A 61004-nucleotide genomic window follows, 5' to 3' on the forward strand; every position below is an offset into this window, starting at 1 on the left:
ACAGTCTCACCTTCTTCTTCGGACACATCGTCCTCTTCCTCTATCTCCTCACCTTCTTCTTCCTCAAGCTGAGCTTGGTCACCTGGTCCCATCTTCCCCACGCAGACAACACCATCTACGACCCTCAGACTAATCCCATTTAGACAGGCTCGAGACAGGATATGGGCTTGGGTAAGGGGCTCAGAGGTGTAAGAGGTAAGATCAACTCCCATTTTTCTCATGATAAAGGTGAGAAGAGACCCATAGCCAATGAAGTTATTTTGGGAAATGCAGTGGGTGAGGTGGGCGATGAAAATAGCAAGAAAGTTAATTTGATGTTGATTTTCAAGGAGATAGATATAGATTAGATCGAGTCTGCTAGCTAAGGCCCGTTTGTCTGTACGAGGAACCAGACCCCTGCGGACCACATTGAATAGAACCTTTTGAAAAGGGGTGAGAGACGACTGGTTAAGGGCCTTTGGTACCTTCCCTGGTCCCCCAAAGTACGAGTAGACTTCTTTCATTGTAGTGCTCCCTAGTTCAATTTGACCCTTCCCCTTATAATACACTTCTTCCCCCAAAACAGGAACCTTAAACCATGATCCCAAATTTTCAGCTGTAAACCTAATTTTTGTCCCATTGACACTGGACTGACAGACCCCTTCAGAATACACAAAATTCGAACAAAATTCCCCCATAGCTTCTGGAAACATGCCGGTATTTGAACAGACTTCAAACAAAAACGTCCACCCCTGTGACTCTAGACATTCCAATAGTTCGACAAACCCTACTTCCCTACACCAAGCAAAATCGACACTTAACCCTTGAAGCATGCGATCATTAGGAAAGAAATGATACCTAGGTTCCTCTGGTTTGACTTTCTTCTCCATCGGTGGTTGGAGTTCCCCCTGAGCAGGTGCTGGCTGCTCCTTCTTCACTAAGAACTTTCTTTTTGTAATCAATTTCGCAGCAGACTTGGAAGCTGGTTTCTTAGTTGGAGGTTTTGGGGCCATGTTATCAGTGGGTGGTGGTGGAATAGTTTGAAGGGGAACGGCGGTGATAATCGGAATTGAGGGAGAATGAGGGTTTGTGGAATTTGGAAAGGTGAGGCGGTAGAGGGTCATAATTATATAGGAGAGGTGGTTGACGAGAAATGAGGAGTGATAAGGATGAGGGTTTGAATTTCAAAATTCCGGGAAGTGTGAGGGGTTTGATCTGATGCTGCTTAACTTTATAGGCGAAGAATTTGGAATGTGAAGGGTTTTGGTGTTGGGAATTAGTGTGTGTGGGAAGCGTGTGTAAGTGAACAAAATGAAAAGTCATGCATGCACCGGGTTCATATGATTCATTGAACCAAAAATATGCTTTCCATTCATTTTTTATTTTCCCACACTAATGCAAAATAAATACAAGTCAAGTGATTAGTGTAATTACCTTAGCGATGCACAGACGTGACTGTGGTAATACACAGCTGGGTTTTGCAACAAGATTGTATTTGTTAGTCCATTAAAGAATATTTAAACATAATAAAAACCTTTTTTTTTTTTTAAATCATTCAAGTAAGGTTAGAGAAACATATTGGCTCAAAGTATCACTTAATTTTAATCATACCAAGTTCTAACCTCAGTTTGTCGTGTCTGTCCCTATTCAAGGGTTTTGTTAAGATGTCAGCTACTTGGTCTTCAGTGGGACAGAATTCAAGTTTTACCAATTCCTTTTCGACATAATCTTTTAGAAAGTGATGCCTGATATGTATGTGCTTGACCCTTGAATGATGAACCGGATCTTTGGATATACAGATGGCACTTGTGTTGTCACATAGTATGGGAACACACTTTAGTTTCATGCCAAAGTCCCTTAGTTGTTGCTTGATCCATAACATTTGGGAACAACATGATGCAGCTGCAACATATTCGGCTTCTGTTGTAGATAGAGCAACCGTGTTCTGTTTCTTAGATGCCCATGAGACTGCACATGCTCCAAGGAACTGGACCATTCCTGATGTGCTTTTCCTGTTAACTAGATCACCTGCATAATCAGCATCTGTGTACCCTTTGAGGTCAAAATGATCATAGTTAGGATACCATAAACATAAATCGTCAGTGCCCTTTAAGTATCTAAGAATCCTTTTGACTGCTGTAAGATGAGATTCTTTAGGGTTAGATTGAAAACGAGCACAAACACCTACACTGAAGGCAATATCTGGCCTGCTTGCAGTAAGATAAAGTAGTGAACCAATCATACCTCTGTACCTTGTTTGATCTACGCTTTTACCTTCTTGATCCTCATCTAGCCTTGTGGTTGTTCCCATGGGTGTATGATTGCTTTTTGCTGACTCCATTCCATACTTCTTTATGAGATCCTTGATATATTTCTGTTGGTGAATCATGATTCCTTGTTCCGTTTGCTTAATTTGAAGACCTAGGAAGAAGTTTAGTTCTCCCATCATGCTCATTTGAAATTCTTGCTGCATCAAGTCAGAAAATTCTTTGCATAGATCCTCATTAGTAGCACCAAATATAATATCATCAACATATATTTGTACAATTAGTATGTCTGTGTCTCTTGATTTAAGAAACAGGGTTCTGTCAACCTTACCTCGATTGAATTTATTGTCTAAGAGAAAATGAGAGAGACGTTCATACCAGGCTCTTGGGGCTTGTTTTAGTCCATACAATGCCTTGTCTAGATTATACACATGTGAGGGATATTCTGGATCTTCAAATCCAGGTGGTTGTTTCACATAAACTTCTTCTTTAAGATATCCGTTTAGGAACGCACATTTTACATCCATTTGATAGAGTTTGAAACCCATGTATGAGGCAAATGCTATGAGTATGCGTATTGCTTCCATTCTAGCTACTGGGGCAAAAGTTTCTTCGAAGTCTATCCCTTCTTGTTGATTGTACCCTTTGACAACCAATCTGGCTTTGTTCCTGGTTATAGTTGCATGTTCGTCTTGTTTGTTTCGGAATACCCACTTTAATCCTATTACTCGATTGTTCAGAGGTGTGGGCTCAAGGTGCCATACTTTATTCCTTTCGAATTCATTGAGTTCCTCCTGCATGGCAATGATCCAATCAGAGTCAGTTAGTGCCTCTTTATAATTTTTAGGTTCAATCATGGATAAATAAGCATAGAAAGCACAAAAGTTTTTAAGTTGTGATCTTGTTGTTGTTCCTCGTCCTAGATCACTAATTATTTGGTTAAGTGGATGTGAACTTTGATGTTTCCAAGGTCTTGGTTGGAATGGTGTTGTGACTTCTTCAGTATGCTGCTCCTCTTGTTCATTAGTCTCTGTATGATCATCAGCTTGTATCTGTTCCACTTCAGTTGTGCCTCCTTCAGGTGTTTCGTCATTCTGAGCTTGTTCTTCTATTTGAGCAGTTTTTCTTATTTCTTCGTCTTCTGTTTCTCTTGTAAGTCCTAGTTCAAATTTTCCATCAGTGGCTGTACCTGTAGCAAAGTTTTGGGAATCAGTTTCATCAAATATAATATGAATGCTTTCTTCCATACACATGGTCCTTTTGTTGAATACTCGATATGCTTTGCTATTTATGGCATATCCTAGGAATATGGCTTCATCACTTCGTGCGTCAAATTTTCCCAGTTGATCCTTTCCATTGTTGTGGACGAAACATTTACATCCAAAGGTTCTTAGATGTGTTATTGAGGGTTTTCTTCCTTTGTACAGTTCATATGGGGTTTTATTTTTGATGGCTCTAATTAGCACTCGATTAAGTATGTAGCATGCAGTATTTAGAGCTTCAGCCCAGAAACTTTTGGGGAGTCCACTAGCAATCAGCATCGTCCTTGTCATGTCTTCAAGAGTTCGGTTCTTCCTTTCTACCACTCCGTTTTGTTGAGGTGTTCTAGGAGCAGAGAAATTATGATCTATTCCTGAGTTTTTACATAGATCGTCAAATCTTTTGTTTTGGAATTCTGTACCGTGATCTGATCTGATGTGGACCAGTTTATGATTGCTTTGTCGTTGGACTTTAGATGCGAAGGCCAAGAATTCTTCAAATGTTTCTTCCTTGTTGGCTAGGAAAATTACCCATGTGTATCTTGAGAAGTCATCCACAATCACTAGCACATACTTCTTTCCACTCCTGCTTTGAGTTCTCATTGGTCCACATAAGTCCATGTGGATTAGCTCAAGTGGTCTTGTTGTGCTGATTATTCCCTTAGATTTGAAAGATGTTCTAACCTGCTTTCCTCTGATATAGGCATCGCAGGCTGACAGTTTTGTAAACTTTGTATTCGGAAGACCTGTAACTAGATTTTTCGAACTTAGCTTGTTCATTAGAGAAAAACTAGCATGACCAAATCTTTTGTGCCATAACAATGGATCATCTTCAATAACACTGAGGCAGGTCAGATTGGAGTGAGGAACAGAGTTGAGGTTGACCACATATGTGTTCCCTTTTCTTTGTCCCTCTAAGATTACTGATTCAGTGTTACTGTTGATAATTTTACATTTATTCGAAGAGAACTTTGCATAATTTCCTTTATCACAGAATTGAGAAATGCTTAACAAACTATGTCCTAGACCTTCAACTAAAAATACATTATCGATGGAGTGAGACTTTGACTTACCGACCTTACCAATGCCAATAATGTTACCTTTCTTATTATCGCCAAAAGTCACAGTTCCACCTTCATAGGTCGTGAGTGAGAGAAATCTGTTTCTATCTCCTGTCATATGCTTGGAACAACCACTGTCTAGGTACCATATGTTGTTCCCCCTCACTTCGACCTGCATAATGAATTTAGTTAGAGTTTTTAGGAACCCAGCATAGCTTGGGTTCCTTGCTTGGAATCAAATCTCTTTTCTTTACCCATTTAGTTTTGACGAGATCCATATTCTTTTCCAAGCCCCTTTGATTTTTAGGACATGTGACTCTATAATGACCAATTAGCCCACAAAAGGTGCAAACAATATCACTGTAGAGATCTACTCTGGTTTTTCTATGGTGACGTTTTTTGTGGTTGAAGCCTAAACCTTCGGTGCGTTTGGTTCTAGCTTCCTCTATCCATTTTGGTGTTCCTTCTATTCTGTGTCTGGTCTTTTTAGCCAATTCTCCCTCTAGGTAGGTTTTTTCTTGGTGGACTTTGACTAAGTCTAGTTGGATTTTTTCTAGTTCCTTTTTATAGAGGGTTTTAGTCTTGGAAATTTCTAGATCAATCAGTTCTTGTTTTAGCCAGGAATTTTCGTTCCTCAAAGCCTCATAGGTTTCTTTTATTTGAAGGTTCTGATCAAACAGGTTGAAGAAACGGTTATCAATAGATATGTTGGTGATTTTTGACCATTCTAATTCTTCAGTGAGTTTTTTAATGGTGGACTTATGTTCTTTTTCAGATTCTTGTTTTTCTTTTAAGAGATCCTCATAATCGCATGTGAGACAAGACAGTAAGTCAAATATTTCTAGTTTAGACATAGAATCAAGTTTGCTTTTAATTTGAAAAAGACTTGCCTGGAATTTGTCTGACTCAGAATCTGAACCATCTTCTTCATGATCATCTACAAGACACAGGTGAGCAATTTCCTCATTAGGTTGCTCCTGTTCTTCATCTGAGGATGAGTCACCCCATGCAGCAATCATAGCTTTCCTCACATCAGTCTTTGAAAAGGAGTTTCTGTTGTCTCGGAATCTTTCTTTGGGAGTTTCTTTTCCTTTTCCTTTTTCTTGTTCCCATAGTGGGCAGTCCCTAATACGGTGTTCCAAGTTCCCACATTTGTGACATCCATTGTCAGTTTTGGAGAATTTCCTATTTGGTTTGCCTCGATGATCTCCCTCTTTGTAGTTCCTAAACATCCTTCTGAACCTTCTAGCAAATAGAGCAGTTTCCTCATCTTCCTCTGAGTTTTCATCGTTTTCAGTTTTTAGAGCCAGTGCTTTGTTTCTTGGGTTCTTAGAGGTTCTAGCATTTAGTTGTAGCTCATGGGTTAAGAGAGATCCAGCAAGTTGTTCCAGGTTGAACTTTGTAAAGTCCTTAGTTTCCTGTAGGGCAGTAACCTTGGCCATCCAAGGATCTTGAGGAAGACTTCTTAATAACTTTCTCACTTGTTCCTCGGGAGTTATGATTTTTCCCAGAGAATTTAGTTCATTGATGATATTTGTGAATCGAGTTATCATGTCTTGAATTGATTCAGAAGTCTTCATTGAGAATAATTCATATTGGTGCATCAGGAGATCAATTTTTGATCTTTTGACTTCGTTTGTTCCTTCATGGGTAACTTGGAGCAGATCCCAAATTTGTTTTGCATTTTTGCAACCCATTACTCGATTATGCTCGTTTGGACCAAGCCCACAGTGAAGGATCTTTACAGCCATGGCATTAAGCTCAAGTTTCTCGTAGTCTGCTTTGTCAAATTCTGTTATAGGTTTAGGAACAGTTTCTCCAGAGGTGGTCAATTTGGTGACTTGGAAGTCTCCTACTTCAATGACTCTCCAAACTTGGTAATTTTCAGCCTTGATGAAAATTTCCATTATAGTCCTCCAGTAGGAGTAGTACTTTCCACTAAACATGGGTGGTCTTTGGGTAGAGTACCCCTCTTCTAGTTTCTCCGTAGTATTCATTGTTCCAGAATCGTTTTTCCCGTCAGAGTTACCTGCAGTAAAGGGTTCTGGCTCTGATACCAATTGTTAGTTTCGTGGAGTTCCACAAGAGGGGGGGTGAATTGATTTTTGCAGTTTTATAAAATTATATGCGATAAGGAACAGAAACAGCAAAATAGAGCAAGCACAATTTAGCGTGGAAAACTCTCTAGGCCCAATAGAGAGGAAAAAACCACGGCCCCTTTGGGGACTTAACACTTCTACTAATTAGGCAAAACAACTCAGTTTCTTTACAGGCCTAATCTACTCAGGCCACAATCTGTAAATCACCTCAGATTACAGATGACTAGGAACAACCCCTCGTTGTTCCCTTCTCCCTATGAAACAATCCCTCAATTGTTCCAACTCACTGATCTCTCTTGAGATCTTTCACTCTTGCTCTGGTAAGCCTGACTCAGGCTTAACATACATCAATTCAACTTTAATAAAATACGGAATAAATAAAAACTAAAGTAGATACGAAGATACAAGACCTACCAACCAATACTGCTCTAACTGGGAACAGGAACAGACTCTTAAAAATAAAGACTTTAAAGGTGATACCTGAAAGCTCCGGTTAATGCTAATGAGTCTGATGAAAAACTCGAGATGATCTTTTTGGTATATTTATAGTGATTCTGTGATTTACCCTAGAATCCTAGACTCCTAATTCTAATCAAATTAATTAGGACTCTCTTAAAGATAGAATTCCATTAAGAAACTATTTAATCTTTAAACAGGTTTTACACCTATTCGGATTCTACTTACCATATACCTAAAGATTTTAGTCATCTTCGAACTCTTTCCAAAGATTATCTTTAATTGTTACCGAGTTAATTTAATCATATTAAAACTTCTTTTAATACGGATAATCATTTGGTCTTACACCTAGTATATTATTCTAACTCTAAGAACTTAGGAAATGACTCTTTAAGACTACTGTTCCCAGACCTAGCAGTATGATCGATATAATAACCTTGTACCTTTTCGTATTTACCATATACTTCCTAATGCTTCATAGAAGCTTAATTCTTGCAGCTTCATTTGTATTCCTTGACTTTGTCAACTTGTTCTATTGCTGCTTCACGGATTAATTTGACTTGTTCTCTTTCCTTCAAGGCTGCTTCATTTGTCAATCCATATTGAGAGTAGCTCTTTCACTTATAGACCTGTCATTCTAGATTATAGAATGTAAGCACAAATAAGCTTGTCATCATCAAAACTCAGGGATCAACAATAACCTTCTGAACATAATACATAAAATTCAGAACATTCTGTGAACATTGATTTTAACTTTCTGAACATAAGACATAACAATATGAACATAGGGGATACCATTCTGAACATAAGACATACAATTCTGCACATTGAAATCAATAATAATATCCAGAACTGTATACCACAAGTATTATACTTACAAAGGGGACTGTGGAGAAGTAGAACTTAGTCTTGGAACATTTCCCGTTTAAGATTGAAGACCATGTATCAACGATAGCGCTGTCTATGTATCCATCACGACCCAATGTTTTCATCTCATCTCTGTCTATCGAGTTTTCTCCATCAAAATATAATACTTCCCTACAATATTGATTCAACGATGTTATGAAAAATTATCCCAAAAGATAAAAATAATAAAATGAATGTTATTTTAATTATGAATGTTATTTTAATTATGTACTTGTCGTCTCCATCATCAAACGCATAGTCTGTAATTATTGCTCTCATGTTCTCCACAGTCTTGAATAAATCTTTGTACTTGACCATGAACGGTGATTTGAAGCAAGCAGGTACGTCTCGGAGTTCCCGCTGAGGCCGTTTTTGGGGCTCTGGTATTCTGCATTGAACATATAAACATTTTCCAGAAGAATTTTGAACATTAAACATATAACATATAAAAGTAATTTGAACATATAACAGTAAAGGTTGAACATATAACAGTAAAAGTTGAACATATAACAGTAAAAGTTGAACATTTACACAAAACCATTATATAAGTAATTACTTCAAAATATATGATTTGAACATATGACATTAAAAGTTGAACATTTACACAAAACCATTATATAAGTAACTACTTCAAAATATATGATTTGAACATATGACATTAAAAGTTGAACATTTAATAGTAAAAGTTGAACATTTATCAAAAACCATTTTATCATTCATAACTTCAAAATACTTGTTTAATAATTACATATTTTTATAATATTCAGTGTTCCACATTCAAATTCATATCACTTGAATCCTACCCTTCTGTGACATCGGTAACCGCAGCCACTTTTTCACCAGCCACTGCTGCTGTGTGTTCCTGAACATTCTCAGTCTGTGGTGCCCCCACTAGTTCACCAGCCACTGCTGTTGTGCCATCCCTGACATTCCCAGTCACAGGTGTTTCCAAAACATGATCAACAGTTTGTTTTGATGATCCCAGATTTAGATCGAGGTTCAGGTGCTCGTCTTTATTTTGTCCCGGGGATTTTGAAGTTGATGCTCCATCCTTATCATTGGGTATTTCTGGGGTTAGGCCAATTCCTAGGCTAAAGGGGCGATTTGGATTAAACTGGACGTATTCGTCTTCCTCATTTGCAATCCTTATGTTCTCCTTAGCAACTCCCTCTGCAATACTCCTTTCAATTTCTTCTACAGCCATCAAGAATTCATCAGTCCCATACAATTCTTCTTCTTGACTAAGAATTGATGGTTCTCTTGCCATTTTCCCCATGAACTCTTCAACATTCTTCACCAAATTGTTGTTCGGGAAGAGTTCTTGAGCCCTTTTCAGTTTCGTGCTCAACATAGACAAGTTAGCCCCTAAATTGTTCATTAACATAATGAAATCCATCATGAAATCCTGTAAAAAAAACATGTAAATATTTCAAATATGAAAATCCAAATTCTGAACATAGGACATGAATTTCTGAACATTAGACATACAATTCTGAACATTATATGAACTTTGAAAATAACTATCTGAACATAGGACATCATTCTGAACACAACATTCTGAACATTGAAAATAACTTTCTGAACATAAGACATAACTTAATGAACATAGGACATAAAATTCTGAACATTTTATGAACATTGAAAATTACTTTCTGAACATGACATAATTCTTAAACCAACATTCTGAACAAAAAACATAAAATGCTGAACATTGAATATAAATTTCTGAACATTAAAAAAAAAAATATATTTACCTTCGGGTTTTCTTGTTGTTGAACATTATGTGCTTCTCCTTGCACATTTTGTTGCACAGGTTGTTGCACAAGTTGTTGCACAGCTTCTCCTTGCACATTATGAGGCACATTTTCTTGAGGCACATTTTCTTGAGGCACTTCTGGTTCCGGCAATTCTATTTTGTCAAGAATTCGGCCAAGCCCATACCCTTTCCTTTCCTCTATTATTCTATCTTTAACCATTTTCTTTGTCCAAGTTGATATCAGGGGAAATGTTCTTGGTTGTTCTACCCTTTTCTTCATGACGCGGTCGAAGTAGAATAGCTATGCATTAAAATTAAAAAGTGTATTAATATTAAAAAACATTTGAACATAACTAGTTAAAAATTGAATATTTGTTAATGACAATGAGTTATATTAAACGTATTAAACGTATTAATCAGACATGACTGTGTATTCAGCATGATGTATTTAAAGTTGAACATGTTGTATTAAAAGTTGGACATGATGCATCAAAAGTTGAACATATTGAACATATTAAAAGTATGAATCAAAATATGCAATCATTGAACATTAAATATTAGAACATGTTGAATTCAAAGTTGAACATATTTAATTAAATGTTGCACATGAGTATGAAAAACAACATGCAATCATTGAACATAAAAATAATTGAACATGATGAATTAAAAGTTGAATTTCATGTATTAAACATTGAATTAAAAAGTACTTAACATTATTGGTTAAATGTTGAATACCTGTAAGAAAGGCAATGGTCCTTTGAAAAATCCTGTCTTATTTTGTTTCCAGTCTTCCACTGTAGCATCCAAACTCGATAGGACATATTCACACCAATCCAAATTTCTGATCTCATTACGATCCATCATGGATAACAGAAATCTGTAGTTTGCTTGTGTACTTTGACTGGACTTCATGAATATATTCACCGCAACCACTAAGAAGTTAGTCATGAAGTTATCATGCGGTTCACAACCTATGAATCCAACTTCTGTTGTGTATCGCTTGATTATCTTTGAAACACTAGGTGCTCCAGTTCTGATATTCCAGGTTCTCCTCCATTCTGTGAGAAAATTTTTGTAATCCTCGGTATCATGGTCAAACTTGGACTCAATGATTCTGCGACCACCCATTTGAAGACCGTACACAATGTGTACATCATCCACCTCCAATCGGATTGTGTTACCACGCGGTAAGTACAGTGTTGAAGAATTTTCTTCATACTGATCAAGAAGCCAATAACAAAATGCCTGCATTCATATTTAAAATTTAATTAAGTTTTGAACATCGTTATTTATATATTGAACATGCTACATTAAGATATGAACATCAACCTAAACAAAACTGTGTTTTTTACTTTTTAACATTTTTAAAAACTAAAAATTACCTGGTCATTTTGGGGCAGATTAACAGTGAGCAATGGTCCTAACCCGATTTCTTGAATAGCGTTTCTTTGATTTTCGGTTAGTTTAGGAACCCATTCCATAAAAGCTGTATGATTAACCCTCACCCCTGTCTTTTTGATATCCTTTTTCTTCTGATCCTCTTCCTTGCCAGCTTTACGAACTGGAGTTTCTGTCTTTTGTATGACTTGTTTTTGTGTATTCCTTTTCGTTGACGGGTTATTGTCATCGTCTCTATCACTATCAGAATGTTCTGACAACTGTGTAATGTTGACATCCTCATCATCTTCATCATCATCTTCAGATGAGGACACATTCTCACTTCCCTCATATTCAGGCTCCATATCATTCTCCATATCATTTGCAGATGTTCTTGTCATTCTCTTTTCGAAAGAGAAATTCGTCACATTTTTCTCCTTTTGCTTCCTATTAGCAATATGCTTTCTTTTCGATGGAGGTTCATCTTCAACTTCATCCTGCTTTGCTTTCTCCTTCTCTATCCTTGCAACCTCCAATTCAGCCTTCTTCTTTTCGGCTGCCAATTCAGCTTTCTTTTTTTCTGCTGCCAATTTTGCAGCTTCCCTCTCGGCCTTCCTTCTTTCAGCTAACTCTTTTAAAGCTAATTTCTTTCTTTCAGCTTCTTCTTTCGCAGCTAATTTTTTAGCTTCGGCAACTTCCTTTCTCTTTTTATCAGCTTCCTCTTTTTCAGCTTTTTTCCTTTCAGTTTCCGCTTTTTTCCTTTCAGCTTCCTCTTTCTTCTTAATATCAGCTTCCTCTTTCTTCTTCCTCTCAGCTTCCTTTATCAACCTCTCATCTTCCTCTTTTTTCTTCCTCTCATCTTCTTGTTTTCTTTTTCTTTCAGCTTCTTCAGCTATAGCAGCCTCTCTCATCTTCTCCATTTCAAAATCATCTTTTTTCTTTTGTTGCTGCTTCTTTATTTTTAATGCTATTGCTTCTGGACTTGCCATTTCATTCCTACACCACATATGGTGAATATGAACATTAGTTTTTGGAAGTTGAACATAGGTTGTAGTAAGTTGAACATAAGTTGTACTAGGTTATTATAGGTTTAACATTGTTATCAAATTGTTGAACATGAGCCCTAAAAAACTGAATACCACAATTTATCCAACAAATATAGTTATTATTTACAAATTGATCAATATTTTTTAAAATATGAACATGATATTTTAAAAGTTGAACATGAGTTTTGCTAATAATGATCCTTTAAAAACATTTGAACTTGAGATTTCAAACATTGAACATGATCCTTTAGGAACTGAACATCCCAAAACTAAAGACAATAACAATAGAATATTTATTCAGAACGTAATAAGATCAAATTATTACCTTCCAGGGGACATACTTATCCTGCGATTGTTATGCTGAATATGCTTTTTGTGTTTAGAAAACTTCAATACTTTACGCAGAATCCTTGTCCTAGCAGCATGCATACCATCGTCATTGTCTTCCTCCTGAACCGTAGCAGCTTGAACCACAGCAGCTTGAACCGGAGCAGCTTGAACCGGAGCAGTTTGAACTGGATCAATAACTTTTTCAGCTGGAGCTTTTACTGTGAATGTAATTTTGGACTTTTTCTGATTCTTTGGTTGAGGGTTCCTATATAAACAACAACTTTTTAAAATTATAAACCATATAGGAACAAAATTCCTGCATTCATATTTTAAAAAAATTAACGTTTTGAACATGATTCATTGTATGTTGAACATTATAAGTTAAGAATTTGAACATCAATCTAAACAAAAGTGAATAGCACACTGAACAATTTTAAACATCAATTGAACATTACTGATAATATATTGAACACGATGAATTAGGAAATGAACATATAAAATGCATGAAATCAAAAAAGCAGCAACTCCAACAACAGCACCACAAACCACAACAACATTTGATAATATTTATATTCTAATTATAAAAGTGAATATAAACAGTTACATACGCATCATTCACGGTTTCCTCCATATATGATTCATTTATGTTTTTCAGCAGTATTGGATCCACCACTTTTGAAGTTGTTGCAGGTTCTCGTTGCTTTCTCTTCTGTAGGATTGCTAATGGAATATGTTCTTCTGCATCGATCAGCCTGAGGCTGCAAATATAACTATTAGCTTCTTATAATGATCAACTGCCAAACAGTTTTGAACATAAAAATTCACTCACGTTTGAGAATCAGATTCATCTGCTGTCACTGGTTTCACAGAATTCAACGGTTTTGGATTTCTGCACAGACAAATCAAACCAAAAAATTTTTTACAACATATATGAACATGTTATTTATTATAACCTATTTGAACATGATGTCTCACATTTTGAACATTTTTTTCATATTTTGAACATGAATATTTCATGCTTCCACACGCTCTAGAACAATGATAATATTTAGATAGGGACACTTCAGATCTTATAGTAAATGATAATGAACATTTGGTCCAAAACTATGAACATGATCAATTTCAAAACGTAAATTCACATACAACTTCTAAATTGAGTAAAAAATGTTTAGAACGCTTAAATTCACTTACAACACAGCATCTGCAGTACTCGATTCCACTCGATTGTTCTTTTTTCTGGAAAATGCAAAAAATTATGAACAAAAATCAAATAAAAATGTTCAAACGCGAAAAATTATGAAAAAAAATCAAATTAAAATCTGGAAAACGCGATAAATTATGTACGTTACTTACTTTTGCATTTTTCCTCTATTAAATGTAATTTTTGTTCTACTGAGCTTCACTTCATCACGGATATCCATTTTTAGGGTTTCGAATTTTCCGAAACCGCCTCGATGTTCAGTTTTGTCACTGAATTGCGCTTTTGAACTGCAAATCGAGGTTTTATAGAGCGAAATTGACGGTTTGAAGTGAGAGAGTGGGCGGTTTGATGAGAGAGAGGGAGGTTTGATGAGAGAGAAAATGGCGTGATGTTGAGGAGAGAGAAAATGTCGAATTCTCTTCCAAATGACGTCAGATAATGCTTTTATACCTGTTGCTGGTAAGAAGCATGTGCTTCGCGCTTGCAATTTAATGATGAAACGACGCTGTTTAGTTGCATATGCAATTTAATGATGAAACGACGCTATCTATATATTAATAATTAATACTTTATCGACCAAAAAAACTTAGCAAAAGAGCCTTAAATAAATAACAAGAACAAAGAAAATGCACATGAAAATGTTCGTTACTTGTTACAGAGAAGTGTAACAAAAATGAAGAACACTGTAAACAACCCAGCTGATGATGATGATACCAACAAAGACGCAGTTTCTACTCTCGATTCTCGCTTCAATCAAACCCTCAAAAGTGTTCAAGGGTAATTTCTCTACTATTTTTTATCGCAAAGATTTGATTTTTTGAACTCCCATTTGTTCATATAGATTTGATCTGTGTGTAAAAACTCATAATTTTCAATAATTTGTATGATTTTTTGGGCATTTTATTGTAATTTTTGGATGCCCATTTGGGAAATGTTCTCAGATCTCTTTGATTTTGTGTTATTTGAAATTGGTGAAGTTACTTTTTGTGTGTTCTTGATTTATGCGAAATTGTGATTAGAATTGTGAGCATTTCTCATTGTTTGTCAAATATAAAGAGGGTGAATTTTGTGCAGTGTTTTTAATTTGATTTGATCTTTGTTGTCTTTGTTTAGAGTTTCAGTAATTTTATAGTTAGGCTTAACTAATTGGATTTCTGGGTTTTACCCAGATACACACATTTGTCCCTTTTCACAAAACCTAGAAACATATCCTTTCGAGTTGTTCTTTAAACATTGAGGAAGAATTCTGCTTCATATTTTACTCTCCCTGCTGACTGATCCGAATTCGGCTAGTGGAATGTTTTTGGAGCCTTAAGTATCTGAAACCTTATATTATGATGAAGATTGTTTCATTCTCTATTAAAAGTACATTGATCGATCACTGTGGATTTTAAGTTAGGAAAAAAATACTGGGATTTGTTTATTTGCACAGGGATGCTTATTCATACGATGGAAACCTGGACTGCAATTTTCTGTTTGCAGAATAGTATTAGTGTGAATGTATGATACTTGCTTTTTTACCCCCCTTAATGTTGCACTTTTATGCACTTGTACTGTTATTTATTTTGCCTTGGAATTGGAGTATCGAGACTTTTTACTTTAACTTGAGTAAAGACATCGTTTAGAACTAATATATGAGGTGCATTGTCTCTTAATTTTGATTTGATAAATCATAGGTTGCTTAAAGGACGCAGTTTTCCTGGAAAAGTATTGCTGAGCCGCCGAACAGAACCTTTTGATGCTTCTAGCATACATGGATCTCCTCGAGGAGAATATGGAAGGACTTTCTCTCAAAATGATGCTGGACCAAGCGAACAGGAGGATGACTCTGTTGAGGCAAGATGAACGGAATCTCTCCTTATCTATTTTCTTTACTTGTGGTGAACGCATTTTTCAATCTTTTGATTCTGGATGCAGGAACAGTCTCCAAAGACAGATGGTAATGAGTCTAATGATTACAGTGCTTCTCTCAGTAAGTCAAAACCTTCACCGTCTCCCGTCAATACACCCGGGGACTCCCAGAAGACTTTGTTAAGTGCAAGATCTACAGATACAGCAAGGGTTATGAAGTTTAAAAAGGAGCTTTCGGCACCAACAGTTACTTTAGGTACTGGAACTGGTATTTTTGTGTGCATGCTAGTCTGTTGTCAGCTAATGATAAAATCAGACAGTGTATTCCCTCATAATGAAAATAGAAAACCAGACAGAATATAGAGGTGTATATCTTATTTAGATATGCAGCTCGAACGAGATAGCTACAGCCTACAAGCAGAGTTCAACCCCGATATAAATTTTTGTTACTTTAGACCTCGGTTCTATATTCACTGAATATGATGCTTTCTTGGGTTACTGCTGTAGATAACAACTTCATCTTTTGAATTGTTGGGCTGTGTTGTCTAGCCAGCACGGTTTCATGGCTCACCACGAAGGCAGGAGGGCGAGTCTACAGTAATTGGTCTTTGTACACGGCCTGTAGGGAATTGCCCATTTATATAGGGATGTTCATACATTATTTGTTATATCATCCTCTGATTACGTCAAGTTGAAAGAAATATACAGTGTGTCATTACTTTGAAGTTAATGCATTATTAAATAAGCCAATGCTGAATTTGTTGGGTTAGGTGGACCTTTTTTATTTTTAGGTGTATGTTCATGCTACCTCTTTGAAGGTTAATCTTTTATCAAGTTAATTTAAGTAACTTAAGATAGAGAATGTCATCACTGGTTTTCATTAATGTCTGCTTGCTCCTATTCTCTTGTTAATGAGCCTTCGACTAGGTTGCTTGATGTAGACATGTAGTTAGTTATCTTATAGTCCATTGTCCCCTTTTCCTGCAAAGTAATAATAATGGATATTATGGCGGTATTTTTTTTTACTTGGATAATTCTTTCTTTTTGTTCATGGAGGCTCTTTTGTGAATTTGTGACGCAGCTCCTTGACTGAGCCTAACATGTATATGGATTCAATTATTGGTTGTTATGTATACTCAGTTTTGAAGTCCAACCATGGAATTCGAGAAATGCACTTTTGTTTGGGTAAATGGTTTTATGTTGCCCTGGATTAACAAAACATCTTTGCCTAGATAAAAACATTGTCTTTCAATATTTATATTTTCAGATGGATGATCTACAGATGCTACTTAGAATGGTTGTGTTTAGAATTCGTTTGGTTGGGATTGAGTGTTGTATTTTGATGTCGAATAGAGTGCCCCGTGTTTCAAGATTCCTGACTTCTGAATGCCTGACTACAATTTTGTAAATTTCATGAAGTTTCCAAGTAAAATGTGCTCATGGTTCTAACGTCTGAGTTGACTAAGGGACACCTGATTACCTGTTAGCTCTTTTTTTGCTTTACTCGATTGATTAAGTGCTGATTATGAAGTATCAACTCATAGAGTCCCCTTCTAATTGTTTTCCGTTCTGCAGAAAACTTGCGGGCGCTAGCTTGGAATGGTGTGCCATCTTACATGCGCCCTGTTGTCTGGAGACTCCTTTTGGTAAGATTTTGCGGTTCTGTGTTTGACTGTAAGTAACTCAGTGACACATTCCTTTAAATGTAGGGCAAGGATTTTTTTCAGACCTTTTGTAGATTTTAGCAGCAATAAGATGGTGAGATTTTGTGTTTAGTAGAACCACATGGTTTCATTGGGGTGACTGCATTATTTATGCAAGTTTAGTGAATAGAACATGTGGCAGATGTGGGTATGTATAAAGCTGGCTGATACCCTGGGTATCTTGAAGAGCTGGGTTGTAAGTTGAAGTATTTACAGGGCTGTGAAGTGAGTAAAAGTCAAGCAAATAAAGGAAGCACAATATATGTGATTGCTCCGTTTGTATAATTATTTTCCATAGTTATTCAGGTTATAAGTTGAAGTACTTGTGGGGTAGTGCTATAAGAAAAAGAGCAATTCCGAGCAAGGAAAACGAAATACTTGTGCACGTTTTATCTGTCAAATTATTTCCTTATTTTTTCTTGTTCATTGATGGCTAGAGAACAGGTAGACTTGCTGGTCCCATTAGAGCCACTCTTTGTTTTCTTCTTTCTACTCTTTCTAGTTAGGAGTTGAAGCATCAAACCCTAATCTCAAGCACATTAAATAAATAGAACCTTTATTACCTTTTATATGGTCTCTTTGCACAGGTAATTTTTGTCAATGCTTATTCTTGGGGTTCTACAGTGACCTTCTAGCCTTGTTGTCAGAGCTGGAAACACTGTGCTTCTGCAGTATCTTAGTCCAGATACAAGATTGTTAGGATAGGTTCAAGCATCTGTTCTACCAAAACCTTCTAGTGCAAATTATCCCAATTACCCAAGTACCTTGCGTTCTATCACTTCGGTGTTTCTAGGTGAGGTTCCCACCTATTTTTGAGTGGGTGGGTGGCTCAAATGGATACAAACTTATTCATGTAATAGCTAAGAGGCAAATTTCATTAGAGCATCGACTGAAAGCGTTGACTTATTTTCTATTTGTGGTAGAGAGCGTTACTAGGACATATAATAATACTTCATTAAGTCCAAATCCCAAGCTATGACATTTAATTTAATACATTTCTTCAAATGAGTTCTTGCATGTAATAGGAACTCAAAGTAGCCAATGTCTTTATGTGCATGTAGGGAACCTTGCATTGACACTATCTATTATGTCATGCATTGTAGTACTCTATAAATTTCTGAAACAATTTGTCTTCTACAGTATGTATTAGTAAATGTTAACAAAAATCTGATTATTTTGTAAGGTTTCTTTGTTACTGCATGTTTTTATTCAGTTGTAAAATGAATGTATTTTTATTGGTTATAAGTTTGAACATGAACTGACAACAGGGATATGCACCACCTAATTCAGATAGACGGGAAGGAGTTCTGAGGAGGAAACGTCTTGAGTATCTTGATTGTGTGGCGCAGTACTACGACATTCCAGATACGGAGCGTTCAGATGATGAAATCAACATGCTTCGCCAGGTGTGCTATGCTTAGTATGTTGTCTTTGTTTCTTTTTCATGTACTTTCTGTAGTCCTGATACATTCTCCTGTCTAATGGGCTCTCTATGACTCGAATAGATTCAAGTTGACTGTCCCAGAACTGTACCTGATGTAGCTTTCTTTCAGCAACCTGCTGTCCAGAAATCTTTGGAGCGGATACTCTACACTTGGTCTGTAGTTAAATCTGTTTGCTATTTCATGTATTTAGTTAGCAAGATCTTCATGTTCTTGGTTTCCGCTTTCCACTTGTTCCAATTAAAAATCTTCTCAAGTGTTGTATGCTCATTTCAGCATGTTAATTTGTGTCACCAGGGCCATCCGACATCCTGCTAGTGGATATGTTCAAGGAATAAATGATCTTGTGACACCATTTCTAGTTGTATTCTTGTCTGAACAATTAGAAGGAAGCATTGATACTTGGTCATCTTTGGACTTAACGGAAGATAAAATTGCTGACGTCGAGGCTGACTGCTATTGGTGCCTCTCAAAATTGCTTGATGGTATGCAAGATCATTACACATTTGCCCAACCAGGAATCCAGAGACTTGTTTTTAAACTGAGGGAATTGGTTCGGAGGATTGATGGTATGTCTTACTCGTTAGCTCCCTATTTGTCTTTGTCATAATTCTATTATGATTTTTTGGCTTTGCATCTTCAAATTAATGACACTGTCATCCACGAGCATTTTTTCAGGCACTAGCGTTCAGAAGAGTGGTTTCTGTTTTACTCCAATATTTGGTGTTTGGAAAATTAGAGTTCAAGGATAGACATTAATGCTATCAGTAGTATCGATAGGAGGCTAATGAAAGTAACTTTTGGGGGTTAGAGGCAGTTAGAGCTATAGAGGTAGTGACGGAGAGTGTTGTACTTCATAATTTTGTGTACAAATACCATTTTCACTTTTACACCTTTTATAGCCTTATTGTTTTGAAAAATTGCTTCATGTCCTCTTATGTTAAAATATTCTTAGCAGCTAGCTCAACCATTAAATTTTGCCTATAAATTCCTGCTCCACTCAATCTGTTTGTCTGGCCAGTAATAGCTAATTGCTAACCCCTGAGTTTGAGAACATGTCGTAATGTATTAAACATTTAATTTTGGATTTGTTTGGAGTTGCATTTCCACATTATTCTTCCACTGGTCAATAACTGACCATCTGCTATGCAGGGACAAACAACTGTTTCAATTTTCTTTTTCACACATCACACATCACAGTGAAAATTTATTCTGGTGTCTGCAATTTCAATGTTCAGAGTTCCCCTTGATATTTCTCGATGTTTGGATCAGCTACACAATGAATTAACACAAAGAAATAAATAGGATTATGTTTTCACTACATTGACTTGTTCTGTTTTTCATGTATCTATGTTAGCCTCGTTGTTTTGCCTGAAAAGTTTGTCAGTATTTTCTAACAAAAAGTGAAGTAGGAATGAAAATGAATCATAAAAAAGTTATCCTAGGCTCCTAGCCTTCTTTGTTGTGCACTTGTTATTTCCTTTGTGGAGGGGGAGGAGATGTATACCAAATGGGCATAAACCGAATCCTAATCCTAATCCCCCCGGTTTCGTGTCTACAGGGTGTTAGGGTTGCTAATCTTTCTATCCTACATAGTACATTCATTCATAACATCTCTCTTTTGTTTTTAATCCCAAAAATTGTCTCATTCATTTCTTCTCTTATTTTATGAAAAACTGGAACAGAACCTGTTTCAAAACATATGGAAGAGCATGGTCTTGAGTTCCTCCAGTTTGCGTTCCGGTGGTTCAATTGTCTTCTAATACGTGAGGTTTGTTTTGTCATCTCTACGTTTATACTAGTACGCATGTTATTTTCCTGAGATAAATTTAGAGCTGCAAATCAGAAATCATGTTATCTGAGTAATGTAACCTTAATCTTGACACTGTCAGAAATCATGTTATCTGAATAATCTAACCTCAATCTTGACACTGTCCTGGCTTTCTGGTGTGGGATTGTTAGATCCCATTCTCCCTCGTGAACCGCCTTTGGGATACATATCTTGCAGAAGGTGATGCACTGCCTGATTTTCTCGTGTACATAGCAGCCAGTTTTGTTTTGACAGTAAGTTGACTTTCTTCCTAATAATAAACATTCACATGTATAGAGAGAATACGGAAGATTCTAAACTTTTGTCCATAGTGGTCCGATAAGGTCCACAAACTTGATTTCCAGGAAATGGTGATGTTCCTTCAGCACCTTCCAACTCTGAATTGGGGAGATCAGGAATTGGAGATGGTACTTTCAAGAGCTTATATGTGGCATACCATGTTCAACAGTTGTCCGAGCCACTTAGCTAGCTAGTCAATGCGGGAAATCATATACTAAATATATATATATATATATTTTGAGATACTTAGTTTTGTATGTTCCCTATTGTATTCATATAGTGGTAATTCCCATGTGATAAAAGATGGTTTCATTTTGTTGATAATGCGGCCTTGTATCATTTTGTGTTGATTACTTTGCTCTTCATGGCATATGCGTCTTTGATATGTAATCAATTGCATGTTATATGCTTTGCTTTTTCAACATTTGTTATCGTAATTCGATTTTGATTGAATAGAAGATTTTATTTGGCAACGTCTCATGTTGATTACTTCATTTCTCTATTGAAGGAGCCATGCAAATCAGATACTGGTTTCTGTAATCCCATGCCTAACTCCCCTTTCTTTAGCTAGTTTCCTTGAGTATACGTTTACAAGTTTTTGAATCGAATTGTTCATGCGACTCTTTTTACCTCAGGAGTCGGGACTAATGTCTATAATTTTTTTTAGGTAAGAACAAGGGACCCTACTCAACCAGAATGTCTATAGAAATTGCATTGCATACTGTAATATTCCAGAATTACAGGTACCGTATGAGGAGAGCTTCGGCAAGAATAATGTTTCTGCTAATCCCAAACCTTTAAAATGCATGCATTGAAAATACTATGCTTGTCAATAGTGTTTTGAGTGTTAAAACCTTGTCTATTTACAAGGGATTGAAAATTGAAACCTTCCCTTTAGAAGTTCTATATTGACAATTTGCAAAGGTCTTGAGTTCAAACCCCCTAACTTACATATTCTTCTTCCTCTTTCCCCAAACCTTTAAACTTACAAAATTGTTCTACGAGTTGACATTATTTTAAATAGCAGGGTATTTCAATTGTGACTATTATTAGTAACTAAGTTACATTCTACATTCGTTAAATTAATTCTTAATTACCTAATTAGGCAACATAATTACCCAACATTATGCACAGTATCAAATAATATTTCTGCTAATCTAATATATATATATATATATATATATATATATATATATATATATATATATATATATATAAAGAAGGCATATTTGCTGAATCATTAGAGCGTTACGTAGGAAAACATTATAAACCAACCAATAAGAAATAAGATTTGTAATTTATTTTAGAATTAAAAAAATGTTTGTGACACGTAGATAACCAACCAATAAAAAATTAGATCATAGCAAATTAAAGTCGGAAGAGTCATTATTGCTGATACTACATACATTCGTATTAGGATATACATATACTCCGTAGTAGCATATATAGAGTAGAGTTATAGTATTACGAGGGCTCCTAATACAATTGGTTTTAATGAGAATTGTGCGTGGATGATTAACAATCTTAAAAAAACACATGCAATTGTATTACACCTCTAAAATTAAATTAGTAGCATATATTGTTGGTTAAACAAATTAGTGTTCATTTATATCATAACTTAAAAGATATAATTTTAAATGATAATTTAACTAAATCCCCTGGGCGTTTTTTTAACACACGTAGTACACCAAATTTAAATCTCAAAATACAAATAAAATTTGTATTTATTTATTTAAACGTAAATTATTATTTTTACACCCGTCAAAAAAAAAACATAACCCTTATTTTTCCTGAATACAAAATTACATTCAAGAAACTAGAGCATGTTAGGTTATGATACATATGACAATTCATAAATCATGCGGAAAAACCATTTAGCCAGGAATACATATTATTTACACATAATCATATAGCATAGTTTAGATGCATACTCTTTGTTGCGTGCCTTCCCTAGCTGCGCCCGAACCGAACAAGAACAAGTCTTTTAGGACTCCAAGTGTCGTCCCTCCGTAGATAGTCCACAGCACGTCCGGATCCGCCTTAAGATTGACCAACTAGAATCGCCCTTAAGGTACTAAAGATTTTCGGCACTTTTAGGCAAAGAATGTGACTGAATTTTCTCTCAAAAACTCACTTTGAATACTTGAATTAATCTCTGAAAATATGTGACCCTAGGCACCTATTTATAGAGTTATGGAAAGGGTTTTGGAATCCTATTAGGATACTAATTTATTTAATTATAACCCTACTAGGACTCTAATTAAATAATCATTATCTAATAGTTTTAGGATTTAATCATACTTCGAATCCCGATTGCTTCAGGATTCCCGCACAAGCATTGCACGAGCACCGTACACCCGCGCAAGCCTTGCGGCCCACGCTAGGCGCACAGCGCTCGGCCCACTGCTGTGCTCTCGCGCGCGCGCCCAAGGCCTTGGCTGGGCCTGGTCGAGGCTTGGCGTGCGATGGTGCGCGTTTGGCTCGCTGGGCGACGGCCTGGCTTCGTGCTGGGCCTTCGTCTAGCGGGCCTCGTCCGATGCTAATTCGTACGATACGCTTCCGATTAAATTTCCGATTCCGGAATTCATTTCCGATACGAACAATATTTAATATTTCCGATTCCGGAATCAATTTCCGTTTCGAACAAATATTCAATATTTCCGTTTCCGGAATTATTTTCCGATTCCGATAATATTTCCGATTCTGACAATATTTCCGTTTCCGGCAATATTTCCGATTCCGGCAATATTTCCATTTCCGATAATATTTTCCGATACGTACCATGTTTCCGTTTCCGGCAACATCTACGACTTGGATAATATTTATATTTCCGATACGATCCATATTTCCGTTTCCGGCAATATCATCGTTTCCGGAGTATTCATTTCTTGCCTGTGACGATCTCAGCTCCCACTGAAACCAAGATCCGTCAATTCCGAATATCCATAGATGGAGTATTTAATGCCTTTAAATACTTGATCCGTTTACGTACTATTTGTGTGACCCTACGGGTTCAGTCAAGAGTAAGTTGTGGATTAATATCATTAATTCCACTTGAACTGAAGCGGCCTCTAGCTAGGCATTCAGCTCACTTGATCTCACTGAATTATTAACTTGTTAATTAATACTGAACCGCATTTATTAGACTTAACATTGAATGCATACTTGGACCAAGGGCATTATTTCCTTCAGAGCATTCCGACCAATAAATCAAATACTTCCTCCGTATTTATTTAAAAGATACACTTTGAGCGGCATGTAGTTTAGGAGAGTAAGTTGAATTTATTAAAATAAGATGAAAGTGGGGGTATTGAGTTACTATTTATTGTTAGAAATTGATAGTGGGTGAGTTAGCTATTGTAGTAAAAAGAGTATGTGAATAAGTGGGGGCCACAAGAATGAGAAAAAAGTTAATATAATTGGAAGTGGGGACTATGACATATTGACATGCCAAAAATAGAAAGTGTATCTTTTAATAACATACGACCAAATAAGACAATTGTATATTTTATATAAATATGGAGGGATTATATCTAAATAACGGAGGCAAATAGATATTTTAAATTAATTAATTACTTATATATATAACTCCATCCAAAATCAAACGCTCTAATAATAAAAAATAATATCTAAAACAAAATTCAATCCAAAATCAAACACTAATCAAAATTTTGTATTAAAAAAAACCAGTAATCTTCATATTTACCTAAAATAGATAGGAGACGTTTAGAATTGACTAATAAAAAATCAAAATTAAATTAATTGAAGTTATAAAAGATAATAATAAGTTCGATGTAATTGAATTAATTTTAATTTATAAAAAGATTTAAATTTGTATTTCCAACATTATAATGTCCCGTTACTCAATTTTATCATTTTTTGGTGCTAATCGAGACCATTTTAGATGAGATATAAATTGTACTGATAATTAATTTTCATTTTTAACCAGCTTTTTCATGGGTTCTTTCCCAAATTCGAAAGTTTTTGTAGTCTAAATAACAAGTTTGAGATATAGTCTAACAAAGAGTACCTTTTTATTATTCAACCGTTAATAATAAATGTTCACAATAAGTTTTTTTCACTTATCCACTTCGATTTCTTATTTTGTTCCGTAAATTTAGTGTATAATATGAATTGAGTCATTTGAGGAAAAAAACAAAAGAAAAAAAAAACTAAATGCATGCACATACAAAAAAAATGGAACCGAAATGCCACCTAATAACATAAATAAAAGCAATTAATAATAAAATATAAAACAAAACCCGTGCATCGCACGGGCTTCAAAACTAGTTAACATAAAAGTTGGAATCTATGATTCATTTAAAAAACGATACAGTTTTCTACATATTATACTAACCCAGTCATCAGTTTCAGTTTGAAGTTTGAACTGTCCTGATGATATAATAAACAGGCCTTAAATAATTAAACAAAAGCTAGATTCATCTCCTAACCCTAACCTGATATAGCTAAGCTAGTACTTGTACAAACCAAAAAGAGAGAAAATGTGTACTTGAACAATTTCATAGGAAAAATATGATGAGCAACTACTTAAAACATAAAACCAATATGCTAAAGGCTGGTCTCTTAGGATTATCCCTATAGTATACGCGGTGTCTTATGTGCGTGGGTGGTGTTTTTAGTATAACCTGGAGATCGGTTCTATATAATAACAAGTCTCTTAGCTCAGCTATAAGTTTTTTTTTCCAATTTTTCTTTGGGAGGTCGGTGGACCACCTTGCACCAGGATCAAAAACTCCAAATTCCGAAAGGTAGGCAGTACCGTGTAATCTCAATAAAGGCACCGAATACAGATTCTTTAATGCGAAGGGATCTAACACTAAACAACCCTTGAACAAACTGGTTGAACAAGTGCTCTCGTTCTCTCCATAACAAAAATATATGCATTGACAGTAAAATACTTAACGACCTTGTACAGTAAGGTGATCTAAGTTGGGACATCAATCACAAATCTGTATCAGTGACTTCAATAGCCAAAGATTTTATGTTGGAGCCCGATACATTGAAACGGTATTCATTCTCAGGTAATAATATTAGAGACAAATCTTGCAAATGTGGGCAAGACTTACAAAGAGTGACCATCAATGTCTGCGCAAATTAGAGAGAGACAAATGAAGCTTTGTCAAATTAGGAAGACTGGTAATTCCACTTTCAGATAGTTTATAGATCTGTTGAATATGAGTAGTTTTTTTCTACTTGTTGAAGGAACCTTTCAGGTTCATCCACGTATTCTTCAAAGTCTCTTTTCACCGATGCTGCAAGCTCTTGTTCACCAGCTTTTTCCAGATTTCTTACCATAATCATCAATGTTAGCTTATCCGGTGTAAAACCAGAAGCTTTCATCTCATTGTAGGTTTCCATCGCCTTTTCCACCATATCTACTTGGAAATAAGCACCAATCAATTCAGTATATGCTCGGACATCAGGTTGTAAACCCTCTTTCTTCAGTTCATCAAAAAGCTCTTCAGCCTTCTGAATCAGCTTGTTCTTTCCCAGTAGTAGAATCATATCGTAGTATAGGCTGAGATCTGCTGTGTATTCTTTTTTCACAAAGTCAAACACCTAGAGTCCTGATTTCAAATCAGATGAGATACACAACACCAAAAAATGTATAGAAAGACACGAAAAGGCTACATATACCCTAAGGGTATGAAACCCTTGGCTGTGATTGGTCTAAAGTTTCAAATTCCATGTGGAGTTGCTATTTTAGATTTAAATTTTAATCCAATGTGAGGTTGCTTATGTGAAAACAGCCAATGAGAACCCAGGGTATGTTACTATTTGGTACCCTGAGGGTATGTGTAGCAGCTTCCAGAAAGACGTTCTATACATCATAAATGAATTGATTACCAAGAAATGGTTTCTAATACAGAAAAGAATGATGGACTATAAGATGTCACTTCTGTTTTTGACTTGTCTAATTAAAAAGAACAAGACTTCAATGACTGATTGACTTGTATAATCTAATCCTCAAACATGGAATTTCCACAAAAGCTTCATACATGACAAAACTGATAACTGAAAGGCAATGCACTGATAAACGTAAGCATACACATACTATTTTTTGAGAAGCAATGAATTGAAATTTATCTGATACAGACAAATCCCTTCATACGGGGATAACTGTAATCGTATTCGATTTATCTAAATATCTGAGGTGTTTGTTCAGTTTCCCAATCAAGCCATTATTTGACATGGAACTTCAACTAATTTCAATGGTAAGCTATGAAAACATAACTTAAGCTTCCTGAAATTCTACTAAATATATCACTTAGATTAAACAAATCCCAACCAGTTAAAGGTAAAGAATTTTCCTTGTGCAAAACTAGCTATATGCAGTAATCAATTAAATTAAAAGCTCCTATAGATGTCTTCTATGGTTTCTAGCCAGTAGCCACCAAATACTCCCTCTGTCCCTTAATCCTCGCGCCGTTTTGACTTTTTGCACTATTCACATAATTCACTTTGACCCTATTATTTCTAGTATATGAAAACAAATATTAGTATATAATATATTGTTGACTTCATCCTAATATATATTTTCAAAATATTAATATTTTTATAAGTTTTAATAATATGTAGTTAAAGATATTGGTGGTCAAAGTTCTGCATTAACAAGCGTATCCAGTCAAACCGGTGCGAGTATTAAGGGGCGGAGGGAGTAATTTTTACCAAATGATTCAAATTAATTCAATCAAATGTCTCAACAGTCTAAAATTCTTGGATAAAACAGGCCAAGTTTTGCTTCTAAAGTAAATTAAACCACCAATTCAAAGTTTCTAACCACATCTGTAACAACATTCATTTCTCATAGATAAACCAATTCATCAATTTTTATGGACAAGTTCATGAACCCCCAATATTCAAGACCAAAACTTTAAGTAACATACCAACTCTTAACAGGAAATTGATTCTGAACAAATAGAGTAACAAAGAAAGAATAAAACTTAGAAAGAGAGAGATAGAGAGAAAGGGATGACCTTAAGGGCTAAATCCAGGTGATTTTGTCTCTGAAGTTCAGACAAAGCACCCAATAAATCAGCTTTCAAAAGACGGGTGATTCTGGTATTGAAAACTTGTTGTAATTTGACGGGAGATTTGGCCAGTTTGAGGGATTGAACAGCTTGAATTGCTTCGGTGGAAAGAAAGCTTGACCTCCATAAAGGTTTTCTGGGTCCTATCTTTCTCAAACCGCAAGTTATTGTTCTTGTTCTTCTTTTGAAAGGTGGGGAATTCAAATGTGGAATAATGGGGAAATGGGCGTGGGTTTGATTTGAAGTGTGATTTTGTGGGGTTTGAGAGATGTAAAATTGGGTGAATTGGAATTTGAGACTGCTCATTTCTGAGTGAGGGAGTGAGGGAGGAAGGGAAACTGGGAAAGAGAAGTGGGAAATTTAGAGATGAGACGGGAGATCGGTTGGTTTATGGCACTGGGCTACGCCTAAGCCGGTTTAAGGCACGGCACGGGCCGCACGACCCAACACGAAAAAAGCACAATACACCCTGATCCTAGCATGAGAAAGCACGGCAAAATATTGGAACATTTATAGAGTAAATGGGTTTATGAGTTAAATGTGAAAGTGTATTATACTAGGAGTTGAGGAGGTAGTATAATGTTTAGAGTTTATTCCAAGCGGATACAACGGTTATTTGGGCACCCGTCGGGCGACTTTCTCCAATCGCCCGCCGGGCAAAGATCCGCCCACCGGGCGAAAGGAGAAAGTTAAATGTTTGCACGCGCGCCCGATCGGGCGAAGCTCGCCCGTCGGGCAACTTTCTCCAATCGCCCGCCGGGCGAAGATCCGCCCACCGGGCGAAAGGAGAAAGTTAAATGTTTGCACGCGCGCCCGGCCGGGCGAAGCTCGCCCGTCGGGCGACTTTCTCCAATCGCCCACCGGGCGGAACTCCGCCCACCGGGCGAATGGAGAAAGTGTCCGTTTTGAGCGTTTTTGTCACGGTTGCTTGGATGTAACCGTTGGATATTATTTCCAATGGTTTTTTTTTTTTTTGGTGAAGGAGAGGGGACATGCCCCTAAAAACAAAGCAAAAGCAGAAATACAAAGCAGTAGAAACGAAAGAAAGCAATAAACGAAGACTAGAGCTTCATCAGGCAGCCAACGCAGGGACTCTTCGGGCTATAGTCGCACCACCAAAATCCTCCAATAAAATGGTTCGAAGACCCTCCGGGGCCGCCTCTAGTAACACCAATCTCTGTTCAAGGTTCACTCCATGGTTTGCCAACCAGTGAGCCGCCCGGTTAGCTTCACGATAACAATGACTAATCTTCACTTCCCATTCACTTCTATGTATCATACTTCTGCATTTTCTAATGTTGTGAAATAGAGGTGAATTTGGGATTGCAGTGTCTAAGAGAAGTTGCACCACAATCTCCGAATCCACATTGATTTGTACCTTACGGAATCCTGCATTCCAAGCCACCGCCAAGCCTCGTAGCACGCCTAACAGCTCAGCTTGTGTGCTAGTACACACTCCACATCTAGCAGCAAACATTGCTAAGACCTCACCACGGTGTCCACGAATTACGCCTCCACAACCAGCTTGGCCAGGATTACCTTTAGCAGCCCCGTCTGTGTTAAGTTTAACCCAGCCCGGTCCAAGACCAACCCACCTGATAAATATCTCTTCACGTTCTCTTTTCCTCTTGCCAAGCAATAATTCATCTCTCTTCATTTCCTCTGTAATTTCACCTACTCTTGCCATAATGAAGCTCACCTGATCAAAAGGTATGTCTACTTCTCTACTGAAACACCGATTGTTTCTCCACCGCCAAATCCACCAAAGAGTCACCCCAAACACAATAGGCCAGTCATCACCCCAACTTCGAGCCTTGTTTTCCAAATTCCCAGTAATCCAATCAAAGAAAGGACGATTGAAAAGTTCATGGTCATTAAGCCATGGAAATTTTTTCCATACCAACATAGCACTCGGGCAGTTACGAAATATGTGCTCTATGTTTTCTTCAGCTGCTCCACATATATAACATCTAGGATCAGTTGTTATATGCCTTGTAAATCTGTTTGCATTAGACATCAAACTATCATGGAAGAGTAGGCACATGAAGAACCTTATTCTTTGAGGGAACGACAGTCTCCAATCTTCTTCCAACAGTGCTGATTTTGCACCATTGGTTGATCCTCATTACGAATAATCTGTAGAGCTGATCTTATTGTGAACCCCCCTGAACTTTCCCCATTCCAGTACACTTTATCTATAGCTTCCGGGTCGTCCTGCAACTCAAAGGAGTCTATAATTTGCAACACACCAGGAGGTAAATAGTCAGCAAACAACTCCACTTTCCATCCTGTATTGGCATCCCAAAAATCTGTCACCTTACGCTGAATTACATCATCTGGTGGGGGACTAATAACCTGTGTAATAAGAGGTGTTTTAGTCGCCCATGGATGTAACCAGAACTTGGTGCCAAGACCGTTACCAACTGCCAGCCCCATGCCTCTTTTTAAAGTGTCCAGATTGTCAATAATGCCTTTCCAAGCATTAGATGCATCTCCCTTGATTTTAAACATATCAATGTCACACCTACCTTCACAATACTTGCTTCTCAATACTCTCGACCAAAGGGAGTCTGGTTCTGCTAATACTCTCCACCCAAGTTTGGTGAGAAAAGCTGCATTCGCTTGCCTCATGGAGCGAAGCCCAAGCCCACCTGAATTCTTTGGTTTAGTAATTGTGTCCTAGTTGACTAGGTGCATTCTGTGTTGATCCTCTGTCCCTCCCCAAAGGAACCTGCGTGAGACTTTATCTACCTCGTCACAAGTTGACCTTGGTAACTTTGTAGTTTGCATTGCGTAGTAAGACATCGAGCTCAAGCATGACTGAACCAACGTTGCCCTACCAGCCATCGAGATCATCTTTGACTTCCACCCCGCTAGTTTCCCGTTTATGCGATCCACTAGGAACTGGTAGTCTTTCTTTGAAGTTCTGCCATTGATTGTGGGCACACCTAGGTAGGTACCTAAGTCTGATGTTTCAGAAATATTGATAGCATTGCAAATATTCCCACGGATATTCTCATCCGTATTTTTGGAAAAGAAAACTCTTGATTTGCTATTGCTGACTTTACTTCCTGAGTTAGCATAAAACTCCTCTAAGCACGCAGCAATAATACTGGCTTGATCTACAGAGGCTTCCGCAAAGAGTATTAAATCATCAGCGAATGCCAAGTTTGAAATAATTGGGCCATTTCTACTAGCTCTCACCGGCTTCCAAGCACCCATATTAATCGCATTTTCAATCAAGTGTGTAAGTCTCTCCATACATATGACATATAAGTAGGGAGAAAGAGGGTCTCCTTGTCGAATTCCTCGGCTTGGAGTGAAACTCTCAGTAGCTTCTCCATTCCAAAGAATCTGGAGGCTCGTAGAAGACACACAATTCATTATTAAGTCCACCATACTTTGAGGCAACCTTAACTCCAAGAGAGACTGTCTAATGAATTTCCATCAAAGACGATCGTAAGCCTTTTCAAAATCGATTTTAATCGCCATATATCCCACTTTTCCTTGCTTTCTTCTCATGGTATGTAACATCTCCTGCACAATAATGATATTATCTGTAATTTATCGCTTAGGCACGAAACTACATTGAGTGGGACTGATCACCGAAGGAAGCATTGCTTTCGATCTATTAACCAGAACCTTTGTAACCATTTTATAGATGATATTACAAAGGCCTATTGGCCTAAATTGATTCACAAACCGAGGGCTGACTTCCTTAGGGATAAGAACAAGAAACGCTTTGTTTAATTCTTCTGGGAAGTCTTTGCCCTCCAAGATGTCCATCACCGTCCTTGAGACCGAAGGTTCTACTAAACTCCAGAAACGCTGATAAAAAACCGGTTGAAAACCATCAGGGCCTGGCGCTTTGAATGGCTTCATACTCATTATGGCAGCCCTTATTTCACACTTAGTATACTGCCTATTAATGTTACTCAAGTCATCTGCAGGAATAGGAGGGAAACACCCAGGCATAAAATTGGAAATATTGGCATTTGGATCTTCTTCTGAAAACAGGTTTTTCCAATAGTGAACCACCATAGACTTGACTTCCAGAGGGTCTGAAACCCATTCACATTCTGCATTTTGTAGCATGGTGATACGATTTCTATTACGTCTGATGACAGTAGACAAATGGAAGAATTTAGTATTTCGATCTCCATCTCGAATGGCTTCTAATCGGGATTTCTGAAACCAAAGTAATTCCTCTTGATGCAACACGGTTTCCATCTCTTTTCGAAGTGATTTTTCCCGCTCAATTAAATGTAGAAGTCTGCGGTTATCCAAACAACGTTGCACTCCCTCCAACCGAGCCCAAAGTTCAGATTTTTTTCCGGAATATATTATGGAATATTTCCTTGTTCCAAACATTTAATCTCGAAGAGAATTCAGCAAGAAAAGGGATCAGAGGGACTGAGTTATTCCAGTTAGCACTAATAAACTCTTCAAATTTCTCATGAGTTAACCAAGCTGCTTGGAATCGAAATGGTTTCAATACCATAGGGATCGGAGCGAAACCATTCGTACTAAGTATAATGGGGCAGTGGTCTGAGCAAGCTTTAGGCAGGTGTTTAACTGCTGCATCTTCAAACTTTAAGTGCCACTCTTCATTCGCCATGAATCTGTCAAGCCTAGCAGCCTTAAACGTACTTGGTGTATCCCCTCGAAACCATGTATACCTTGGACCAGAGAATCCAAGATCAATTAGACCATTTGATTCCATCCAATTCGAGAAGTTAATGCACCTCCTTTGCATCTCCGAACCTCCAACTCCATGTCTTTCGTCCATAGTTCGAGTTTCATTGAAATCACCTGTCAAGAGCCATGGACCTGAGAAGTTCTGTTTTGCATACTCCAAAGCTTTCCATAGTTCCCTTCTAGCAATCGAATCCGGGCTAGCATAAACTGCTGAAAAAAGCCATGGAGTGTCTCCTATTTTTGCAATTTCAATCGTTAAATGCTGTCCATGGGCTTCAAAAGGAGTTACTGACACCTCTTCCTCTTTCCAAAACAGCCAAATCCCTCCACTGAATCCTTGAGCTTCGACTCTCGTTTGGCCTGAGAAGCCAATTCGATCACACACCCGCTGCGCCTTCTCTCCACTAAGATGCGTTTCAACTAACACTATGACAGTTGGATTGTTAATCCTGATGATCTCTTTCAAAGTTGCCATGAAGGCCTGTTTTCCCGCCCCTTGAACATTCCACATAAGGATTTTTATTGACATATTAAACATTGGCAGAGAGGGGTATCTATCATAAACGTTCATAGGAACGTTAGGCAGTAAACTCATGAATGCTTGTCTCAATGCATTCATGGGATTCATTGATTCCATCGACTGTTGGATTGCAACCATCATTACCTTTGGGACATGGGCTGGAGGTAGGAAGGAGGTCACATTTAGCTCCACTTTGTTGAGCAAAGGGTGAGATGTCACCATTGTCGGCCCCTCCGTGCGGTACTCCATGAAAGTTGTGAATTCCGGGGGGATTCGCACTTCCAATGTTATAGGTGGACGAAGAGGGTTCATGGTGATAATTATTAGGGGTCAGGTTTTGATCAGGGGGAGTACTTTTTTGAAGTGAAATAGCAGGGGTCAGATTAGAGTATGCAGAATTCTCTTTTCCACTGCTTAACCCTATACTAAGTTTCAAACCCTTACGAGACTCAGCTCTACTCTTAGCCGTAATATTGTTTTCCTTGAAAGGAGTCTGTTTAGGAACAAAATTCTTAATTCCTAAATTCAAGGGAGAATTAAGTTTAATATTCCTAAACTCTTTTCTTCCCTTGATTGAAGGGATTTGCTGAGACCCCAATCTTATTGTATCTTGACTTTCAACTATTGCCACCTCACCCTTACCATTTAGATCAACCCTAGAAATATTATTTTCCAAAGATAATTTATCTTCCCATAATTTCACAGTTGGAATATCTTGACATATTTCATCTCTTTCCATAAAAATTTGATTTGCCTCCAAATCGTTAATCACTTTGTTTTCACCTAGGAAAGGTTGACTGTCCTTGATTACCTCTATCACTTGATTATCCTGAGATTTTTCATTGGGCTTTTGTACCATATCTTCCTGCATAGCAGCTGTTTCTTGGACTACTTCTACCTCCTCCCCAATAATTTCTCCGTCACTTTCCTTATCTAATATATCAAATCGTGACCCTCCCACGATCTTAGGCCTCCATTGCTCCTGACTACTGGCCTTTCCATTTCTGTCCCCTCCTTTGGTGGAGTGTTCTGGTTGTTTCCTGGTACTCTCCTCTTGGTGCTTGCTAATTTTACCAGTTCGCCCCTTCTGGGTAGTTCTTCGAATCGGTTTCTGCACCAACATCCACGCTCCATATTGCTCTTTAACATCATTAGCAGACGGGACCTTGGTATTTTTCCTCACATTATGTGTATCTCCCTCTTGGATTTGAAGATCATGCTGCACATAGATTGGACACTTATCATCTTTATGTCCCAACTTACCACACTTAAAGCATATTTGGCGTAAGCCTTCATATTGAATCAACCAAACTCTTCCATTAAGTCGGAACTTAGATAATAAAGGTTTAGTAATATCAATTTCAACACATAGTCTAATATACTGCCCACGGTTCATGGACTCTGTATGTTTGTCAATCTTGATCACCTTCCCTATTTTTTCACCAATCTTGTACAAGAAACCTCTATCAAAATACTCAACTGACAAATTCGGGATACGTACCCATGCAGTGAGAACTTTGATCGGTTCTTCATCTGGAATGAAGTTGGGAATCCACTTTCGAATTGTCAAATAGCTATCACCCACCATCCATGGACCTTGTGTCATGACAAAGTTGTAGTCCTCTAGGCTAGTAAAACGCACGATGTAATAGGCACACCCCACATATGTTAATGTTATATCTCCCTTCAGACTCCATTTTAAACGAAGCACTCGAATCAAGTCTTCATAGCGCAATCTTTTGTCAAACAATTTGATAATCAGAGCATTTTGCCAAGGCTTCCTTAATCTTATCTTCTCTTCCTTCGATAATGTTATCACCGGACAACTGGGATCATCCAATTCATTAGGTGCAGAGTTTTCATCATCAGACATTTCCTCGCTAACTTCTCCTTCCATACAAAGAGGATTTTGATAAATGGCTTGACGTCTCAACCTACCAGCAGCATTACTGTATGAGATCCCAACTCTTTTCAAACTCCCATGTCCATCTTCTGGGGTGGGGGATACATGGGAACCCAAGTCTTCTTCCATGGCAGTAATAGCTTCTTCATTGTCTCTCCTTTTGAATTTCTTATTTGACCTTCGCATGAGGTCAGTTTCCTCTAAGGAAAGCTCTTCATTCTCTCGCTCTTTCTCTCTCATCATATTACTTATTATTATTATCGGATTTTTCATGAAATGCCCCTGAGGTTTGCCTTAATGCACAAAATACCCCTAAACTTTCCAGAATGCACCAAATACCCCCGAGGTTTAGGATAAATACACAAAATGCCCAAAAGGCTAACGAAAGTTAAGTCCCCGTTAGCGTATGTTTACCTTTTTGCCCTTAATAAATCGTTTTATCTATTTATCCTAACATTAACCCTTAATTACATAAATTAACCCTTAATTACATTAATAAACCTTAATTAAATTAATTAAACTCTTAACAAATTAATTAACTATTATCTAAAAAAATCAAAAATCAAAAATCAAAAATCAAAAATCAATTACCCCCAATTTTTTTTGGATTCTCCATTGCTGCTCTTCTCTCGATTTTCTCTGTCTTCACCACCTTCTTTCTCTCCAATCCCTTCTTCAAACCCATCACTCAAAACCCCATTTTCTCCCTTCTCTCACACACCCAAATCGATTGAACAAGACCAAAACCGAGGCTCAGATCTGCTGCTTTGTTTCTCGCGACGATCTGGGCATGCCTTTGGTCCGCTGGAGCACGCTGGTGTTGGTGGCGGTGTGTGGTGTTGGTTGCGGTGTGTGGTGTTGGTGAGGAAGAGACGGGATGGTGTCGGTGGTGAGAAAGAGAAGGTGTTGGTGTCGGTGGCGGTGGCGGTGTGGGGTGGTGGTGAGGAAGATAAGGGGTTAGCTAGCGGGGCGGTGTGTGGTGGTGGTGAGGAAGAGCAGGGCTGGTGTCGGTGGCGGTGTGGGGTGGTGGTGAGGAAGAGAAGGGGTTAGCGGGACGGTGTTTAGTGGTGGTGGTGAGGAAGAGAAGGGCCCTTCCTTCTTCCTGCCATGGAAGCCAGTTGCTTCCACCTCCACAACTTCACAGGAATTTAATCACCATCTTCATACCCATCAAACAACAACAAAGATTTTCTCTCTTTTCCCAACAAACAATTAGATTAAGATGCAAATTTGATGATTTTCGTTCTCAATTGAGAAATCCCATTGGAACATGGTGGTGATATGGGCTTCCATGGTGCTTCCATGGAGGACAGGGAAGAAGGAAGGGGAGAGAGAGAAAAAAACAAATGAAAAAAAATTAAGAAATAAAAAAGGAAAGAGAAAAAATAAAAATAAAATAAAATAAAAGTTAAAGTTAACGGATAAGTTAACGGAGTTAACGGAAAATAGGCATTTTGGTCATTTTGTGTATTTATACTAAACCTCGGGGGTATTTGGTGCATTCTGGAAAGTTTAGGGGTATTTGGTGCATTAAGGCAAACCTCAGGGGTATTTCATGAAAAATCCGTATTATTATTGTATATTATTTCCAATGGTGATTCTTCATTAAGAACTCTATATATAGAGTACTTATGACACATTTAATATTATGGTTAACATATTAATATACTTGCATACTTTTGAGAAATCTTCTTGCAAATTATTTCTTCAAAGTGAGACATTTGAGTGCTTAACACAAATTTTTGTTCGATTGATTTTGTGAGAACACACAAGATCAATTGATTCTTCATTGTATCTCAATAGTGTTATCGTGAACCCGATTGTTCCTTTGTGGGTCGATAAAATACTATTAGGAAAGCGTTCTATTTCGTGCCTTGAAGATTCTATCCGGTCTCCCCACAGTGATATTTCTAACATAGGTAAGTGCCAAATCGTGAGATGTGCTTCTTTTGTACTTCCGTGTAATAAGTCTAGTTAACTACGGAATAGTTTGTATCCCGTGCAATACACTTTTCTTAATTTAAACATTCGGGAAGGATACAAAAATATTGAAATAACAAATGATGCAGTTGGAGTATAATGAAATTTAAACTAGAGTATGAAAAAATATAATTAATTTTACGGGAAAAAAGATCTAATTAAGGAGGAGCCGTGGAAGTGATGAATACAAATGATGATGACGTTTTTACAAAAAATAAAATAACCAAAGAGATAACTAATGGCATCATTCTATGCAAAACATATTCATTATCATTACCCCATTGTCTCAAAGAGGTCTATGCAAAACATATTGTTTTAAAATATTACTTCGTAGTATACATATTCAAAACCGGCCTTGATCAATTAATCTAAAACGAATACTCCATCTTACATGCTGACCGACACAAGTATTAAGAAAGTAGAGTTGTATATAATATCTCTATTTTATAAGGGAACTCCCGAGGTTATTACGGTAAATGACCTTTTGGTATCCCTATAGAATAGACTATAATACCCCCAACACTTAACAATTTAATTAAAATAAATTATTTTTTATGCGAATTGGAATTAACAAAATAATGAATATTTAATGCCAAATTAATAACTAATCAAGAAAGTCTTTCTCTACATGAAAACAAGTAACAAAATTCATTTAATGCTTGTTATGCAATCAAGAAACTCTGATGCAAAAACACTTACAATCTCCCATTTTTTTTATAGGAAACTAATTATACAATCACTTTACTAGGTATTTCAAAACAAAAAAGGACTTGAAAATGCATGCGGTTAGGCAAGCATATCACGGACAAAATAAGCAAGTAAAACACTACTCCGTGTTTAGATATTTCGCTATGAAATATTACATTGTTGCACTATTTATATGATCTTAATAGAGATAATGTCAAACTTTTCTTTAGATAACTTTGTGAACAATTTTCTTGCCTCTTATCTGATGTGATATATGTATAACGCAATCCTTAGTTTTTTATATACTCTCGCACGCATCACGTGCATATAAGACTATCTCTATTATATAAGCAAACTCATTAGGATTTTGGTGTCCATCTGAAATGTCGATAATACCCTTATTTGAAATTGTTAAAAAACATTTATAAAATGTTACAGAGTATAACATTACTTGCATATATAAAAACAAAACTTCAAAATTGTTCGCACGCATCGCGTGCATGCATATAAGACTAGTAAATAATAAAGCAATTGGGGGAGGGAGTAATAAACAAATTGACATTGTTTGGTGAGGAGCTGTTAGCGGTTAGTTGTTAGCTGATTTGGCTAGCTGTTAGCGGGTAGCTGTTTATATTAGTTGGTTTGACTAGCTGGTTGAATTAGCTGCTTGTGTACAAATGTTTGATAAATTAGCTAATACAGATTAGCTGTTTAATATGTAAAATGACCATTAATGACATTGACATACTTTGTTTCTTATTAAATTAGACAAATATTTTATTGTGTTAAGATTTTCTCTTATTTTTTAAATAAACATTGAATAAATAAACCAAAATTATATTTTGAGGAAAATATTATTCTTAATTTAATTTTTTTAATATATTATTTGCAAATATAGAAATATTATTAATGATATTACAAGCATGATTGGAATAACTTTCAATTATTTTAAAATACTAACATAAAATTTACTACAACAAAAAATGAGTTTAGTATATAGGGTGAAATGAAGAAGGAATGTGAGTAATGTTTTTAGGAGAAAAGTAATTTAGGGTACCTAGGTTAGGAATGGTTGTAATTTTATTTTTTAGAGGACCTGGTAATGGTTGTAATTATAGGCAATAGTAGGACAAAATAGTCAATTTCATTCACTTTCTCAAACATGTAATTGCAAAAACTCGTATATTGAGCTTTTTCGTAATTAAACTCTCTTCCGAACCTCTCCTAACCAAACACTTCCAATTAGTTTTTTTTAAAAAAACTTCTAATTTACTCCAAAAATCTTTTTTTTTTCTCTCTCAAACCTCTCATAACCAAACACCACCAGAAAAAAAAAAAAATGGTGGGAGAAAAACAATTTAATCAAAGTAGGGAGAGAATTTATTGTAATTGTGACTCAATAGTATTAAATAACTTGTGAGTGGGTAGAAACTAGAAAACTTAAATAAATAGAAGTGTAACCATATACAAGCTGGTCTTTATACTTTTTTTTATTACTTCATCCGTTCTCAAGTATTAGTCCCCTTTTGACTTTTTTAACTGTTTCAACTCAATATTTAAACATAAATACCTCCAGATACGTACATTAAATAAATATAAAAAATTAATATTATTAAATTACACAGTTAGACAAACAAAATAAGATAAATTAGAATATTCTCTTCATTCGCGAACCAAAAAAAATGGATTTCAATAGTCGTTGTATCTGTATCTTCACAACCAAAAACAGTTGACACCATAAACACAAATCAATGGGGATATCAGCATCAAAGCGAGTAAGCCACCACTTCCGCACTTCCCAAGAATTCACCTCCTCTTGCAACACCATCTTCTCCGACCTCCAAACCCTAACTCAACACGCCTCCCCGGGTCAAATCTTCGCCTACCAACTCCCCGATGCCGCACTCCGCCTCCACAATTCTCTCTCCTCCCCTCCCCTCAAGACCTGGTGTCCTTCCCCTCCCTCTCGCGCGCAAGTCGACGGCGCGTACCGATCGCTTCGAAGGAAGTCTCCACCGGAGGAAACTCTAAGCTCCGACGAGTTTAGAGAGTTTGCTATTGTTATGTTTACTGACGCCATCGTTTCGAACGCCTCGAAGGCGGTGGCGAGTAAGGTTTGTGTCGGAGTTGCGGGGATTGCTGGCGTTGGGATGGTGGCGAGAATCGGCGGTGGTTTGGTAGGGTCTGTGATTGGGATTTACGCTATCGGAATTGCTACTTCGGTTTATGTTAGTTTGGGTTAGATTAGAGGAGGATTTGGTTGATTAGAGCAATTGATTTGTTATAATGTGTTTTTTTTAAATGAACATTTGTTTCTTTTGAGGGAATTAAATGAACATTTGTTGAATAATTGTTAATATTGCAACTTTTTAGGTTGGATACTTGATTGCAACTTTGTAGTTTGATTCTTCACACTAATCTCCTCTTATTCTTATCTTTTGGTACGACCGTCTCACCGGAAAAACCACTTTAATTGTTTAACTAATTAATTTTCGTATTTAACTAAGTAATTAGTTTCATTGCTTAACTAATTAATTTCAGTGCTTAACTAATTAGTTTCAATGTTTAACTAATTGATTTTAGTGCTTAACTTATATGTAGTCTTTTGCGTAAGATCGCCTTATATAAAAATTTGTATACTCTTATAAAGAGAGGAAAAGGTCCCTTAAAAAAACTTCCATTACTTTTGTGTAAAATGATTTGTCTAAATTTCGATCAGGTGTCAAGGATTCAAAATATGGGTTTGGGTGTAATGTATTTAAACAGCTTCATAGTTGATAGCATGTTTCATTCGTCTTTGAATCTTGGCTAAAGTAGGAGACATGGTATTTCAATTCCCTGTCTCTAACACTCTTTGCCAACAAATATCAAATATCACAAGACAAACAGAAGGTAATTCTGGAAATGGTGATCATAATCAGACGGAAAACTTTGGCAACTGGTGGAAGATGTATTATCACTATAGTTGCAAAATTGACAAATGTAAATACACACATGACACATCCAATTCAAGAATAAGCTGATTTTATACACATTTGAAGGGCATGTAATAAAATGTTGAAGTTGAACAATTACTATTCTTCTATATCTATCTCCATTCCCGGTATGTACTCCAAGCTTACATCAAAGATAACAGGACTATTTGGCGCAACACGTGGCCTTCCAGGAGCTGAGGTCAGGCCTTTCGGGAATGCCAACTGCTCAGTACATTACAACAACGGAAAATAAATAGAGTAAGCTTTTCTGAGACTAAGTAGCAAACTATACTTCTTACAGCAACACACCACTCACATATGACCAACTTCACAGGTTACTTGCCAAATGGGAGACTAGTTTTTGATTTACAAATTACAAGGCCAAAACCTTAAAAATGTAGTAAGAATGTTGAGTAGATATGCAATAAGGCGGGATGAAAAGATAGGTAGTGAAATGCTTACCGGTCCTGGAATGTAGAGTCGTCTTTTACCACCAGCTTTCATGCTAAGGAGTCCTTCGTCAAGTCCCTTGATCACCTGTTTTAGCATTTAACAATATTTAGCATCACATTTAATCTGAATCACCTCAAGTATAAGGCAAGTTAATTACCTGGCCAGACCCGACTCGAAAGATGTAAAGCTGATTCTTCTCAAGTGAACTGCAACAATAACTTCAGTAATTAACAACTCATGCTTACAGTGATTCTATTGAATAGTGTCCAAGATCATCAGAAGAAGTTTCAAGGATGGTGTTTTGCAAATGAACAACAAGACATGCTAAAATATTTGAAGATGACTTGATTGTATATTTGTATTAATTGAATGGAATTACATGATTAAAAATTGTATACTATTGTTATTACCTGTCAAAAATCTGTCCGGAAGGAACCATTGCAACATAATTTGCAGCAACCTGCAGTCAAATAAGCCACACGAAAACAATAAGAAAAGGAGTCTGTAAAAGCAAGCTAATTTGTCACATACAGCAACAATAAAATTCTTTAGTTTTGAAAGATACAGAATGTTGGCTTAGTTCAACATTTCTGCGCGACACTTCTATTTACCAGTATACTTATTTAGAACTTTGCAGGTTAAGAGAGAACTTTCCTGACATATACCTGAAAGCCAATTGGTGGACTCGGACCTTCACCCATCTTGATGTCTTTGTACTGCAATCCAGATTCTGTGGTAACCATGGGTACCTTCAATACAACAGGAAAATTTTAACAACCACCTTCAAAAATATAAAGGAAGATCCATATGCAAAACATACTATGACCATAAATTTAGCTATCTATCTGAATTCTGATGAAGCTAACAAGTTGTTTGGCTAGTAATAGGTTTGACATCAGTTCATGGTTATAGCTCACAAAAGAAATACTCCGTTTACGATCCTGACACAGTGAGTTATGTTAGAAATGGATGACCTCAGTTAAGTAGTTAATCAGCTGGCTCATGAATTAACCTTAAAAGAAATTTAAAATTGTTGGTGAATCTTGTAGTTTCTCTCATATCTTTCGACGCCTCAGCCTGTTCACATCAACATCAGAATACAGGATTTAACAAGAATAGAGTGAATTGTAACATGGATTACAGGAAATATCCAAAACTTAATTGGCAACTCCACACCCTTTTAGTTTCACCATAAAGAACGTAACTGCAACATTGTATGAAGTGCTCAATATTAGTGCCACAATATTTGACTGTGAATCTGAAGCTTTTCAATGAAGTGAACAAACACAATAACTGGTTGGTTAACCATTATCTGAGCACTTATGGATGTCATAATGGATTCAAACACCTGCTAAGTTTGTGGACCAGATAAGCTCAGAAGGGAAATACCCACGGAAACAACAATTCTGCACGACACTTGTAATCTTCTATTTAGGACAGAAATGAATACAATATTGGTAATATCTGTTCTAAGGCTTCCGCAGCTATAAAGTACTCTTTCACAAGTGAAGTTCTAGGAGGGTTTGCCGTAGGATTGTTTTCGCAAGATAAGAGACTCACCACACCACAGGGATAATGAACTTCATAACTTAGCACAGAAAAGAAACTGGCAGTCATAGCCACAGGTAGTGTTATAGTGCAGGGATTCAGAATCACTTCTATTGAAGGTGATGATATTTGAGAGAAAAGGTGCGAGGAAAAAAGTGAATTAAGTAATTAATTCTATGGGGAAAGTCGAACTGTGGTGACAAACTTCTCGGATAAGTTAATTACTTTATTTACTTCAAACAGGAGTTCATTCCAGTAGGGTGTTTGCTGATTTACTCTGGTCTCTGGAATGGGTTGACATTTAAGTAGTGAATGTTCTGTGCCTTGAAGGTATTGGAATACTAAATCGAACTTTTATCATGCATTACTTGCATCAACTCTCAAGTGTCCAATATGTTGAGAGCTCATCTATGGTTTTTTAGGGAAGTAACATATCATAGAGATTTTGACACAAATAAAGGACTGAACCATCAGAGTAGAATGTTGTGAAGAATAGCAAGAAAACTAATGATCTGAAAATGTAGATTAATCTTCGTCGCTCAATGATTACAACAATATATGCATCAGCAAAAGCAGGCCATACAAAAACATCGATTTGCATCATTGAAAACAGGCAAAAGAAGCTGTAAAATTCCAAGTAAAAAGGGAAAGTAATCTCACCTACATTTTCAAGCTCCTTCTCACAGGCTGCATCACATAGTTTTGGCTTCTCCTCTGGAGGCAAGCCTGCAGCTTTAGCCTCATTGAATTCCAATCTGAGACAAGAAAGTCCAAGTAGCGATCCAACAACATTCCTGCGATTATACAGATTGAATCTAGTGCCTTCCACAGATGACAGTTCAGGAGCATGTCTCGTTTTTGAACATCGAATTGTAAGACTTTGTGCAGTCTGTTTTGCCTTGGTATGAAGATTAATGGAACCACTTAAAGCTGCAAAAACACCCATATTAACAGAATAGCTGTTAAAAAGGACCCAAATTATGAATATGTCAAAGCTGGTTTTAATACCCAAACTAACAAAAACAGCACAAACTTTTTCAGTATTCTAAGCTGTTTCAATGAGCAGAATGCAGTCACTTTGCTGAAATACCCAAGTCACAAGATCGAGAGAAATTGATATGATGACTAATTATGTGACTTTTATTTCCACTCTAGCTCAACTTATTGAGCACATACTAAGGCTCCGTTTGGTAAGGCGTAAAACATTTTCATTGTAAAATGATTTTCCATGGAAAACATTTTTCAACGGAAAACACAATTCCAAACTAGTTTTCCTTTGTTTGGTACTTTAAAGGAAAATGGGAGAAGATGGTGAAGATTGAAGGGAAGAAAGGAGAGGGAGGTAAGGAGGAAAGAAGGAAAAGTGGTTTCCCTACCTTCCAAATGGAAAATGGTTTTCCAACTTTGAGGGAGTCATGGAAAATTGTTTTCATCCCTTACCCAACCAAACAACGTAAAATGATTGAAAAGGTAAAATGATTGAAAAGGGGAAAATCGTTTTCCATGAAAATGTTTTACACCCTAACAAACGGAGTCTAAATCAAATTACAATTTACAAGAAAGAAATGAAAGAGTCAAAAATAACAAAAATCGGCTTAACTTCTGTCAATCACATAAATTAAAATGTGAAATTTGTTCTAGCTTTAACAAAACTACAACATCACTATCGGATTTTAATCATTGAAGAACATGAACAAACACAAGTAAAAAATTCTACGAAGTACATGTTAATTTAGTAAAAAAAATGGGGAAATTATATGGAACTATTATACCAAAAAGAGAATTAGTTAAATTAGTTCTCTAATCTCCCCATAAACCCGTGAACATGAAAGTGGTACATTGTGGCCTACTTACAAAATTAGTTAGGGAATTGTGTTCCCATACCCGATCCTGCACTAGCGAATTAAGTAACATTGAATCAAACAACACGAATTAAATTAATAGGGGAAAGAAAACTAGAGAAGGAGTATACCGAGAGGAGAAAGCAGAGCAGAAGCAGACATTGTTATCACGGTGAAAGCTTCTGTAAGCCAATCCTTCGCAATTTGTTGTAATTTGTGTGAATGGATAACGCTTTTGAGGTTGAGAATGACGTAATTACCAGAACAGCCATTTTCGATTTTTTCTTTTAATCCTCTTCGCAAATCCCAACCTTAAAAAAAAAAAAAAAGTTATTTAGGATAAATTACTTTTTATCACTTAAAAAAATCGAAAAATTATTTTTTACCACCTAAAAATTAAAAAATATTTGAAAATGTTATGTAGGGACTACAATAATAGTAACACTTCTTATATGTTCTACTGGTCTTATATGCACACGATGTGTGCGACATTGTTTACAATCATGTCCAAATCAGAATCGATTTGTATAGATCATATCAAGATCAAAACCGGTCTATGCAGATCATTTCCTGATCAAAACCGCTATTTCCAGATAAAAAATGATTAGTACAGACCATGTCTAGATCTGAACTGATATGTCTAGATCAGAACTAGTATGATTAGAACCGGTATGATCGATATGTGTAGATCAGAACCATTATGTCCAGATCAAAACCGGTATATGCAGATCATGTTCAGATCAAAATATAGCTCATGTTACAGATTAGAACCTATCTGTATAGATCATGTGCATATCTGAACCGATATGTACAAATCATGTCCAGATCTGAACCATCGGCCCAAATCAGAACCCGTATGTTCATATCTTAACTGGTGTGTCCAAATAATGTCCAAGTCAAAACCATTATGTCCATATCGTAACCAGTATGTCTAGATTATGCGCAACTCAAAACCGTTTTTCTCCAGATCGTGTCCAAATTAGAACCGATCTATCCAAACCATGTCCAAGTCTATCTAATATATGGCATAGTTAAATAATGACTAAAGTTAAATAAATAATTTGTAATTATAACAACATTATAAATTTGAATAAAATTTATTTTACATTTAAATCATTTAATATTATTAATTGTAGTTTTTGTTATTTAAATCTTAATTGTGAAATATCAGATCAGAAAAAATAAGTTCAAATTAGTTCAGATAAGAAAAAATAAGACCAGATCAAATCAGATCAGTTGAAATTAGATCAGGAGAAATAAGGTGAACTAAACAGGGTCTAAGTCTAATATAACATTATAACGTAGTACCAGTATGAGTTAAGCTTCATTTTCACTAATGTTGCAAAACTAATGCCAAACTTTGAATGTGTTGTTAGCAGTTGTTACCAACTCGATTACCGCCTTTGACTTTTGACAAGTTAGATCGAAATGGGTGGAATTGAAAAGAAAAGAAATTCCAACAGTCAATTCAAATGCTCTATAGTAGTCCAATCCTTTGACTCACATAAAAAACATGCTTTACAAAATTTCGTGAGTCAGGAAATCATACCCAACAGAAATTTCGAAGAAAATAGGAAAATGTTTGGGTGATCTAAGGGTTAGGCGAAGTGTGATATATCGCTGGAAAATAACGGATTTGTCGTCCATATTCAGGGGTAAAATAGTATTTTTCGCTTAATATGTTGAAAAATCAAATAAATATTAAGTATCCACAACAATGACAGTAATTAATACAACAATGACAGTATTTTAATACAACAATGACAATACTTATACAAATGATGGCAATATACATGCAACACTTTTACTCATTCATTTAAGTGGTCTCTTTACTTTTTCTATTTCATTTCCTTCTTTTTGGGTGATTATGACAGACTTTAATACAACAATGACAATATATATATACAACAAGGACAATACTTATATAACAGATGACAGTGTATAACAATAAACAATACTTTTACCCATTCATTTAAAGGGTGGGCCATCATTTCCAATTTATTTTCTTTTACTTTTTTTTTCGGTGGGTATGGGGACGAAAATCCCGTTGTCCCCCAGCGGTGTATCACGCCTCAAGGGTTCATAACCCTTAAGATAAATATAACATAAAATAATATATTAGTGTAATACTCCCTCCGTTCTTGAATATTAGTCCTATTTGGAATCTTGACACTATTTACGTACAATTGAAGAGAATCTTCTAATTTTTTTACAATACGTACTTCAAAACTTATTCATGTGAGATCATGTTTTGTTCGTCTCACTGTGTAGTTTAACAATATCAAATTTTTATATTTTTTTAGCATAAGTATTTGGAGATATTTACATTTAAAGATCGAGTTAAAGCGGGTTGAAAAGTCAAAAGGGGGCTAATATTTAAGAACGGAGGGAGTAATATATATAAGGTAAGTTTCAATGTATTTGTAACCAATCAGAATTCAATATTGAAAGGGTTGTCAACCCTTAGGGTGACTCTAGCATTGTCCGTCCCAAAAGTTTCTTTACATTTCCTTTTATATTATCACATGCCTTAATATTCTATCAAAATTTATGTCCAATTATTATTTTAACCAATTAAATTCATTGGGTCATTTAATATCTCACATTTTTCCATAGGAACATTAAATCTTTCTCATTTTCCCAATTAATATCAGAATTTTGATAAAAGCGAAAACATTATAAATAATCGTAAATTAGCTTGTTTAAATAAAAAAATAGAGGAATCTCAATGCACATTAATTAATCGTTAAAATGCGTACAAAATAATAAAACTAAAGAACAAAAAGAGACGAAGAGAGTATTTTATTACTCCAAATCACAAAATAATATGTATTTATAAGATAATTCATGAGGTTTTTTAATTTTTGGTGTACCCTTATGAATAGTTTGTAATACCGTCGCTCACAATTAATTAAATGATTGAATTAGAAAAACACAATCAATTAAAAAAATACAGTCAACTAAAATAGTTTAACTCAAATTTTGTTAGAATAATAATTCCTCCGTTTCTTATTAGATGACATAATTGGGTTTTATACACTATTTACACAAGCTCCTTTGACTTCCTTTCGTGATTATACTTAAAAAAACATAGTCATGTGAGGTTTTATTAGATTCATGTCAATAAATATTTTTTAAATATCAACTTTCTATACTTTTTCTTATCCAAATTGAAAACATTAATGTTTGAAATCGTGCATTGGCGAACGTGGCTAAATAATTGTATAAACTAAAAAAGAACGGAGGAAGTATATATAACTTTACATAAATTTGTATGGAAACTAGCGCAAATCAAGCAAAAATTAATACCTTAAATTTGGTTGTACATAAGGTAATTACTACAACAAAGCGTAGATAAAGTATACTCCCTCCGTCCCGGAATACTCGACCCGGTTTGACCGGCACAGAGTTTAAGGGACTTGAATTGACTTATTTAATTTAATAGGTAGTACTCCCTCCATTCCTTTATGTTGTTCCCATAGAGAATGTTGGGGGGTTTTTAAGAAAACTGAATCTTTGTTTGTATTGGGATAAGAGTAATGATTGGGTGTAAGAATAATGATTGTGTGTAAGAGATTATATATTTAAAATAAAGTAAGGAGAGAGAAAATATTAAATAAATAAGATAAATGAGAGATATTTCATTAACAAAATAATCAGATTAAAATCGAACCAGAAAAAGAACAAAATTAGAACAACTCTAAATCGAACCACTAAATCGAACCAGAAAATTCGATTTAAAATATAACCAAAAAATAAGAAAATCCAACAAAAACCCAGAAATTTAGACTTCAATCAACTCACAAATTCGTGAACAAATTCGAGCACAATTCAACCCATAAATACGAACATATTCAACCCAGAAAATCAGGAAAATTCAACCCAAATCGAACAAATTAAACCCGGAAAATCGAACAACAAATTCAACCAGAAAATTGTACAAATTCAACCCAAATTCAACAAAAATCGAGCAAAATTCAACCTAGAAATACGAACAAATTCAACCAAAATTAAACCCAGAAATTCGAGAAAGTTCAACCAAAATCAACCCAAAAATTAGACAAGAAAATCGAGATAATTCAACCCAAATTTAGACCAAAATAAACCCCAAAAAATCGACCAAAATCAAACCAAAATTCGAGAACATTAAACCCGAAATTCGACAAAAATTTCGACAAAAAGTTCGTCCAAAATCAACCAAAAATTCGACAAAAATTAAACCAAAAACTCGACCAAAATCAACCAAAAAAACAACCCAGAAATTCGTCATAAGTTCGCAAAAAAAAAAACCCTAAAAATTTGAAACGTGAATACAAAAATAAATAAATACCCAATTGATCTCAATTTCACGATTTTGAGGATTTAGAGGTCAAATTCGACCATGAAAACTCTAGATCTAGGGTTTTCGTGGTCGAATTTCACCATCTAAAACCATAATACGTATTCTACAGCTTTTTCGGGTGGTGGTGGCGGTGGCGGAGTTGTGGTGGTGGTGGCGGCGATATTGAACGAGGAGAGAGAAAAGTGAGAGAGGAAGGAGGAGAGAGAGAAAAGTGAGAGGAGGAATATGAAAATGAAGAACATCTTTGATGTTCTTGAGGGTATCAGCAAGAGAAACAGAGAAAGGAAGGAAGAGAGAGAGAAAAGTGAAAGGAGGTTGAAGAGAGAGAGAGAAATCAGAGAGGTGAGAGAGAGTGAAAGTGACGGTAGTGGGGTGGGGTTATGGGGGATGGGAAATTAATTAAATAAGGGTGGTGGGGAAAAAGAGGGTGGAAAAAGGGTAGAATCTTAGGGTTTTTTGGTAAATAGTGGGGAATCTTAGGGTAAATTGGTAAAAAAACTATGGCCAAAAATAGTAAAGATTCAGTAGGGGAACAACAAAAAGAAATGCCAAAAAAGGAAATGGGAACAACAAAAAGGAATGGAGGGAGTAGTTGATAGTGGGGTATTATTTTAATGTAGTTAGTGGGAGGTGGGTTAAGAGGTGGGGTTGGGGGAGAGTAGGGGTTGAATTTTTAATTATTTTTTGTATGGAATAGGGAGTAGGTGGGTTAATAGGGGTGGAGTGAGAAATAATATAATATTGTTAGAATATTTCCATTTTTAGAAACAGGTCAAGTATTAAGGGACGACCCGATAAGGAAAACAGGTCAAGTATTCCGGGACGGAGGGAGTATATAATTGCAAGCTAGAATTTTTTTAAAATCAATAGCAAATCTTGCCCTAAATTAAATTAAGAATAATTAAATAATAATTTCCAAGTTGAAAATAAATTAAATAAATTCAATCATCTTTACGATTATTGCAATCATAATTTATGACTAAAGTAAATGTGGGGATAACATAAAAAATAAGTAGCATTTGTCTACCATATAAATTAACCTCATCGCCATCCTAATCACTCAAAACTTAATATATGTTGGTTGTACATAATATATGTTCCACTCTCCCTTTATTTGATCTCTAATTTATTACCATTTTTACATTTATTTTTATGGTGTATTGAGCATTTATTAGTTGTACGTAATTAAATAGCTACTCCCTCCGTTTCTTTTTGTTCTTTACGTTTGGCTTTTCACACGTTTATTAACGACTAATTAATGTAAATTGAGATTCCTCTATTTTTTTTATTTAAACAAGGCAAATTACGTTTAGTTAAACATTTTTATCAAAATTCTGATAATGGAAAAATGAGAAAATTTTAATGTCCAATGGAAAAGTGTGATTAAATGACCCAATGAATTTAATTGGTTAAAATAATTATTGGACATAAATTTTGATAGAGTATTAAATCATTTATTTGATAATATAAAATGAAATGTAAATAATATTTTGAAACACCCAAAAATAAAAACGTAAAGAACAAAAAGAAACGGAGGGAGTAGTAATTATTACGATCTTAATTACCAATCACTTTCTTTTATAATTACGATCTTACAATTATCACACATTCGGTGGATCTCAATCTATCATTTCATTTTAAATTTTTTAACCTCTCCCTTTTATTGCTTAATTTCATAATTGTTTATTACTCAGTAATAACTAATCAAGTTCTTTATTTTTTTTACAATTTTTTTGTAGAAACTAAAGTGATAAATGAAAATGATGTTCATATGTCAGTTGCTACTTTGAATTGTATAACCTTTTTCATACTATAATCAACCTTTCTGCTACATTTTTTTTTTCAATCACATGTGATTGTTAAATCACTAATGCAATAAAGATTATTTCATTCTCATCCATCATAATACATGAAATTGTTAACGAGATAAATTAAATGTACTCCATAGTACTAAATTATTAATGAATTATTACTACAAGAAACACCTTTCAAAAATTATTGCCAATTTAGGATTATTTTTCCCTTCATAGTAACAATCTATCATCTATATAGTATAAAACAAGATAATATATATGACCAAAGAAGTTAGTTTTTCATAAATTTTCTTATTAATTAATTATTTTTTAAACTATAATCATGATGAATAATATATACTACTATACCTCAAATAATTGTTAAAGCTTTTATTTGACGACATAACTCACACATTGGAGTGTTTCAATATTTTTAACAATTTTATTAACTTTTCGATCAGGCATTTGTATTGAAATCTTGCAATGGGTATTAAAACATAGGTTAAGATACTTTATGAAGAGAAAAAGGAAGAGTTAGTTATTCATTGTCAATAAATATTGTTTAATTAATGTCGACTACGCACGCATTGCTTGCATAAAAGATTAGTTATACTATACAAGTATATAGTTCAACTCGTGAGAAGTTTTGTGTTCGCCTAAACTACATGAAATGATACGCCCTCCGTCCCTAAATGTTTCATGTTTACTATTTTACACGGTTATTATAACTTTATAAGACTATCATTGTTGTACTTTTATGGGGAATTGTTACTTTTTTATTCCATTTTAACCAGAAAACAAAATACTCCCTTCGTTTCTTTTTGTTCTTTACGTTTTCCTTTTGGTGTCCCAAAATCTTCTTTACATTTCCTTTTATCACATTAATATTCAATCAAAATTTGTGTCAAATGATTATTTTAATCAAAATTCATTGGGTCATTTAAATCTCACACTTTTCTATTGGGACATTAAAATTTTCTCATTTTCCCAATATCAGAATTTTGATAAGAGTGAAAACACTATAAATAAACGTAATTTTTCTTGTTTAAATAAAAAAATAGAGGAATTTCAATGCATATTAATTAGTCGTTAATAAACGTGCAAAAGGCCAAACGTAAAGAACAAAAAGAAACGGAGGGAGTAGTTGTAAGGGTTGTGAGCCAATAGAATTCAATGAGTAAAAATGTCAACTCATTCATCAATCCAAACGTACTTAAACCAAAAGATATTTTATTGATAAATTAACTAATAACATTACAAGGTTAAGATTACAAAGAGGGAATCAAAAAGGAAAAAAAAGGAAGGTCATTTTAGGAAACCTTAAATGAAAATGGGAAAAATATTTAGGGACAGAGAAGTTTAATTATTCGTAGTCTTTTGCAAATGGTTGTCATTGATATTTTTAGATCATCTCTAATGATAGGCTAATTTGACAATTATCTTGTTATGTCACATAATATTTCAAGTTATTACATTGTCTAGCTAATTTGTGTTCCAATGACTAGCAACTAGCTTGTTATTTAAATTGGCCGGTCTCACTTGTCAATTAATTATTTGCCAATTTTTAGGAGCTAGTTATCAAGCACTTGGCCAAGCTAATTCATTACTCTCACTTAGGGGTGTCAAATCGGGCCATCGGTTCGGTTTCGGTTCGGGTTCATCCGTTCGGGTTGGAACCGGTTCATTTTGCCATCGGCTCGGTTCGGTTCGGGTTGAAAAATTAATGGTTCGGTTCGGTTCGGGTTCGGGTTATGTGGTACGGGTTCATATCGGGTCGGGTTCATATTGGGTCGGGTTCATATTGGGTCGGGTTCATAACGGGTCGGGTTCGTATCTGGTCGGGTTCATATCGGGTCGGGTCATATTTGGTCGGGTCATTAACGGGTTAAGTCGGGTTCATATCGGTTCAAGTTCATATCGGGTCGGGTTCATAACGGGTCGGGTTCATATTGGGACGGGTTCATACCGGGTCGGGTCAGATCGGGTCGGTTTGTAGTCGGGTCGGTTAAATTCGGTTAGGTTTGTTAACGGGTTTAGCCGGATTGTAATCGGGTCGGGTTCATGTTTAGTCAGAGTATTACGAAACATGTATTGATGAACTAAATACTAATAACGTAGTAATTAATAATCGATAATGATGAATTAATACGTAATTAATTTGTAAAGTTTGTAAATACAAGTTTGTCATATATTCATATTGGTTTAAACAACAACGAGACTAACATGTTCATTAACGAAACGAGACAAACAAGTTCAATTGTTAATGAATTAAGTCGATTCAATTAAAATAGCATTGTTTTTCGATTAGTGATCTTAGGTTACAAGCTTATAAGCTTATAAGGTATTGAATTAGATCAATTTAGTTTAATGATCGATTAGACGATTAGTCAGTTGAATACGAGTCAATAAAAGAGTGCACATTCAATTCTACAAGACTATAACTATATAGTAGTATAGCTATATATATTGGAAATACATCTAATAAAGAAAAATATGTTAAATGATAACATGTTTAGTTACTTAGCCGGTTGATAAACAACAGTTCGAATACTCGGTTGAACAACGCACATTGAATTATATCTTTGGTTTATAAAGGTTTAAGAAGTACAATTACTTACGAATTATATCATTTGATATCTTAGCATTTCGGCTCTGTATGGTTTGACGAAAAACATTTCAAGTAAAAACTTATTTTTGAGGCGGGTTATGACAGGTTTGAATTAAACGGGGTGTAAACGGGTTACAGGTTGTAAACGGTTCGGGTTGTAAACGGTTCGGGTTGAAACAGTTCGGGTTGTAAACGTCCGGGTTGAAACGGTTCGGGTTAAAACAGTTTGGGTTGTGAACGGGTTTTCCCCGGGTTGAAACGGTTCGGGTTGAAATAAATCGGGTCATTAACGGTTTTCGGTTCCATTCGGTTCGGGTAGAAACAGTTTCGGGTTAAGCAAGACGGTTTGTTATCGGGTATCGGGTCTTAATCGGTTTAATATATTCGAGACGGTTCGGGTTCGGGTTGAATGTTATCGGTTCTGTTAGTTTTCGGGTTCCAACTAACGGGTTATTAACGATTCGGGTTATTAACGAATCGGATTAATCCAGCGGGTTAAACGGTTCGGGTTGAGATCGATTTGACAGTCCTACTCTTACTCCAATGGTCTAGCTATTAGCTTGAAACTTTTATAAATTTCAAGCTAATCCCTAGCTACAACCATTGGAGATGCTAGGAAGTTGAAGAACTCATAGATCGGGTATATATGCATTTAGACCTAGTGAATCATGGGCAAGCCTAGTGACTCACACGACAAGATCGAGTACTACTTCTGTTCCTTTTAAATTATCGCTTTAACTAACTTTCTCCGCTCTTTTTAATTAGCGTTTTTGAATTATTGATACAGTTTCCACATTAAATTACACATTGTTATTATGAAATTGTGTCGAAATTATAAAAATATGCACATGAAAATGTAAAATTATTTCCAAGAAAAATTTATGAGAAATAGTATATATTTCCAAGAAAATCATAATTAATTTTCAATTAAGTATTTCTTTGAAATAAGAGGATATCCATTCTTAAATTAATGTGTTATTACTTATTACAACAACAACAACAACAACAAATAAAAAGGAATGAAGGGAGTAATAATTTATTACAAAGATGTTCTATATATAGATCGAAGTGTACCATTTGCATTTTATATTTATCGTCATGGGTAACAGTTTAACATGCGTCTAGCTTTAACCATAAAAAGTAATACGTGACTATTAATTTCAGACAGATATTGTAGTTACGTTGACACTTAACATACTTATATAGTCGGGATTAAATTAAAGAGGCTATTGAAAAATCTTAATTAAGATCATATTAAGGAAGAGTCAAAGTGGAATACGTTTTGGCGTGGATTGGGGTATCCAAGGGGAAGTGATAAATCCAAGGAAAATTTTACTTCTTCCAAGGAAATCCACATTTTTTTAAAGGTGATTTCCTTGGAAGAAGTGAAATTCTTCCTTGGATTTATCATTTCCCGTATCCAAGGCATGCTTGCAGATGGGCTGATGAGTTGGACTTTGCTATTTCTTTTGTTGCTGGAAACTTGGCTAAGCATCAGGTATACAGATTAGCCCTCTTTACTACAGTTTATTTAATTTGTTTGGAGGGCTTGTAATCAGAAGAAGTTCCAGACCCACATTCCTGATTCTGCCACAATGTTCAAGGAGATTTAGTTTGTTGTTTTTTCTCAGCTTGGTGCTTTATGTTGAAAAAGCTCAGGAAAATTGGGCATGAGTTGTAATCCCTCCGTCCCTTAATATTTGACCTGTTTTGCTCGGACATGTTTGTCAATGCACAAATTTGACCACCAATTTCTTTAACTACATATTATAAAAACTTATAAAAATATTAATATTTTGAAAATATATATTAAGATGAAACTAACAATATACTTCCTCTATTCTTATTTACATTACACAATTGAGATTTTGATACTATTCACACAAGCTCCTTTGATTTCAATTTGTGATTTATACTTAAGAAAAAACATAGTTGTGTGGGGTCTTGTTTGATTCGTCTCAATAAATATTTTTTAAATATCAACTTTTTAGAATTTTTTCTTATCCATAATTGAAGATATTAATGTTTGAAATCGCGCATTAGCAAACGTGACTAAATAATTGTGTCATATAAAAAAGAACAAAGGAAGTATTATATACTAACATTTGTTTTCATATACTAAAAATAAAATAGGGTCTAAGTAAATTATATAATAGTGCAAAAAGTCAAACCGGATCGAGTATTAAGGGACGGAGGGACTAGTTTTTTGTTTTTTTGGGTTCCTAGTTGTTGGGGGTGCAGTCTGTTAGACTTTTCCCACCTTGAGTTTGGGTTTTTTTTTTGCTGTTTGGCTTGTTTGTAATCTGGTTTGACGATTAATACAAGTAAATATTATTCTGAATGAAGAGTCAAAGTGTATACTATTGACTAGTATAAACCCAAATACCAATTAGCAAAGCTTAAAGAACACACATGCAATGATGCAATAATAAGATCAAATTCTAATTCAATAACACAATTAAAATTCAGTTAATTTGGTCAAGCAAGAAGAAAAGTTAGGTGCATTCAAACAAAGCACAAACCCAATTTTGCACTATATATAGGCAATTAACATCCTTACTATAAACTTCAATTCATAAAAAGCTCAATTAACCAGGCCATAATCATTAAAACAAATTAAGAAAATGAGAAGTGAGCAAACTAAAATGAGTATGTTTTTGATCACAACGGTGGTCTTTCTTGTACTCTCCATGCTTTGTTCAGTAGGCGAGGCGAGGCGAGGCGAGGCGGCTAAAAATCGATGATTTTGGATCAAACAATGGTGTACCATTGTACAATTCTCCGGTATACGAAACCGCGAAAAATAATCTGGCATTTTGGCTACAGAAATTGTCTTCAGGACCAAGTGATGGAGGTGCTGGTCACTAATCAATAATCATGCATGTATATTGTATAATTGTATATGGTTTATGGAAATCAACTTAATTAAAACATGCATGTTAGGATATATCACACATATATTATTTTATTTGTTTATTTTATTTGTTTGCATTTGAAGACCAAAAGGCTTCAAATCATCAAGGTGTAACGTACTCTACTTTGAAAAGATTTATCATTACTTTATTTATCATAGCCTTCCCTTTAGTATAGTTGTATATAGGTTAGAATGTATCTCAAGCATATTAAATTTAATATATTTCCCCCATTTTTTAATACTCGCAATGTTTGACTATTATTGATGATTTATAGGTAAAATAAAACTTAGTTATGTCATATCTTGTTAAATCCGGTATCTTTAAAATATCAACTTTTTATAATTTTTGATTAAAGATAATTAAAAATATTAATGATTTAAGCTGTGCATTGACATGCGTGAAAATAAGCAACATTACGAGTAAAAAAGAACGTAGGAAATATATATTTCTTGAATTCTTGGTTGTTGTAACAAAACAAAAGAAAAACCTAACTGTGTAATATTATACTTATTCCGTTCCATAAATATCGCACCATGGTTGACTTTTACTCCTCTATCACATTACTTTGACTCTTAATATCTAATAATCTAAAATCGTGTGTAAGTAAAAATTATAAAAAATTGAAATTTAGAAAATATATATCGATACAAATCTAATATGACCCCACACGACTACAATTTTCTTACGTATAAATCACAAAAAATGGTCAAAGTTGTAGTGTGAATAGTGTAAAACCAAACGGTGCGATATTTACGGAACAAATGAAGTATATATCTTATGAGTCATGAGTATGTATCAGTATGTAGTTACACACTTACGCATAGACACGTGTGCCACACACCGATCAATTAATCAGAGTAAATTAGATGGATTAGATTGAACTGCAAATATACTTGGTATATTATCTTTGTTAAATTAGTTAGTATCGAGGAGATTGAAAGGTTAATTACAAACTTAAAGAGTGCAGCTTAGAGCTGATAAAGCTGATCCAACAAATCAACCCTAGCGGAACCCAACTCAATATAATAAAGGGTTGGGGTTAAGATTTTCAACTCGTTTAATTAAACCATAAGAAATTTCTTACCAAGAAAGAATCATTTCTTTGAAGAAAGTCACGAGGTAGAACAAAAAATAGGAGAGTGCTTTCAAGCACGAAGGGCCAATCCAACCTAACCCGTTTAATAAAATAGGTCTGATCGGATTGAAATTTTCAACTCGAAAGCAATCCGCCTAACCCGTATAACTAATTGCGTCAGGTTAACCCTCATAAACTAATTTTTTAGGCCTTTTTAACTTTGTACAAATTATAAATATGAAAAACTTAAACTAACATCTAGCAACATCCAATACTTATTTTTATCTCCCTATACATATTGGAGTATTAGTTTTGTTGCAATGAGATTTGCCTCGAAAAAATGATCCCTTCAGTTATAGGTAAACGGGAAAAAAAAAACTAAACGGGTCAACTTCAGATCTACCTGTTTTATATTCAAGTCAGATTGCCCGTTCAAGTAAACAGGTCTGGTTGATTGTAAAATCTCAATCATTTATAAATATGTCGACCTGATTCCGACCGAAGCCAACCCATTAATGGCTCTATTACAGCCCCTAATATTTTTTTCTCAATTTATTTAAATAAAAAATCACGTGTTAATGAAATATACGTTTAGTTCATATTATACAATCCAGCGTAAAAGTTGTACTGCGTATGTATCATTTAATTTCTTTTCTTTCAATTAACAAGCTAGTGTTTTTCTTTCCTTAGAAAAAATAAAAAGTACTCGTAACAATTAACAAGCTAATGTCAGCAGTATGGCTGAGCATGTGTCGGGCCAACACACGGGCTATTCGAGCCCGGCACGGTTCGGTACAGCACGGGAGGCACAACAATTGGCCATGGCCCGTGCCATGACATCATTTTAGAAATTTGGTACGAGCACGAAGTGACAGGCCATATGTCAACACGGTTACTTTTCAAACAATAATAAAAATCTTAAAATTAATAAGAGAGCCCGCTAGTCCGACACGATTCGGCCCGGCACGACACGTATGATGGACTAAGCACGGACCTCAATTATAAAGAGGCATGAGCCTGACACGACGCGACTTTTGTTTGGCCCATTTAGGCACTGTCTGTTAGGGCTCGGCACGTGCCAACCACTAGTAAGTATTTTCTTTATTCTTAGTTATATGACACAATTGGATTTTGGACATTATTCACACAAGCTCCTTGACTTTCTTTTGTGGTCTATATTTAAGAAAAAACATAGTCGTGTGAGATCTTATTAGACTCGTCTCAATGATTGTTTTTTTAAATATTAACTTTATATAATTTTTTCTTATCCATAATTGGAGATATTAATGTTTGAAATTGTAAATTGGAAAACGTGCCTAAATAATTGTGTCTTTTATAAAATAATAGAGGAAGTAGTAAGCAGTACTGTATTAATTACTACCACGTACATTTTTTTAATAGGTAAGAAGAATGAACTCTATTGAACCAGCATCTAGCACAGGTTAACCACTCCAGCTAAGCGGGTATTCGCTTGAGTCACTCCTAAATATTTTTACAGCTGATAGGGGTCGACCCTATGACTTGAAGGTGAGTTCCCTACCAATTCCACCAACTTATGTCGGTAATTACTACCACGTAATGACTTCATCTCTTAGCATTGCATTTTGACTAACCTACTCTTCCATACTACTCCATTAACAAACATGTAAAACATAGAATTGACTAATTCCATTAATTAAAAGGATGAATAATTAATATTCTTGCTCAACAAGTAATAGTATTAACCGTACCATTTTATTCAAGTCAAGCCATTTTGCAGCACACCATTTAATACCTCAAAAATCAAAATCCAACAATATATACAATTTATTTCTTCAAAGAGAAAAAAGAAAACTACTTTGATAAATAACTTTTTTCTAAAAAAACATAAATTATGGAGAAATGTACGGGAAGGAGAATGATTTTGATAGCTTTGGTCTTGTTCATAGCATTTTCGAGTTTTGCTTCAATAGTTAGTGCTTCGAGATTGTTACCGGAGGATGATTTCAGTAACGTTGATAATAGTAATCGCCTTCAGTTGTATGAGAACGCGAAAAACACCATGGCTCATTGGTTTCAAAGGCTTGCCTCCGGACCTAGCGGCGGTGATGGTCATTGATTTAATGCGTAGTTCAAGCAGAATCATACTATTGCGACGAATATTTCTTGGTTTTATTCAAGAATGCTATAATCTAGCTAGCTCATTTAGTTTCTACAATTTTTTCAATCCTTTAACTTGTTGATTTATTTAATTAGGTTTAGAAAAAGGACGTTGGCACTTGGCACAGAAGTTGTTCTTCATCATTTTCTTACTTTCCTTAATATTTGTTTAGCACATGTCAAAAAAAGAAAAAAGAGTACGTTGGCCAAGTCTTGATTATTTATTCATTTGTTATGTTCATTAATTTACACAAAGAAATTCTAAGATTATACGTACATGTGTAGAAATTGTGATTAGTTTGTACGTGAAGTTATCAAATTCGTTTTTTAAAATGTATACTACATATTTTGTGATGAGATTGTGTATAAACTAGGATTGCTTTGAAAGATTTGTACTTTAAAAAAAAAAATAGTCGTAGAAGATTGTACTTCATCCGGGAAACTAAGATATAACTTTGTTGAATATCATTGATTCGTTTCAATAAATAAAATAATAATAAAATAATCTCAACATAGGATTAGTTTGAGGTAGTCTACATCGTTGGTGGACAACGACAAAAAGACCCCATACCCACCCTAAAAAAAAAAAAACAACCAATATAATTCGCCCACGGAAAATTCTCCACCTAAAAACAACCAATATAAATTCATATCAAATCTCCATGAATTTACAACAACATTAGAGTATTTCAAACCCTTCCTAAACATATTTAGAACATTTCCCAATATCAAAACTTAATTCCTAAACCTCCTAGCATAGTGATTACTACACTAATTGTCACAAATCATGATAAACTCTACTAAAACATCCCTTTTAAAATTTCTAGCAACATACAATAATTTGAAACCTCTTCAAAATATATTCAACATGCTTAAAATCATTAAAACAATAACTTTCATAATTTATAATCATCCTATTATGATTTTAAAACTATTAAAACCCTAAAAATTTATGCTTTAATAATTTAAAACCCTTATTTGAACAATATTATAGAATTTGAAAATTAATAACTTTATTATGCAAAACATGTAATCTAAAATCCATAATTAAATCATAAAAACTATAAATTTAACTCAAGAAAACATGAATTAACTTGTTAAAACATAATTAGTTTAAGGGTTAAGAATTAACCACAAAGAGAGGGAGGAAGGGCTAGCCGGAGGTGGTGCAACGGCGTGGCGGCGAGGGTAGTGCAGGTCGACGTCAGCGACGATCGGTTGGTGGCGGTGGTGTGCGAGAGAAGCAAGAAAAGAGGAGGGAGATTTTATGTGAAAGAGAGGAAGAATGTCGTGAGACTTGAGAGGAGTGAGGAGAGAGAAATAATTGTGTGGGTTATTTTTGGGGTTTAGGAGACTTTATAAATTTACGGGGATTACAATCTACCCCTCTTAAAAGAAGTTTCGTCCTGGAACTTGACACGAGAACACACACATTTTTCAAAAGTTTTAACTCATTCTTACTAAAGAAGTTGCTTGTGTTACTCATGAACACCTTTTCTTATTTACTTTGCATCAACGTGTATACTTTGCCAAAAATAAGCATAAAATGCATAAAAATACCACAAAACAGGTAAAAGGCGTGAAATTCTATCGCATTCTACCCCCTTAAAGAAAACGACTTACGCCCTTGTA

At 35.4% G+C, this 61004-nt stretch overlaps 5 protein-coding genes across 6 annotated transcripts; 2 read left to right on the top strand and 3 right to left on the bottom strand.

Moving 5' to 3' along the window:
• Nucleotides 1–14314: 14314 nt before the first annotated feature.
• Nucleotides 14315–21316, top strand: LOC110785439 (GTPase-activating protein gyp1). 2 transcript variants are annotated; one of them, XM_021989884.2, is made up of 10 exons: nt 14315–14514; nt 15414–15573; nt 15661–15844; nt 17164–17234; nt 18560–18697; nt 18797–18888; nt 19031–19302; nt 20419–20504; nt 20696–20797; nt 20876–21316. In XM_021989884.2, the coding sequence occupies exons 1-10, from the start codon at nt 14411–14413 to the stop codon at nt 21035–21037; spliced, it is 1371 nt and encodes a 456-aa protein (XP_021845576.1). In that variant the 5' UTR covers nt 14315–14410; the 3' UTR covers nt 21038–21316. The 2 variants fall into 2 exon arrangements, with proteins under 2 accessions (XP_021845576.1, XP_021845575.1); XM_021989883.2 differs by having other exon boundaries at nt 14317–14514; nt 15655–15844.
• A 4427-nt stretch (nt 21317–25743) lies between these two features.
• LOC110785436 (protein THYLAKOID ASSEMBLY 8-like, chloroplastic) lies at nt 25744–28292 on the bottom strand. The gene is made up of 2 exons (XM_021989882.2): nt 27842–28292; nt 25744–26423 (listed from the first exon to the last, which is right to left on the bottom strand). Exons 1-2 carry the CDS (start codon nt 28199–28201, stop codon nt 26022–26024), a joined length of 762 nt encoding a protein of 253 aa, XP_021845574.2. The 5' UTR covers nt 28202–28292; the 3' UTR covers nt 25744–26021.
• Nucleotides 28293–32216: 3924 nt separating this feature from the next.
• Nucleotides 32217–33122, bottom strand: LOC130469528 (uncharacterized). Its single transcript, XM_056838872.1, has one exon. The coding sequence runs from the start codon at nt 33120–33122 to the stop codon at nt 32217–32219; it is 906 nt and encodes a 301-aa protein (XP_056694850.1).
• Nucleotides 33123–39365: 6243 nt separating this feature from the next.
• Nucleotides 39366–40064, top strand: LOC110785391 (uncharacterized). The gene has a single exon (XM_021989819.2). It carries the CDS (start codon nt 39435–39437, stop codon nt 39924–39926), a length of 492 nt encoding a protein of 163 aa, XP_021845511.2. The 5' UTR covers nt 39366–39434; the 3' UTR covers nt 39927–40064.
• Nucleotides 40065–40613: 549 nt separating this feature from the next.
• Nucleotides 40614–44784, bottom strand: LOC110785435 (peptidyl-prolyl cis-trans isomerase FKBP16-3, chloroplastic). The gene is made up of 7 exons (XM_021989881.2): nt 44632–44784; nt 43324–43589; nt 41777–41860; nt 41522–41571; nt 41269–41317; nt 41121–41195; nt 40614–40880 (listed from the first exon to the last, which is right to left on the bottom strand). The coding sequence occupies exons 1-7, from the start codon at nt 44660–44662 to the stop codon at nt 40758–40760; spliced, it is 678 nt and encodes a 225-aa protein (XP_021845573.2). The 5' UTR covers nt 44663–44784; the 3' UTR covers nt 40614–40757.
• Between the last annotated feature and the right edge of the window lie 16220 nt (nt 44785–61004).

The sequence above is a fragment of the Spinacia oleracea genome, chromosome 3 (assembly GCF_020520425.1).
Source record: "Spinacia oleracea cultivar Varoflay chromosome 3, BTI_SOV_V1, whole genome shotgun sequence".
Classification (NCBI taxonomy): Eukaryota; Viridiplantae; Streptophyta; class Magnoliopsida; order Caryophyllales; family Amaranthaceae; genus Spinacia; species Spinacia oleracea.

Excerpts from the sequence above, each read along its gene's own strand:
- LOC110785435 (XM_021989881.2), bottom strand. The coding sequence starts at position 44,662 with ATGTCTGCTTCTGCTCTGCTTTCTCCTCTCG. Across the intron at positions 41,318-41,521 it reads TCCGGACAGATTTTTGACAG|TTCACTTGAGAAGAATCAGC; the intron begins GTAATAACAATA and ends TTATTGTTGCAG. Across the intron at positions 40,881-41,120 it reads GACTCTACATTCCAGGACCG|TTGGCATTCCCGAAAGGCCT; the intron begins GTAAGCATTTCA and ends TGTACTGAGCAG.
- LOC110785439 (XM_021989883.2), top strand. The coding sequence starts at position 14,411 with ATGAAGAACACTGTAAACAACCCAGCTGATGATGATGATACCAACAAA. Across the intron at positions 18,698-18,796 it reads AAATCAACATGCTTCGCCAG|ATTCAAGTTGACTGTCCCAG; the intron begins GTGTGCTATGCT and ends TGACTCGAATAG. Across the intron at positions 20,798-20,875 it reads CAGCCAGTTTTGTTTTGACA|TGGTCCGATAAGGTCCACAA; the intron begins GTAAGTTGACTT and ends TTTTGTCCATAG.
- LOC110785436 (XM_021989882.2), bottom strand. The coding sequence starts at position 28,201 with ATGAGCAGTCTCAAATTCCAATTCACCCAATTTTACATCTCTCAAACC. Across the intron at positions 26,424-27,841 it reads ACCTGGATTTAGCCCTTAAG|GTGTTTGACTTTGTGAAAAA; the intron begins GTCATCCCTTTC and ends TCAGGACTCTAG.
- LOC130469528 (XM_056838872.1), bottom strand. The coding sequence starts at position 33,122 with ATGTCAATAAAAATCCTTATGTGGAATGTTCAAGGGGCGGGAAAACAG.
- LOC110785391 (XM_021989819.2), top strand. The coding sequence starts at position 39,435 with ATGGGGATATCAGCATCAAAGCGAGTAAGCCACCACTTCCGCACTTCC.